This window comes from Podarcis bocagei, assembly GCF_964188305.1.
Source record: "Podarcis bocagei genome assembly, chromosome: 3".
In the NCBI taxonomy this organism is placed as follows: Eukaryota; Metazoa; Chordata; class Lepidosauria; order Squamata; family Lacertidae; genus Podarcis; species Podarcis bocagei.
Genome location: NC_138127.1, coordinates 54736656 through 54805724, shown reverse-complemented (window position 1 = coordinate 54805724; position 69069 = coordinate 54736656). Strand labels below are relative to the sequence as shown.

The window sequence follows — 69069 nt, the reverse complement described above, 5'->3', positions numbered from 1 at the left end:
CGAAAGGAAAGGACTGTCATTCACATAAAAGGAAGCAACACATCAGACAATCTCACTCAAAATATTTATGCTATTTTCCCACTATCATAAACTTTATCATGATTGAAATAATGATTTCATTGATATGTATTCTTAATTTGTATATGACCATATCCTGAATAATGATACCAGATGTAGGCTGGATTGTGCCCGTAATGTCCCTTTGAAGTTTTTAACTATGTACTGTACTTTGAGTACAATCCAGCAAAAGTTAAAAACTCAATAAGTGGAACTTATTATAATGTCTAAATTCCATTCCACTGCTTTCTATGGAGTATTTCTTGTTACTCACTTTTGCTGGATTGTGCCTTTAATTTTCCAATGTCTCTGTATCCTTCCACTACATGCTAAAAGCCCTTATATTACATTTTTGTTTCTGTGTTGCAAAAAGCAAACTGTTATATAGTTAGAAACTGATAGAGTTGGGGAGCGGGGAACAGTAAGTAATTCTAGTAGGGAAATCAGGTGCATACCCAAGGGTCATTATAGTCTGTAACAACAACAAATTGCAATTCTATGCAAACTCTTAGAAAGGGTGTATATATCATCTTTGTAGAAGAAAGAATAACAGAACCGTAAGATGAATTCATGCCAAGCGATCCATCAGCTTTTGCCAAGAGAATACTACATCTTTGTTATTGAGCCTTTTTGACATTTTCTCCTAGATTTTCTCCTTTTTTATATTCAAACACTCACTAATTATACACATTAAACCTCATAAGTTGATTTTGAACTCTTTCAAATGCAAATAGAGAGAGAGATGTCTAGTTGTATATATTTATGTATGTGTACATTCTAAAATAAAGTATAAACTCAATTACACATTTATTCTTTTATATATTTATACTTAAACTGAAATGTGTCATTTAAAAATCCTGATAAGATACATTGATCATAACTCACAGAAGGATTACAATATTTTCTCACTTACTTTTCAGCTAGTTTTATACACGATTATAAGATGTGGGGTACTTATATAATTTTTGAATGCACATGATTTAAAAGGTCAGGGGGGCAGTTTTAATGGAAAGGTGCTAGCCAGTTTGGTTCCAACTATCTCAGGATCAAAGCTAACAACCGAAGGCTATGTAATAGGGGTCCACTGCACAATTAAGTCAGCCTGGTATAACAGGCAACACACACTAGTTTTCCTCCCCAATGGCAGATGCCACACCCTCAAGCAGAAGGCGTTACAGATTGTGCAAGCAGTACATCAAACAGAACAACTACAATTCATTGTTACTGCAAGTTGCAATTCATGCTGAATTTCCTTAGCTTAGATTATGAGCAGCAGCATAAGCTAAACTTTGTATGTATGCGCACTTATTAATACGATACCGTTTACCATTTCATCTTTTGTCTCCCATTCCAGCAGTGATTTTTAAACTTTAGATACAAGTGCCTGACTGTCTTGCTTGTGGGTTTCCTGGTATAATCTATCTTGTCGCTGAGAGGAAAATAATATTGGATCAGATCAAGAGTAGAGAACAGGATCTAACTAGTGGGCTGGATCCTGACTACCCATTTTGTGAGCCATTTTGACAGGTGGGCAGGGCTGCCCACATCTCAACCACATGACATCACAATGACATCAGGTGACTCAAAGGAAATGAACAACAACAAAAACCTTTTACAGCACAGTTTGATAGAGAGAGAGAGAGAGAGAGAGAGAGAGAGAGAGAGAGAGAGAGAGAGAGAGATGGCTCTTGTGATGGCTTTTGTGAACAAGATATTCCTTATGTGCTTTTTGCGGTACAAGCATGAGAGGGCTCTAGAATCATAGAGTTGGAAGGAATCCTGTTGGATTATCTAGTCCAACCCCCTGCAATGCAGGAATATGCGGCTGCCCCTTATGGGGATCGAACCTGCAACCCTGGTGTTACTTTTTTCTTTTCTTTTTTTACAATTCAGGTCAGTTCTTAGCAAATTTGATGTTACGCCTACTTCTGTTAGATGACCTTTTTTATCTGAGCAAATCTTATTTCTTAATGAATCTCAGAACATTGCAGGGATGACTGTACAAAGCCATTGCTTTTTCTTTATTGCCCACTAAAGAAACATTTATGATTAACCAGAAAAAGAGAACTAGATCATTCTCTTCAGCTGGAGGCACTGGCCTCTGTAATGTCCTCCCTTCATGTATGGCCTGTTTCAACTAAACTGTTAGAATTGCAATATAAAAATTCTATATCAATGGCAGTAACCATTTATGAAGATGAGCCAGATTGCAAGTCATTGCTCAGGTGGATTTTAGAGAAACTCTTATCACCAATAGTGTTTTTCACATATACTGCAGGGCATGCTGTAATATTATCCCTTCAAAAGGTCGCTTATGTAGAAGATTGAGAAAATTATGACTTTCCTAGGAACAAGTGGTGGAAGATTGTTCTTGATGGGGATACCTGGATTTTGAGGTATACCTGGATAACTAGAAATAGACTGGGGCTATCAACTAATTTAAAGGCTGAAAATAGGAGAAGAGAAACAATGAGTTTGTATAAGGCCATCCAGTGGCTGAGTGCTAAATTTTGTGGACTTCCATCTCATACATAGCTCATTCTCTTGGTATGTCTGCTATACCAACATCTCTGCTATGAAATGTGCAACAGCCTACCTGTGTCAAAATAAAACACACACTTCTTAATGGGAAATGTTACAGCCGATTACCAGATCTAAGATACAGGAAGTGAAATGTCAGAGAATTCAGGAAAGAAAATGTTGAAGTAAATTAAATTCAGCACTATACAAATACATCTGCTGTTGTCCCTTTCTTAAGCCTAATATATTTTACAAGAAGAATAAGGAAATCAACAAAAATACTCTGTGTGAAATGCACTATAAAAATATGATCGATAGTACCCTTGCGTTTGCAAAACGCCATCTTGTGGCTGACTTGTCCAACCGCACACTATCTTCTCGTGAGGTAATCATTGAAGGGCATGTTGGGAGTAGCAGCCATGTCTTGAAGCAGGCAAATATAAGAAAAAGAAAACAAAAGATTTTGACTGCATACTGCTAGTTAGCTTTTATCCCAGCAAGCATATCTTCCTACAATTAGTACATTGATCTACCTTAAAATAACAGCGATAGTTTGCTTTGTTTTCTCTCTGCTGTGGCCCACTCTTTTCCTGGCTTCCATTTTTATCAGTTAGTGCTTTCAGTACCTTTTTATTTTCCAGTTGTAGTGCCAAGCATTCCATAAATATTTTTCCTTAGCAATAGGGAGATACGACAGCTTAGTTACTTATTGTAGAGAAAGATTCCTTCACGTATGACTCGTCATATTCACAACGGGGAGCACTACTTATATACAAAAACCAGTAAATGGTCTAAAATAAAATATTTTTAAGGGCCCTATGAATTCATAGTAAGTAAAAGGTTGGTAAGTGAGAACAAAACAGGGAGGACCAAAAGGCTCAGTCCAATTGCTATAGCAGCATGGGAGCTATTGTTTTATACTGTAGATCCTTCCTATGCTACTCTGCCAACACAGGAATCTTACACTTACCTGGGAGGAGTCAAAGAATCAGTTATGTCCCATTAAAGCAATAGGCCATCTCCAAAAAGGAGCAATGCTATGTCAGAAGCAGCTAGATATCACTGACCATTTCCACATGAGCCTGCAATTCTTATGTTACTGGAGCAATGTGGGAAGGAGTCATGTGGTAGTGACTTTGCATGTCAGTATAATGTAGGAAGGGAGTCAGAGATTGGGTGCAATTTAATTCACCTTGCACTTTACAATAGAAAATTGATGCTGCAGTGCAAGGATAGGAACCTGTGGTCATCCAACTATTGTCTAACTCTTAACTCCCATCAGGCGCAGCCAGCTCAGCCAATGTTCAGGAATGATAGAGTTTTAGCCCAGGAATATCTGCAGAGCCTCCTATATCTGGAGATTCCTCATCCTTGCTACAGAGCTTGAAACTAGGTCTTCCAAATATACTCGTTCCCAATTTTAAATCCACTACGAATATATTCCCTGTGCAGCTGGACTCAATCCCACACTCACTTGGGGACAGTGATCTGCACTGATTCAGATCTGAATGCGTAGCTGCTATACAGATGCTCAGTATTGTCAGTTTTGGCAACAACACGGAGCAGGTGTACGAGAGAGGATTGCATCCAGCTGCCCTGTTCTTTAGACAAGCAAAAGGTGTTGTCAAAAGCAGCTTATGCCAAACACCTGTTCAGCAGGTAGGTTGCCTTCTGAAATATATTTGGACTGGAGCCCTAGAAGGTGATTTGTGGTTTTACTGCAAGGCAGTTTTAAGAGGCAGAAATAATAATAAAAAACAAAGAGCAAAATAGGAAATTCCTGGAAGTTGGGAAAGACTCATTTTAAGCATAGGAGTGGGGGAATAGTTAGTTCACAAATTTGTAAAGGTGTAAATGTTCTACATAAGCTATGGTTTTTGCCCTCCGACCACATTGCTCATGCAGTCATGTGCAAACTGAGCATTTGGTGGACAACTGCGGAACCACTTCCCTGATTTTTTTTGATCCTTCTATTCCTCTTTTGAAGTGAAAGGATTATGGAAAACTGGAGTGCACAAATATCTGATTGTATGCCCAGATTAAATATTAATTCTTCAAGCAATGGCAGGTGGGTCAGTATTGCACTCTGTATTAAAAAAAAAACACCCCTACATTTACAATGTGTGAATTGGCTCAGAAAGACAAAGCAGGAGCTAATTTCAGCTTGCCTTGGAATTTGTTTTCAACACCAGGGTTTAGGTCTGGAACATGTAAAACAGAAGAAAAGATTGCCTTGAAAATGTGCAGACTATCTTTTCCTAACCACAATAAGCTCCTGCAATCTGGGAATGAGAAGCAAAGACTTCTAAGGCAAAGGGCACTGCATGATCCAAGATTTCAGTCATTTTTTGTAATAAAAATTAAGCATTGCCTGAATTAATTCTAAAATTCTCTAATTCTTTAACACAAGAACAATACATTGACCACAATCTGGTCAGAGTTAAATACTTATAAATCCCATTGATTTAAATCAAACAAATAGATCTTAAAATATAGGATTATAACTTTGGGCAGTTCATGCCCATTCTGATGCCAGTACCTCTCACTGAAAAAAATTATTATAACCCAAGAGTTGTGTACCTTTTATTTATTGCGTATTATTTGCTTGATTGATTTAAGTTTTATGCTTGATTGTGACAAAACCTCCAAGTGATGTACAAAAAGGATAAAATAATCAGTAAAAACCCATTAAAAACAACTATTTAAAACACTCAAAAAGTAATTGAAACAAACAATAAGCTATAAAAACAGATGAAATCACAGGTTAGCATTCTACATGTCTGGATAAAGTAAAGGTAAAGGGACCCCTGACCATTAGGTCCAGTCATGGCCGACTCTGGGGTTGTGGTGCTCATCTCGCTTTATTGGCCGAGGGAGCCGGCGTACAGCTTCCGGGTCACGTGGCCAGCATGACTAAGCCACTTCTGGCGAACCAGAGCAGCACACGGAAATGCCGTTTACCTTCCCGCCGGAGCAGTACCTATTTATCTACTTGCACTTTGATGTGCTTTTGAACTGCTAGGTTGGCAGGAGCAGGGACCGAGCAACGGGAGCTCACCCCGTCACAGGGATTTGAACCGCCGACCTTCTAATCGGCAAGTCCTAGGCTCTGTGGTTTAACCCACAGCGCCACCCGGCTTGCCTAAACAAAAATGTTTTAGCAGGCACTGAAAAGAGTACTTACCTGATTTCAATAGGCAGGGAGTTCCAAAGTGTAAGAGCTGCCACACTAGAAGATCAATTTCTTGCAAATGCAGAATGAATATTACGTGGCGCTTGTAACAGTGCTGGTTTCACAGGTCAAAGTGATCGAGTGGGCATATATGGGGTAAGGCGATCCCTCAAGAAAGCTAGTCCCAAGTTACTAAGCGACACGTGGCACATGCAGTGTGACAGCACTGTGTCATGCAAAATGTGCTTCCTTCCAGTGCGGGCTCAATACATTTTGCTGCCTGAAGCGATGCTTAAGTGCTTACGCCTTCTGTACCATTCAGACTGCAATCTCTGTCTTCATCAATCCTCACCCCCCCCCCACTGGGATAATGAATGGCAAGGCCAACCCTGAGATCTTGTGGTGACTGAAACTAAGCAAATACTACATTTTTCTGCTTTATAGAACTGTTAGAGTAGAAGGGCCAAATGTACTAGGGGGAAAAATGTAATTCGTAAAAAAAATGTTAATCCAGAATGTCCACTGCAAGCGCAAGAAAAATCCAGTGAAGCAACACATACACTCATCCGATTCAGAGCTAGCCAGCTGAAGAGCCTAAACTGGGAAAATATAGCATGTAATGTCTGTGTTAATTCACAGTGGCTTGCTATGCAAAGATTCATTGCCCATGGGGGTGAATGAACCCTGATGGTTCAAAAAAGATCTGAGCGCTGACTTACTGCACAGTTTTTCTGGTCAGTTTCTCACTATCTGCCTTTTTATTCCAGAACCTGATAGCTCCACTGATCCATAATAATGTTCTGGATTTTTGATGCATGCATGTTCCTGGTTTTTTGAGGTGCCTCATAAGTATCTATTATATGCAAGGTGGAGGGGGCGTTTTTCAGCCAGAGGGCAGCCTTCCAGGGTCCAAATACCAGTGGCAGGTATGTGAAGGGGCAAAATTGGGCAGAGCAATGAATGTGAATGTTACTTGTGGGTTAATTTCTCCACACACCCCTCTCTGTCCCCCATGCTGGCAAGCAAGAGGCATTATCAGAGTTCAAGAATACAGTCCAGCCAGGCAAAAATAATAAAAAAGTGTGAATGAAGGCTGATGGAGAGTGTTGCTTGGGGAGAATCTCTGGGGCCACATAGAGAGGCCCACTGGGCCACATATGGTTCCCCGGCCTGATCAAATGTGTAAAGGGATATATGTATGACCTCTCATGCCAGTTCTTCCAGTTCTGTAATCTGAAAGAGAAGGAAATCAGTAATGCTGATTTTTCAAGTGGTGGTTATCCAATCAAACATTAGCTCTTGCAGTGTGGCTGTGACACCTGACCTCTTTGCTGACCCTGCAAGGCATATGAAGTATATTGAGTCCTTCTGTGTTTAGCTAACCTTGAATTCACTAGCTCTGCCACTTTTCCCAGCACCAGATAAAACTTGAGAAAGTCATATCCTAACTTTGGCAAATCTAATCTTTGATCAGACATGTGCAACATCAAAACCTATTACGCTGGTGTATGCTTCTGTTTGAAGTTTACCTGTATTGGATGGTACTCAATTAAGATTTACTTAGAAGAAGTCTCTTATAATTAATGGGCCTAACTTGGTCATATTCACTAATTTCAGTAGGTTGACTCTGAGTAAAACTTAGTTGAATATAACATATTGCTTCTAAGACTGTACTGCGTAAATGTCTAACAGGCTTCGTTGTACAGTGCTACCTCGGGTTAAGTACTTAATTCGTTCCGGAGGTCCGTACTTAACCTGAAACTGTTCTTTTTTTAAAAAAAAAAAAAATTTATTGGTTTTTCACCTTTTATGAATACATAACACACACAGAAAAGACAAAAGACGAAAACATGTATAATTTCAGAAAATCCTACTTTCTTAACCTTGTTCCTTAACTTCCCCCCACCCCCCTTCATGCATCCCAATTCCCATAATTATGTCAGCAAATTGGTATTTCTCCTCTTAACCATCTTAATATTACCTCTTTTATTGAAGAAAAAAAAAGTTTTTCTAAGTTGGACTCAAATTCCCTTCCATCGATTTCCCATTTTGTCTTAGGTAAAAGTCAAATTAACTAAACCCAAAAGTCCTGAGTGTTTTTAACGTTCTATTCTTCCCTCCCTCCCATCCCCGGTTTTCGTCCCTTCCCCAGTACATGTCCAAAATAACAGTTCTTAGCCTGGATTCCTCACGTCCGAGGCTTTCAAGTCTCTTTCAGTCCCTCTCCGCCGGTCTTGTTGGTAGTCCTTTATATTGGTCGTCAAATCTCGAAGGAATTCTGTCCCCATCAAACCAGGTTCTCTTCCCACAAGGACATTTGAAAACAACTGCTGCAAAAGTTCCTCAGGCCATGCATCTTCAGAGTCAGAGTGAAGGCCCCAATCATATTTCTTCTTTATTTTGAGTTCCTGTATTCCATATACTCCCGGGGCCTCCTCCTTCGTCTTTTGCATGTAATCCAAAAGTCTCCTTGCTTATATTCCACTGGTGTAAGCTTCTGGTTGGTGCTTTCCATCTTTGCTTTCTCTTCTCCTTGTTTAGTCTCCTCCACTTCTTGAGTTATCATTTCCGATTCAGCTGCAGATCCTTTCTCATTCAGGTCCTCAATACATTCAGCAGAGCTGCTTGTTCCAGAAGTCAAGGTCATGAGTTGTTTATTCATAGCCAGACTCTGCTCTTGTAAGATTCCCACCAAATGAAACATTCTTTCAATTTCCACTAGTAACTTTCCATCCACAGCCATTGTAATGTCACAGAGTTCCCCCTAGAGGGAATCTGGTTACTTAATAATCTTTCTCCAATAATCCTCTGACTTGTTGTTGTTACTTTGTTTCCAACAATTTTAGTTCAATTTTAACTGATTTTAATCCAGAGGGATCTTAGATAACAATTTTTCAACTTTAAACTGTCCGTTTGACAGCTTTGACAGCTGTCAAACTCCGCATTCCTCTTCCACAAGCTCAAATACAGGATGCTCCCGGGCCCGGGAGGGGGGGGTTGCATACAACAGAAAAAAAGCTTCTAAAATTCCACTCTTTCACTCCAGCTCAAAATTTCTTTTTGCCAAATCTTGGAAGTTAATGTCTTTTTTAACTCACCCCACAAAGGGTAGGCTCTCCAGCTTAGTTCTTCTATAGTTGCTTTAGATCATCTGCAAGAGGGGGGGTGCGGACTTCCTTTTAGCACACACCCCGGTCGTCTCGAATTCACAGGAAAATATTCTTAAAGTCCAATTTCATCTTACTCACGGGTTATTCTTTTTTCAGTCCGAATTTCAAGGAAGGAAGTCAGCGCTCTCCAGTCATGGCTCGCGGCTCCGCTCAACCGAGGTAGCGATCGACTCTCAGCGCCACGCCACCCTCCGTACCCTCTCCGCAGCCTTTAAAAAGGCTCTTCGTGGGTCGGGGGGGCGCTTAAGGCACCCACCGAGTCTTCTAGTCCGCAGGCTTCAGCGCCTGCGGTTTCTAAGGGTCCCCGCGTCGCTGGCGCGGCAAGACCCGTCCTCAGTTGAGCCGATTCCCTCCGCAGCTCGGAGGGAATCCACCATTTCCAGATCGCGCCAACCCGGAAGTCCGTAACCTGAAACTGTTCTTAACCTGAAGCACCACTTTAGCTAATGGGGCCTCCTACTGCTGCTGCCGCGCCGCCGGAGCACGATTTCTGTTCTAATCCTGAAACAAAGTTCTTAACATGAAGCACTATTTTTGGGCTAGCGGAGTCTGTAACCTGAAGCGTATGTAACCTGAAGCGTATGTAACCCGAGGTACCACTGTACTTGTGAGACAGGACATTGTAGGCTTAGAAATAATGTTATTTCCACTAACATATATTGTGACAAACAACAACAGCTACAATTCAGAATTGATATATTTGGTCGATTAGGATTTGACCTTGGTCTGAATAAGATTAGGAATCAAATAGTACAGTATATATGCTGCTGAAGTAAGCACATTGTTTTAGACAAATTAACAAGTCTAGTCATGATAGTTTAATGTTCAGGGCCTACATAGCAGTTGTTTGGGGTAAACAGCAGGAGAGAGAAGCATCACTTTCACGACCGACTTATGATCCCCCAGAAGTATTTGGCTGGCAGTTGTTGAAAACAGCATGTGAGACTAGAAAGAGTTTGGTCTCACTCAGCAAGGAAGTTCCTACACTCTTAAGATGAATAAGGCATTGTGATAGGGTACATTGTACCACACACCTTCGTTAGCTTTCATTGTCACACTGTCTTGGACTCTTATTTGATTTAATATTTGTATACGGCTAGTCCAACAACAAAACTGAGCTCACAACAAGAAAACATTAACACCTTAAAAAAAATGTAATGTGTGACACTGACACTTGAGAAAGTAGCAGTGTACAAACCTCACTATTCCCCTTTCCTGAAACAACTCTTTCTTGCAGCATACAGAGTGATCTACAAACCAGTCCCATTCTTTAATGTTTCATGCCCTTCCATGCAATACTCCCCCATCTTGCTGATTTCTTTCTGATGTTTTGCTTTCCTCTGAGCCTGTTGTGTCGCTACTTTCTGAGTAGTACTTCCATGAAGTGTTAAACCACTTCAAGAAAGTAGCACTAATGTAAATGGCTAATTACGTATAGCGAGCTTGACCACTTTTGACCTTTCTTTTCTTTGAGCTTCCCCTTTTGGGTATGTTGGGAACAGCTGTGTACACAAAGTAAATGCATGATATATCCTTGACACAGATATCTCAGTGCCAATCCTCAGAATATTTAAGTGCAGGAGGACCTCAGGTGCATATAGCCACAGAAATGGAGCTTGTTTGTGATTCTGAAGGTCCCTTGGGTCACCCCAAGCTTCTCTACTCAAGAATGACCTAACAGAATAGTGCCTTGACCAAAAACTTATTTATATGTTGCCAGAATTTTATATAGCACCTAGTTTATATGACATGGATTTCTAAGACATTTTAGGTCTTCACTACAGTGGTACCTCGGGTTACATACGCTTCAGGTTACATATGCTTCAGGTTACAGACTCCGCTAACCCAGAAATATTACCTCAGGTTAAGAACTTTGCTTCAGGATAAGAATAGAAATAGTGCTCTGGCAGTGCAGCAGCAGCAGGAGGCCCCATTAGCTAAAGTGGTGCTTCAGGTTAAGAACGGACCTCTGGAACGAATTAAGTACAGTGGTGCCCCGCAAGACGAATGCCTCGCAAGACAAAAAACTCACTAGACGAAAGGGTTTTGCGTTTTTTGAGCTGCTTCGCAAGACGAATTTCCCTATGGGCTTCCTTCGCAAGACGAAAACGTCTTGCAAGTTTGTTTACTTTTTCTTAACACCGTTAATACAGTTGTGACTTGACTTCGAGGAGCAACTCATAGAACGCGGTGTGGTAGCCTTTTTTGAGGTTTTTGAAGACTTTGATGATTTTTGAGGCTTTTCCAAAACTTTCCCGACACCATGCTTCGCAAGACGAAAAATTCGCTAGACGAAAAAACTCACGGAACGAATTAATTTCGTCTTGCGAGGCACCACTGTACTTAACCCGAGGTACCATTGTACGTCCAGCCACTGTAGGCTTAATATGAATTTCAAACTCTGTCAACAAACATTGAATATAATACCATGCACTAGTCTTCTATGTAACAATCCATCCATCTATCTATTCCATGGAAGCTGGTTGGAACAACTTAATAAGGTGGCTATTCCATACAGCTGCTGCATCATGTAGGGCAACTCACCCCACATAAAGCCATGATCGTATGTACAGCTCCTTCAAGTATGGGTGCAACTCCTGTGAGCCATTTTAAAGGTTATGATCACGGTCAGCCAGCCATTTATTACAGTCAACCAGTCAATAAGACAAAATACAAAGTATAAGATTGAAAAAAACATAGCTGTGATGATACTACTTGTTAGAAAATGACAAACTAAGGACTAACAGACAAAGGACTAACAATCAGCAATTCTAAGAGACATGGCGACATTCAGATATTTTATCACTTTCTTGATAATGAATGCATTGGTCCTCTCTGGGAAAATACTTGTGTAGGGGTATTAGGAAGCTGGCTTATTCTGAATCAGACCTTTGGTCCAGCTTAATATTGTTTACACTGATTGGACCTTTTAATTATCTAGGACAGGGATGGGGAAACTGTGATCTTCAGATGTTGTTGGACCATAATTCCCACCATCATTCACCACTGGCTACATTCAACGGGGCTAATAGGAGTTAGAATCCAACATCTGGAGGGCCAGAGGTTGCCTATCCCTCATCTCCAATTTCCACCATAGCCTGTGATTGGCAAATCCAAAACTGAAAGAATGAAGGCTTTTGAATGGACTATTAAAATGTGCATGCCAACTGAATAACGGCTCTTAAAGAAAATGAAAGAAGAATCTGTACCAGAGTAAATCCTAATCACTGCTAATCAATTTTCCTTAGTGCTAACAAATATTTCTTGGGATGAGTAATCTTGCCTCTAACACTAATTTCACTGTTTGCTAATAAATCCCATTGGGTGTCAATAAATTTATTTCAACAATAATACTAAGCTAAATCACAGTAGGAATAAAATGTCCTTAGCAGAAAATTTCTAATGCAAACCACCCAGCAATTAGAAACAAATCCCTCTCTGGTAATATAGCAAACACTGAAAAAGCAATAAAAGAGTGGCTAGGTGGGAAGGGAGCATGTTTTACACTGTCTTTTTGTTCCTACGACATTCCTTGTGACTGATTTTTTTTCTTGAGGTATGACCCATTTTACACACTCTTTGTCTTGTTCTAAAATTGTCAGAAGAAACAAAATCTATAGTATCTACTTAGGTTGAATATATCACACTTGTTACCGTAGTACCTGAATGACTTATTTATTTTTAAAATTGCATGTGGGCGATATTTGTTTCACACTTGCATTCTGTTGTCTCAGTCAGCAGAGATTATTTATTTCACAGCTATTATAGGAAGGCTAGTTTGGAAAAAGGAAAGGGGTTATAATGTACAAAAATACACTAAAAGAAATCCACAGCAGCCAATGGAACTCTTAAACTAACGGGTTCCACTTTGGGTAAGTTTTCATTTTTATTACCATTACCTCAGTCCAGACCCTGAGCGCACATACAATACATATAAAACGGCTCTTGTGTGTGGGGCCTTCCCTCTCAATTTCAAAGGAAGGAGTGGAACCACACACTTCTGTGGGCACAACTCTGCCTCCTCCATTGCTTAAAGACGGTAATATAATATTCTAGGCGTGGAAGCTCCTTTTATGCATTGAGGCAGAAGCTTTTCCCCCAAAAGGAGCAGATCACCAGAGTGTTTTGTGCTCCTTGTTGTTTTGGGGATATACCGTGCTGCCAGTTATAGCGATACTTCTGCTATGATACTGCAGGGGTATGACAGAAGGTGACATTTTTATCTATCATTTTCTCTTGTGACCTTAGGGCAGGGGTAGTGTTCCCTCACATCGAGGCAAAAACACTCAACGGGTGTTTGAAGCAGGGGTGGGTGAGAGAGGCTGCGTGTTCTGCAGAGGGTCCTTGAGGGCTGATTGGAAAAGTTGGGGGGGGCTGCATTCAGCTCCTGGGCCTCAGATGCCTGACTCCTGCCTTAAGACATCCTTTGAAATTGGGCTAAGGATACCTTTTAGGATATAATGTGCTGTCTATGTGATATAAAATACACAGATACATCACTGGCATGTCAGCAGCTGTGTGGAACCCTTACACATGGGTGTGGAAAGTGACAACTTTATATTGCATAATTTGATAAGCTTGTGTGCAAATGCACTTTCAGTTGATATCCTAATGTGCTGGTGATCATAAGTAGCAAAAGAGATACCTGGAGATTAAGGCCACAGTCCTATACCTGGAGATTAAGGCCACGGGGGGAGGGCTGTTGCTCCCCCCAATAAATAAAAATCACTAAAAATACATAGCAAACTGAGATTCTGCCCCCCCAACAAAAATCTGGCTATGCCCATGCCTATGCCCTTGTGCCTGGGAGAAAGGTAGTACTGAACCAAGTGGGACTTGTGTCTTAATAAGTAAAGATATTTAGGCTCAGGCTGCACATTTCCCATTCTAATTTTCATTCTAAAGGACTTTATAATTGTTAACTTCTGTTTGATCATTTCAGAAAGAGCCAACTAGTAAAGGCAGAAAACCATTTTTTCAGCAGATAAAGAGTGATTGAATTGGCTGCTTCCACTTTTGTTAACTCAAAACCAGCATTTTTGTAACCTCGAACTTTGCATGGATTAGCAGCTTTGACATGTTTGAATAAATGTAGCTTATTAATAACAATAAATACCAATAATACATATTTATAGAGGCCTTTTTATCTTCAAAGTGTTTTACAAATATTCACTTGTAAATTAATTCTCGTGACACCCGTGTGAGGTAAGCAATTATTATCAAAGAGTATAATGCAAATATTCATGCATAGTATTTCATTCCCCACTAACTGCGAAACCTCAGACTTAATCAGGAATTTGGGATTGTTCATAGCTGAATATTGTTTTATCACCCAAAGTCCCATGCCTGCCATTTGCTTGCTCCAATCCACTATTTGCCATCTTGATGTTACCTCCCTCCCAACAAACAGATGGAATGAACTGGTAAACAAGAATTCTAAAAGTCACAGGTTCTGTAGGACTCTTAGATCTGTGTGTATTTTGTGTGGCATTGGGTAGGTACTTCAAAGTACAGTCGTACCTTGGTTCTCGAACGGAATCCGTTCCAGAAGTCCATTCGACTTCTGAAAATGTTTGACAACCAAGGCGCAGCTTCTGATTGGCTGCAGGAATTTCCTGCACTCAACTGGAAGCCCCATCAGCCCCATCAGACCTTCGGGTTCGAAAGAACTTTGCAAACTGGAACACTCACTTCCAGGCCTGCGGCGTTCGGGAGACAAAACGTATGTGTACCAAGGCATTCAACAATCAAGGTACGACTGTATGGCCAATTTATGCTAAGGACAGACTTCATTTCGCTTGATAACCCTCTCAGTTGCATCATGAAAATGTGGGTTCTTGCTTAAAACAACAATAAAATTATCATTAGCCGAGAAAAACCTAAATAAATTAGGCATATTTACATATATTTGCATATTCTGCTTCTGCCAATAATTGGGAGTTGCAGACAGACATTGTGATGTAGTAGCTGGACTAGGAAATGGAAGATCAGGGTTCAAATCCCCACTCGGCCATGAAGCTCACGGGGTGACCCTGGGCCAGTCACAGCCTTTTAGCAAAACCTACTTCACTATGGAATTGCAAGGATAAAATGAGGAGGAGAAGATCAATGTATATCTCCTTGAGCTCCTTGGAAAAAAGTTGGGATATAAATGTATAATTTAACATACAGACACACGCACACAAAAAAAAACCCAGTCACAGAAGCCCCACTTCCTAACTGCTAAAAATTCTGCCCAATCCTCCTCTGACTTCAGCCCACACTACTACTCACTTTATCTGTTGAGGAGGGGCCCCAACCATTTGCAGTCTCTGGCAAATTCCTTTGATCCATTGTTGTCTGAACGGGTCATTCCCCCCAAACTATCACCTCACAGAGAAGGCTAGTCCTGGCTTAATTAGCTTTTGACACATCACAGGAAGCACCAGTTTGGCTTAATTAGCTATTGACACATGCTGATTCCAGAGGATTAGAAGCATCAAATACACAACTTAAATACTCACAGGGCTAGCACTTTAAACACTCTGAGCCTTATTTTAATTCTAACACCTACTGAACCCAGTAATTTAGGGGAGTCTAGTAAAATATACTTGATATAAAAACTATGCAATACTGTCCCTGTGTAACAGGAGAACTAGAAACAACCCTGCTTGTATAGAGCATAAGCCCTCTGCACTGTTTGGAAGGGAGGTATGTAGCTAGCATTCTAGATGCATCTGTAACCATTAGCATAGCAACTATGGGATGAGGTGTAATGGTGTACAAGTCCTCCCCCAGGGACCAAAAACTTTATGGCAGTAATGAAGGAAGCTGTGAAGTGGCATTTGCTGATCCTATTATTTCTGTCTATGAAATTCTAACCTTCTAGTTAACAAAGCATCAAAATGTGGTGTGTGATTGTATGAATTGTGAGCATAACAAGTTGAGAAAGTGCAGAGCTAGCTTATTTTTGTGCAAAAGCAGTAAACAAGTTTTCTACAGGTCCTTTGTGCACATTTCTGCGAGTCATTTTCTTCTTCTAAAAGGCCAGGACAAATATATATATATATATAAAATATATATTAGAAGCACCCAGGGCCCCAATCTATGATCAGAACCCTTATTATTTCAGACACGTTCAGCAGATACATAATAACATCATAGCCTGATACCTAATAAACAAATGTTTTTCCTTCAACAAACTTGCACTTTCAAAGTTCACTGAAAGACAATGCATGGGCTATGCAAACAGACTGGGAGTTTATGGTTATTATAAGGTGTTATTAAGTATTAAACACAGATTACAGCAGTAAACAGAAAAGAGGCCAGTTGCACATTTTGTAAGATACTTGTGAAGGTTATTGAATGGGTAAACTTTAAAGAGAGACCTGAGAAATCCAATTTTTGAGAAATCCATGCTAGGTCTTAGTAATCACAGCTTCCTTTTCTAAGTGCTCACAGAAACTGTTTAACTATCTGTTCTAGGTCTTTTCCTGGTATTGGCATCAAACTCACCAGTTGGTAGTTTGTTGACAATGCAGCTTTGGCGGGTTTTTATGCTTAAATTTGCCCCAGAAGCAAGCAAAGCTTGCAGATTTGTCCTGAGGGTCTATGGATTAAGAGAAATATTATATTTACTTCTATTATGGCAGCTTTCCCATTTCTGACTTCTTAGTGCAGCTAATAAAACAGGGAGTATCCAAGTGAATACTTCTGTTAGTCAAGGTCTTTTAGTTGTGCAATGAAACTTCCCTGCCCTCTCCTATCCCCATGTACCCCCTAAATCTGTTATGGTTCCATTGTGCAGCTAAAATATCTTGATGAGTAGAAGTGTTTAGTTGGATACTACCCAATACATACTTGTACCACAGAGAGAGAAGACCCAGGGTGAGATGGGGTTGCAGCAGGAATATCCAATGGGGTCTCCTTGCTACGCTGTTCAGCTACAACCTCCATTAGCCACAGCCAGCACGATTAATTGTCTGGGATAAGGGGAGGTGTAGATGAGCAACATCTGGAGGCTACCATGTTGCCTCTGTTAAAGTGCTGGAATAACATTGGAGAGACCCAAGTTGAAATTGTCATTTGGCCATGAATCTCCATGGAAGAACTTGAGTCAGCCATACTCTGCCAGCCCGACCTACATCACAGAGTAGTTGTGAGGGTAAAATGAGGTGATCATACTTGAGTTCCTTTGAAGAAATGTGCAATTCATAAATAACAAATGTTTACATGTCACTAACAGTATGATGTGGAATCTTATCTGCAAGCATAGACTGAAAACACTTCCCTCTCCCCCCAAAAGTTATTCTCTGTATTCCAAAAATGACGCGCTATATTTAACTTCACAAGGCCTCTGTACAGATCCTCAAATATTCTAATAACTACACAAACATTAATATTTAAATACAATACATCCTATGAGCTACAGAATGGTCCTGTGGACAGATAAACTGCTTAAAAAAATTCTCTTTAGGAGTCAAGCGGGGAGATGTTGATATGATTGTCTCTTGTCATTGTAAAATTGGCAGCTGTTGGATGCAATATACATCCCTGGTAAAAACAGTTCAAGGAGGGGAGCAACTGCAGTGAAAATTAGTACTCTTACCCTAGCAATGAATGGTGCTATCAACAAAATTTGGGGGCAAAGCTTATAAAACTCTTTTACTTTCTGAAAAGTGCAATGTGGCAATATTTAACTATGACTGTGGTCCTCACATACAGAGATGCCCTAAACAGATGTAACTGCTGCTGTTCTCTTAACCATAGTCGGTAGATTGCTGGTGGTGTATGGAGTCACACAGTCCCATTTCCTCCTTCTTTTATAAATATAGATTCTCCCTCTTTCTTCCATTGCCTCTTTAGCTAGCAGTACATCTGCAATGATACTCTTTGTGATTAATGCTAGCTTGGTTGCTCTTACAGGTTTACAAACCTATTTCTAATGCTGGTTAGAATGGAAACTATGGTTAGCTAGCATAGGAGCCAACCCCTAGGGGCCAAGGTTCCTTTGCCCCCTCCCCATAAAATATTTGAGGGGGACCCCCGAAGTTAATGGGCACTGCCATTCAAATGCTGTGTGCGTGCCATATTTTGTGATTGATTTTTTAAATTCAAGTTGGCACCCCTGTTAGTTAGCAGTTATGGTGGACTGTTGTGGTGGGTTGTGTCCAATTAAGTTGCACAATAACATCTGCACGACAGAACTTTGTCTCCCTCTTCTCCCCCTGCACCCCACAAATCTGGCCCAGAGGGTTAGAAGAACCAGCAGAACCCAAACAGATGAGGAGGTCGAATGGAAGGAGAAGTTCTATTGGATGCAGACCAGTATTCCTCACAGGAGTCACTTAAGCCACATTTTCTGCAAAGCCTTGGACACAATGCCTTAATCCTCATTCTACTCAAAGGTAAGTCCCACAGAGTTTGCTGAAGGTTACTCCCAGGTAAGTGGGTAGTCTGAACAGTAGTATCTTTATTGACAATTGTAATGAAGAACAAACAGAAAGTGCCTACTCAGTACTTAGCAATGATTTATCCCACCACATAGAAACCACAAGCTGTGTGTATATTTTTTTGTGTGTACCTGGATATTCCTATATTACAGGGGGTTGGACTAGATGATCCTCAGGGTCTCTTCCAGTTCTACAGTTCTGTGCTTTTTTGGTTCTATGATCGGCGGCACTGTCGGTACCATTCTGCCCTCTTCTTGCACTCCAAAACATTTATCAGTAGAAATGGTACAAAACTGGTTTGCATACAAAGTTCTTTTAACAGAAGGCATCACCATGTTGTACTTAATTTCTGAAATGGTGGTGGTGGAGGGGAGGAAGTCTGGCTTAAGCCACGTCTGCGAACTCTTTGCTGTATCCCATCTGTATGGCAGAGAGACAGTGGTTGTGGTGACTAAAGACATTCTGAATTGAAGACACTCTCCTCTTACTACAGTGGTACCTTGGTTTAAGAACAGTCTGGTTTAAGAACAATTTGGTTTACAAACTCCGCAAAACCAGAAATAGTGTCTTGGTGTGGGAACTTTACCTCGGTCTAAGGACGGAATCCGAACGGTGGAAGGGCACCGGCGGTGGGAGGCCTCATTAGGGAAAGTGTGCCTCGGTTTAAGAATGGTTTCGGTTTAAGAACGGACTTCCGGAACGGAATAAGTTCATAAACTGAGGTACCACTGTATTTCACATTTCACTGAGTAACTCTAGAAACAAAGTTCCCATTACTATTAAGCAGAAATATTTTACATAGTAAAATTATCTTTTCCTACAAAACTTTACTTTGTACTTATCTTATTGAGTATCCATTCATAAGAAGCAAGAGAAGGGAATGTTCACTGGGTTAATATGCTTCATCAAGCTGTGTATTGGCCCAAAGGTGGTAGATATCGGTCAATGCAGAACTGCATATTTTTAAATATAAAGTTTTTTTGTAAAAATAGAAAATATAAAGAATAAACAAACCCCCACACATCTGAAATACAGGAACTGTTTATGTGCAGTTAATTCCAGTAAACTAGTTATTACAAATGCTTTTATTTCTGCCCAGAATACTACTGAGTATCATAAGAGAAACTAGTTCACTATTATACAGTTTTCCATATATAAGGAAATAATGCAAAAGAGATAAGCCATTTTCAAAACAGATCAGCTTGTCTCTTTAGCAATGGAAAATGTCAGCCTAAAAATAACAAAGCTCTGTCTGTCCACATAGTTCTCTGCTTCACCTTCCTTGATCCCAGTCCATAAATCCTATGGGGAGGATTTGTGTGACATGTGTGTTCTGCACCTAGTTGGTGTGATTATAAACCATAAATTGTGGCTATAATATTTGCATTAAATGTGGAAACTGAGCTGAAACATGTTTACTTGGAAGAGAGTCCTACTCATCATATTTCTAGCATATATGTTTTAGATTACAGTATTTATAATATATGAAATGGCATTTTGGGGAAGAAAGTGAATGTATTACAATACACAGCTCAGCTCCCCCTAATGGTGTTACTAATGCATCTCTATCAACTTATGGGATATTCTCTGTTGATCAGATCCCTGCTGATGAACAGTAAAGCAGATTTGATGTTATGTGAATAATTGTAAGATTATTATTTAACAGCAACATATTTTTCTTAATCGAGCTCACATGGGGGTCCCTTTCAACGTTACAATTCTATGATTCTACGATTTAAAGAAATTACAATAAGCCATTACTGGAATTCGCACATGAACAGAAAGAGGGGCATTAAATGCACTGATATGTCATCATTTGGATTCCCGGTGGCATTGTTGTTGCTACGGCCTTTAGAAGACTGGGGTGAAATTTCCCAAGTCTGAATAATGGCATTCTGTCACTTAGTCTGAAATCTTCTCTTCTGCTCTCCAAATGGACAGAGCAATCTTCACTTTCTGTGTATCACTGTTGTGCTGCTGCTAAACAGATTGTCTGTTGTCCCGCAGAGTTGGTCTCATTTCACTAGTGGATAAAGCGATTCTTGCAAATAGCTTGCAAAATGATTTGGGATCCTTTGGGATGAAAGGCGTTATAAAAATGTGTAAAATTATTATTACCAGGGAGAAAGAAAGAAAAAACCCACCACTGTGTGTACTGTTTATATCAAGCGGGGAATGGGGAGGTGACTGCCTTATGTTAATGAAATGCCTGTTTCACCCTTATTACACTGGAGAAACTGTGGGAAAAGAGTTTATCATGTGAAAATACAACACCCATGTTCCTACTATAATACAGCAGAGGCCAATGAGACTTGTGGTAATCTAAGGAGTGAGTGTTGATTGTTCAACTTAAAAGATGCTGGGAATGTGGAAGATGTATCTCACACTTTAAAAAAACCACAAAAAACACGGGAACTGCTTCAACTTGATTTTGCCAGGTTTCTTGGGATTTGCAGTACATTCAGCAAAGCAATGGCGTTGCTGAAGTACAACACATTGGAAAACGTAGGCAACACACAGCTGCTGTTACTCTGTTAATTAGGCAAGCATAAAAGTAAGTCAAGATGAAAACTTTGTTGCACTAAGATCTAGTTCTCACTGACAGTGACAGAGCTTCATGCTCTGGCACCGGGGGGGGGGGCGCAGAGAGCAGGCAGGGGCAAGGCTGACATGCATCCTGGGGGTGGGGCGTGCCGCCCGCAGGGGCAGGGCGTGCATCCTGGGGGCAGGGCACCCAGCGCAGGCGGGGGGCAGCCGCATTGGCACCCCACTGGGATCGCGCTGCCGGGGGCGGTGCGCTCCCCCCGCACTCCTCTTCCTCCGCCAGTGCTCACTGAGGTAGTAAAGTCAAAGTGAAGATTTTGGATGACAAAGCTCCTTTAATTCTTCATTTTAGAGAGCAGGTGAGGGCTTACAGATTAAGGTTGCGGTCCTGTGGTCTCTGGGAGGACACCAATGGGGCCAGAGAACTGCCAAATTTCCCACTTTGAGGGGAGAAGGAGAAGCTCATCCTCAGAATAGGAGTCCCTAGGGAACACTGGGAACAGGGTTGTGGACCTTAAGAGCTTCCCATTTGGCTGACACACTCCTGGAATGGGATAGGTGGGGGGACAAACTACACCAGCCTTGGAAGTGACAGAGCTTGTTTTCTTTAATGTAAGGGAAACTGTTTCAAAAACAAAAAATTGGAATATGAGAAATGGTTCATCTGCCTTTGACTCTACCTCCGTCTTTCCTCTTGGATTGCTCCACTCATGTTGTCAATAATGTCAGCCCACATCTGAACTGAGAAGTGCTGTAGCCCAGATCCATAAAGTTTGCCACCTCGGTGAGAACTAAGCTATCTATCTAAAAATGTTCTGCAAGAAAAGTAAAAACATTTTTTTAACCTTTGTTCCCTTGCATTAAGTTTGGCTGTTGAGATCAGAGTGAAGACTTTGGATCACAAAGCTCCTATTATTCTTCACACTATAGAAATAAAAAGATTTGCACTTATGCAAATAGTTACAATACTTTGAAATAATGTTCTGCTAGCTAAATGTATTTTTCAATGTACTATTTAATTATGGATATGCTTGATTTAACACTTAGTACCAAAATGCTAAAAATCTCAAAAGTGCTAAAGTCTACAGGAAGCACAATATTGCTGTATTGTGTGCAAAAGCATTTTAAGATTCTGATTCTGGGAGAGCTTTATTGAAAACAGTACTTAGGTACTTGTCTCTGGGGCCTAGTGCTATACAAGTGTGATACAGGAGAGAGAGGGAGAGAGAGAGAGAGATGGCCCTTTTGACACATAAACGCTGGGCACAAGCTAGCTAAAATTATACACATTCAAGTCCCATTGATTTCAAAGAGAGATTTTTGCATTTTTAAGTTGATTGACTTAAAAAATTAATCAACTTTAACAGCCTCAGTTCATACATCTGGCATGTATAGCTACTATTAAGGCCCATTTAGAGTGCAATATCTGAAGGGTACCACAATAGCTACTCCTGGTGTAGACAATGCTGAGCTAGATGGACCATGGGTCTGATTTAGCATAAGGTGGCTTCCTAAACAGAATGGCAGCCTTAATTGTGTATCAATCATTTCTTGGATTGGCATTAGAAGCTTTTGTAAATATTCATGGTCAATTAGGATATGGAAGATGAGCATGAACTTCACTTGGGGCATTTCAAATTTTGCAAGTGGTGCTATACCACTTTGCAAAAGAAAAGAAAAGAAAAAGGAAGGAAGGAAGGAAGAGAAAGAAAGGAAGGAAGAAAGAAAGAAAGAAAGAAAGAAAGAAAGAAAGATGCAGGTTCAGGATGTTTTAAAATGAATTTACAAATAAGTTTTTTGGCTAAAAAGAAACAATACCAGAAATAAAGACGGATACTTAAAAGTTATATTGTGTTCCCTATCTTCTGATCATATTACATGTCCACCATGTCTACTTTTATATCTTTTAACTCCATATTTTTACACTTTCACCCCTGCCTCTGTAATTTATTTGCTTCGTCTGATATATTCTGGCACACATTCAAATAACATAGTAGCTAAGTGAAATAGCATATACTTTCTACATTGCATTAACAGGAATTATTAAGTGGTATTACTGGGTGGTTTTTTTCTTGCGCACATGCGCATGTGCGCACACAGTGGGGGAGAGAGAAATATGTTATCACTTCTGTATTTGAAATAGTAGTTTCATTTTGTTTTGAGAACTGCACATCTTTCATTCTTAGCTGGTAGGCTGACAAAACCAAAGCAACCTGGATAAAAATGAAGGGATTTCAATCACCGTGAAATACTGTGTGACATAACGGCCAACATAAAGCCATCATTCTCAATGTTTACATTGGTACTGATTCTTAACAGCAGGACGTTAGCTCAATATAAAGCTATGCTTTTTCTAAAACAACTCCAGGTACAAGGAGAGCCTTTAACAACCAATCATGTTCCAGTTCTATAAAGAATTACACTACCAATCCAAACTGACATGTACATTAAAGCTCACCTACGGGCACCTTAAATTTTTACTCAAAGTCAGGGATTTACTCATCCCGAGAAACACAACCCCACAATAGCTGTTATGTACATATATCATTCCAGAAATCAATGGATGTTCCAAGTGTTACAGTTCCATACATATCCAATTGTTTTACAATTAACCCAATATGACACCTAAAGAGAAAATTTAAATAAGGAAATTCACATCTCCCAGCGTAAATCAGCATGATGAAAAAGCAAGCATTGACAATGCTTAACAATTTGGCTGCTAGTACAACAGCCTGTTTCTTTGAAGTTATTTATGTCTCTGTAGAGTTGCAGCAAAGGCTGATGTATGCAAAGCCATAGTACTTAATGCCAGAACTGACTAGCTGCCAGCATGTTAGGGAAACAGCATTGCGAAGAGGATGTCCAAGGAAACCCGGGAGCACAACTCGATGTATGTTCACTCAAAGGTAAGTCCCTCCGAGTTTGCTGACTCCCAGGTAAATGGGTAGTCTAAATAGTAGTATATTGATTGACAGAAGAACAAATAGAAAGTGCCTATTCGCTCCTTAGCAATGCTTTACCCACCCCCACCCCCTTTTGGCCTGGAGACTCTTTTACAGCTGCACTGGATTGTACAACCAGGTTCCACTTTAAAGTGGCTTTGCACATAGCAGCAATAAGTAAGACAATGTGGCGATTCACTCAAAAAAAAAAGGAAAACAAACCACAACCCCTGATCTGCAACATGACAATGTGCAACTTCTGCTGCTTTAGAATATTTCCCAATACTTGATAGCTAAACATACATACATTGGTTCTGAGTTAAGTGAACAATAGGGGCACAGTACAGAGTGAGAGTTCTTAAAGGAAAGCAGCCTTCTATGCCTGATGGCGTGCTTAGAGGGCTTGTCCATCATGCTTGCAAATGGCATTTATTTATTTAAAATTGTGAACAAGCTCCTGTCTTTTGTGTGTGCCCAGCTTGCAAGAGGTTATTGCCATCCTGAAACAAGTTATGGCAGTGAACTGGGAATTTGGCAGTCTGGTACTGGTACGGAAAGATTCCTCTTAACCACGAAATCACTTGATTCCAGGCCAAGTGTAATAAACAACAAACTCTTGCATTAACAAGTCAAGAACTAGTGTGGCCCAGTGGATACAATGTTATGGCCACTTTACACATTACATTTTTAGGGATACACCTAAAAGGGTTTATGAATGCTTTAAAACTGCAGGATGTGAATGTGCCAAACAAAAATTTGGAAACACATATATATCAGTCATTACTGGCTTCTTCTCTCTGAGTGTACACTTGACATCGTTCCCAGACCTGTCTCTGTGTAATGTGTGAAACGGCTCCTAAACTTGTGCTCAAGCTGCATTTCAGCTGCAGTCTCAAAAGCACTTTGTAGGATTAAACAAAAAAATCCACACAGAAATGACTTCTATGCAGGAACTATGAATCCTTCTTGTAGATCAAATGCGACAATTGCATTCATTAGGGTTTTGTTCCATGTCTTTTGCTGGGACAGGGCTGGCACCAGGTTGACAAGGCCCTGAGCAATGTTCCTTCCAGTACTTCTCCCCGCCAAGCTTACCAGAGTACGGATGACACTGGGCAGTGGCAGGCAGCAAAGGAGGTAGGCAGCAGCACAGCTCCAGCTGTACTCCCTTGGCCCAGCATTGAAAAGAGAAGCACTACAGGGCAAAGCAGTTGCAGCCAGCACCACTAATATCCTCTTTCTTAAACCCAGTTCCTGTAGGCATTGTCCCCAATCAGCACATGGAGGATGGAACCAAAAGGCTACCGGTATATTAGGTAGGATCTATGTGTCTATGGCTTTAGGAACTATTTGGTCCATCTATTGTCCACACTGTCTGGCAACAACTCTAAAGGGCTGTAGTCAATGTCGGACCATCTGCTTTGGGTGCAGATAGTCCCAGGTCCAGTCTTCAGCATCTCCTGGTAGGTCTGGGAATGTCTCTTCTCTGAAACCCTAAACAGCTGTTGCCAGTTAAGTGTGGGCAATACTGAGCTCAATGGAGCAGTGGTCTTGGACTGACTCCATACAAGGCAGTTTCTCATGCTCCTAAGTTGGGTTAGGTTTATTTAATTTATGACTCACTTCCTGCAGCAAAAAAGCGTGACAATGATTTACAACAAACGCGGTAATAAAAATACAGAAACATATTGAAAACGTTGGGTAAACACATCCAATCACTTGTGCTTCCTAAAACGCACGAAAAAACAAAAACATCTTTGCTTGGCGCCGAACCATTGGGGATAAGATAGTGGTGACTGCACCAGCCTGGTCTAGCGCTTGTTTTTATAGTGCTGGGACATTACAAAAGCAAGACTTGTTTATTTATTTATTTAAAGAGGAGGCTGGCATCAGGTGAGGTGGGTCCCCAGCCTCGCTAGAGTTGCCATATGTCCTCTTTTTCCAGGACACGTCCTCTTTTTCATAGGTAGAGTCATCATAGCGATCCATAGTTAAAAGTTTAAGTTGGCAAATGTGCCCTCTTTTTGGCTCTTCAAAATATGGCAACCCTCTGTCTCACCATGCCAGGTGCTGGTGCTATGCCTTTGCCAAGATGCCACAATTATCTGCAGTTCCAGAGAACTTACATACCACATTGATTCCCCACACTCTTCCCCTGCCCCACCAGCTTATATCCTGCTTCCTGGAAGTGCTCTTGAAATGGCTTCCAAATGTTTAAAAATGCACAAAAATGCTTGCACAGGGAGTAAAGAGACTGCATGCATGGCAATCAAATCAGGCAACCCACAAAGAGGACCACATTATATCCTGCAAAAGAGAACCTTCCATGGATCTCACTTCCTCTCAAACTCCCATTCTTAAGTATTATTGCGAAATCAATAAAAGAAAAGATTGTGTCAGCGTTATATAAAAGTTGTGTGTCTCACCTCCTGCACTGCAAATACGGACAAAGATAGCTTTTTATACAAGCATGGATAAAGGGTAGGGATAATTTGTTAGAGACACTTAAATTGTGCACGACTCTTTGTGTCTGTTGTACATAAATATAGGTCAAACAGATTCCCTGAAATAATTGGTTGTGAATGACCTTACCTGAATTGCTGTTGCTTATGATTCATGGAGCTCCAGGCTGTTCGATGGTAAAAAGAGCAGAAAACTGGGCAAGGAACATAATCGTCAGATCATGTAGAAGAATAGCTGTCCATGGCTAAAGAAACAGATATAATAGGCCTTAAGTTTATTTTAGCTTTAGGATCATTTAAATCACAAGGATAGGAAACATATTGTGTCACCATGTAAAAGCCACATGTTAAACAAGGCAAGTTTTAATGTGCCCTGAAAAAACAACAACACCATGCTGAATTTAACACCTTGGGGCAATTTCTGTATTAGCAATTATTCAGAAGTAATCTTTCACCTTTGATGTGTCAGGAGAGCAAGTCTACAGCTCAAAACCCTGATGGCTGAGGTGGGCAAAAGGTACACTCCTTCCCCCAGTGGCTGCTTCAAGCAAAATAAAAATTTGGCAAGAGAGCTAGTCACATGGTTCTACTACATCATGTGCAGTTTGACATTCAGGTAGTTGAACAGATTGGATAGCCTATATGTTTTCTTTTGTATTGCTATAAGATTAGAGACATGTTGTATTTTTTTTAAAGAAACCAGAGAGTCAGAAGAAGATTGTGGAATTTCCCAGTCAGCCCCTTCCCCTGGAATCCAGAACTATAGACAAGAGCTTCGGTTCCCCCCTCAACCCCCACATTAAGCCCCAATGAGAGCCTTTTAAATGTGTCTGTGGGAAGGGGGGGTGTTATTGCTTTGCTGTTTCGTTGTACTTATTTACTTGTTTTTATCCTGTATTTTATTCTAATCTTCAGATGAAGGGCACTATAGAAATCTAATAAATGAATGAATAAAACAAGAGGTTTGCTGCTTACCCTGTGTGTGTGTGTGTGTAGATGAGGACGTCGAGTGCCTAGGAAATTGTTTGTCCCAGGGCTCTTTGCTGGGTTGCACACAACAGTATGTCAGTGACAAAAACCTCTTGACCATCATCATCATTATGTACTACAGCACCAGGAAAAAAATTACATGTTTCAGGGCCTTTGTTGTATGGTGGGCCTGACATTTCAGCACCCATGGATTCATGGAAGAATGTAGGCCTCACAAAGAGGCCTTCCATTTGCAGCTGCCACCAATGCAGTTTGGATGAGGAAAGAGGCTGAGCTCATGAGTTTTGGGGTACACAGAGGAGTTGGGCCTGGGAGAGGTGTTTGAGCCTTCCTGGTGATGTCATCAGGAGCGGGACAGGTTTCCAAATACAGGTGGCAGAACAATGTGGCAGCTTGGTGGTAGAAGTTGGGGGGGGGGGCTGCTCTCGTGCATACTTCACCATGCATTAGAAAATCTAGATAATAAGGATAGTTCATTCCACTACCAGCACAAGCCAGGCAATTTCTGATATAATCTTTTATCCTATTATTCATCAATAATATTTTTATATCACTTAATACACATGATCTCTACGCACCTTTACATCTGTTGAATGATTTATGATGATTCCTCTGTGGGAAAATATTTCATGTAATAGGTCATCCTCACAACATGCCTAAAAATGATCCTGTGAATTGAAATTACTTTGTACTTAAGCAAAATTTCGCCAAAATTATCATCTTATCTTAGGTCTATTATCATCTTATTTCTTCTGAACAAATACCATGCCTTTTGGTCTACTGGTAGGATTCCCATCATCGTGTATACCAGACCCAATTCAGGAAGGGCAAAGCCTGATTGAAAGCAGTCTTCCATGTATGGATCCCGTTTCTGAATCCCACACACAAGGATGGCAGCCCTACCAACAGACTCCCTTTAATGGTTTCTATGGATGCTATTTTTCTAGAAAAGGAACTGGGACTCACCATGAATGCCTCCCTTGTTCTATTATAATGGCAATGGCACCCACCTGAGAGGTTCCAGAACTGAGTTCCAGCTGAAAAATGCCCTGGGCACATTGATCTGTGCTGGATTGGGTCTGGGTGAACAACCCCGAAAAGATTGCCAGCATCGCCAGCTTTGACAGCACTTGCCTGGGAAGGGTCTGGAATCCAGGCCCCTCTCCTTTCCAAATAGACGATTTGGAGTACTGCTAAGCATGTTGGTGTGAAAGGGTCTATGCACAAACATTCCCCAGGCAGATTTGTGGCTCTACACCCAATTTTATCCAATTTATTAAATTGGATAAAAATAAGGGAAGACATGTTGTTTGATCAACTGCCCTGATTAAGTACAGATTAAAGTCTGTAACCCAACACCTACTTACCTGAGAGCACCATTGAACTCAATGGGTCTTTCTTCTGAGTAGAGACATGTGTGAGATTGAAAAAGCATACCAGTTAATCAGCAAATTCCTTAGTCTGGGTTGTAGAACAGGCTCCTTTGGGACTCCCCAAGGTACTTCTGGTAAGCAAAGGAAACACATTTACAATGGTGTGTGTAAATCAGCTTTCTTTTATTTAAATGATGTGTAGTAGAATCAGATCTTAAGCTTCATTAAGGATCCTCAACAAGCGCCTTCTTTGAAGTGTTTAAGTGTGCAAATACAACTGGTTAATTAATCGATCAAACCAGTTAAAAGCCAGAGAGCAAACCAGCTAATCCCTTTAAATCTCTTAGCACTTCTGCTCATGTTGCATAAGGGGGGGGGGGGGAATAAGGCACGCCTTGCTTTAGCAACTTTTGGCAAAGCGGCTATCTGCGGGGAGGGACTTAACCGAGGCGGCTGTGAAGGATTCGCCCTCCCGCCCTCGGCCAGACCGAACTCACCCTCGACAAAACATGGAATCATGCTGGAAGATTTACTTAAGGGGGAAAGGTCCACTCCTTTTTTCAACATGTTGTAAATTTGCACAGCTTCACTGATTTTGATCTAGTTGCATGAAGCTGCTTTAAAAAAAAAAAGTTAAGCCAAGACTTTATCTCAGTCTCCTTCAACGTTCGTGAGAAGAGGAGAGAATTTCCTTGATCTCTTTTCTCTTTCTCTCTTTGCCCGGGGGAGAGCAAGGCGCTCCGTTCCTGCCTGTGTTCTACGTGCTACAGAAATCCAGTCCGGATTTTGCACGCAGCCGGACTGTTCCTCTGGTTCAATCTATTTTTCTACTGCAGCTCAAAGAGTGACTGAGGCAGAATCACACGCAGTCACAGGATCAGTGGATCCTTGCACCATTAACTTACATGCTCCAGACTTTAGAGGAGCTGCAGAATTCAGTGCCCAACTACTTTCCGTCGCCTACAGTTGAAAGCTGCCCCACTCCAAAGCTGCCCCACCGCTCTGCAGCTCAAAAAGCAGGGTAACAAACCACTTTGTGGGAGCCTGAGAAGCAGGGACTATTTTCTCTTACTGTGTCCTCTCCTGGGCTGCTGTAATGAACAACATTCCTAGGTTGAAGCCTCCTCTCTGCTTTGTGCCTATTAGCTGTTCCCGTTCCCTCCCTCTGCTGCTTGTTTTCCGCCCTAATAAAGATCATACCGGAAATAACCATTGCAGACCTGCTTGCGAAGTAACTAGGAGTTGGAAGTTAAGTGCTTAAGCCTCGGGATCTGCAAGGACGAATGTTTTGGACAGTTAACATAATTGTTTCTCCCGCAAAGTGCCAGCAAAAAAAGAAAGGAAACAGAAAAAGGGGGGGGGAGCTGTGTGCAATTGCTCCACATACATCAAGAGTTGTCGGTAAAATCAAACTGACGTCATCTCTGTGTAAAAAAGAGCTGTGTCTTTTGTTCTTCTCTCTCTCTCTCCCCCCCCACCGCCCTGTATATCAAGATTTAAAAACCCACCTCCCGTTTATGCCACGTTAATTGCAATGCAAAAGGAGACCTTCCACTAAAACTTGCCTAGGCTGTGCTACATTTTAATGAATGCAAGCCTGCCTTTTGATCTCTCCGAGTCAGTTGTGCCGGAAGGTTAGTTGCATATCCTGGCTGGGCTGAAATTCGATCAGCAGAGGGGGAAAAGAAAAAGAAAAGCGCTTTAACGGGAATCAATAGAGGATCATAGGGTCTGGGAAGGAAATACGTGTTGACTAGGAAATTTATGCGAGGGTTGTTATACATGCATATATATTACACACGCACCCATATGTACATGACTTGTGGTTTGTTTTTTTTAATTAGCCCCAACGATAAATACGCCCAGAGACAATGAAAGAGAAAGGCGGGGGTGGGGAATCCAGCTTGGCTGTGCTTCGTTGTGTTTTAGCTCCAGATCGAGGAGTTCGTGCACCGCTTCCAAGCACAGAGCATACATTTAAAGCGGCATGCTCCGAAAAAGATCGCGGATATTGCAAACGGGTCGCAATAAATTAAATCTGTTTACTCTTGCGAGTGACTTTGGCTCGCCCCGCCCTCTTCCGTCCGTGGTGTCGTCGTAAGAGAAATTCCTCTGAGTTTGCACTCCTTTTAAGTTTTTACTCTCCGGAAAGGGGCTTGGGCAAGAGCTGCGGGTGAGGCTAAAGGAAATTCTTCACTTTGAGAAGAAAAGATGATTTTCATGGCACATTTTTGAAATCGCTTAGATGCCCCTCCCGTATTTAAAAAACAAATAGGCACTGCTCAGCTTCTACACAAACAAGAGACTTGATTAGCATAAAAATAAGCCTCCTTTCCCTTTTTGAATTCGTCTAAACGCACATTACTGCGCCCGTGCGTTCGGATTACAGTGTGAAGGAGATTGTCTTAAAAGTTTGAGAGGTCAGCAGTAAGATCGGGAGTCACAGGGATAGGGAATGGTTATTTCATTCTGTTAATTCAACACAAACACGCTCCCAATAAATAAATTAGGACCTTCAGAATTAAAAGTGTCAACTGGTAAAATAAAGCATTATGAGGAAGAATCAGATTAAACAACATTTACCATATTTTTCGCTCCATAACACGCACCCGACCATAACACGCACGTAGTTTTTAGAGGAGGAAAATCCGTAGGCATGCCACCCGTAGGCATTCCCTCCATAACACGCACAGACATTTCCCCTTACTTTCTAGGAGGACAAAAGTGAGTGTTATGGTGCGAAAAATACGGTACACTGTAAATTTTACACAGTCAATAAAATAAAACCAATAGCAGGGACAAGTTAAATTCACAGTGCATTATTAATTTTAATCTTATTTTTTAGTTACTCTGGACTCTTTCTCAGTGCTGGATATTATTAAGATTTTGTATGGAAAAAGACATGCAACAAGATACATATTTACTCAGAAGCAAGCTCCACTGAGGTCTTTATTCACAATTAAATGCATATAACTGCAGTGTTAGGTTGTAATCCTAACCCCATTTACCTGGGAGTAGGCCCCTTTGAATTCAGTAAGACTTACTTTTGAGTAGACATGGTTAGGATTGCACGTTGCCATTGTTATTGTTTTAAATTACACAGATCTTCTGGGGCAAAAACAAAACCCAGTAGAGACTCTGATTGGTCCTCACAGGTCCCTAATAAGTAAACAGTGAGAGGTTAGGACAGGGGTCTGCAACCTTTAAGACAAAAAGAGCCACTTGGACCCATTTCCGAAGAAAAAAAAACTGGGAGCCGCAAAACTCGTCATTATAAAAATAAGTTTTTTGTCACTGTTTTAATTATTTCTTTGTTTGACCCCTCAGAATTACTCCTCCTCATAAAAATAAACGTTAAATTAACAAGTTACCTTTGTGTGTGTGTGTGTGTTCTTCACTCCCCTTCAAAACAGTGACCAGCGTACATGCCCCCTTTCAATGCAGTGACCAGCGTACATGCCCCTTACCATGTAGTGGGCGGGCGGGAAGGTGACGTCGGGACGGTGCGTGACTAACGCACGCACTGCCCCCATGCGACGTCACAGTCAGTACAGCGCCCGCCACAGTGGGGAGGGTCGGGGTGCACAATGCGCCTCCTCCCCTCGCTAGTATCCGCCCCGGAGCCGCGGCAAAGGTGTAAAAGAACCACATGCGGCTCCGGAGCCGCGGGTTGCAGACCCCTGGGTTAGGAAAACCATTGTGACTTACCTTAGCCAAAGTTGTTGATTAATTTTAAAATGAAGTCCAAGCACTGGTACAAAGTCAATAGGAGACAAACTGGATGGTGTTAACTGTTGGTTGAGAGGGGTGATTTTCTTATCCTAGTTCTCTGAGTAGTGGAAGGTCAGAGGGCCTCTCCAGATACCTATTAATTCATCCTTCACCCTATTCTCTTGTACAATGTTGACCTGGTGGTTAGACAGTGCATAGTCTTTACTGAGCATTTGTTCTGATTTATTTCCAGATCGGGAATATGATAATGATCATCATCCTGATTTGTGGCTTGTATATGCATTTTCCCATTAATCATTTGTTTGTCCCACATTTTTCAATGCAGTTCCCTGTCACTTTCCAAACTGCAAAAATCAAGGTTCTTTTTTAAAAAGTGGATTTGTTGTACTGGGGTGACAGAACGCTTTAATCCACTTTAATTTCACACAGCTAAAGATCCAGTATGTGCTTGAATCTCTCATGCAAAAGTCTGGAGACACCCTGAGTGACTTTAAAAAAACAAAACAAAAAACCCCCCCACACACCTCCAATTCAGGAACATCCAGAGAAACAACCTGTGTGACTTGAAAGCCTGCATACTGTATTGTGAACCCTAGTTGGCCCTAACCAAGTTTTGCTACTGTAAATTTTGTAATCATAGGCCAGTACAGCTACTTGATTCTGATGTCCTTTGGAAACAACTAAATCTAGAAGTTTAAGGATGGAATCAATATCAAACCCAATTTAGAAACATCTATTTTTTGTCTTAAAAGTTTTGAAAATCATGCTAAAGTATAGTTCAGTGTAATCTGAAAGCCAGCATGGATTCATCCTTTTAAATGCATTGTTCTACTATCCCTACGGAGAGAAGATATTGGGGCTTAGGATGTGTCTGTGCTGCAGGCACAAAAGTTCAGAATGAAGACAAAGGTTACTATGGGGGGGGAGTATATTTGTTCAGATGTTAAAGAGTTAATTTTGCTTTACAGATTCAGATTTTCTGCAGTAAACTTCTGAAATGATGCACATTAGACACTGAAATTATAAAACAAAGGCAATTTCTTGCCTGTTCTTGAGCACTTGCATACGTGATTGTAAGTTTGTGTGTTGTTTTACTCTGACTTATTTTTATGTCTTTTCTTTTCCCCTTTTCTTTCCTTTCTTATTTACTTTAACTCACTGTAATAGTCTCAATAAAATATAATAATAATAATATGCTGATGCTGATGTTTGTGCTAGTTTTATATGTTTTTGTTTTGTATTTGTTTCTCATGATTGCAGACATTTAACCCTGCTGCTGGTCCCTGGTGTCAGTGTATTCTGTATTTTTCATCACCACCGTCCCTTTCAGTTGGCTCCTTTATTCATATAGCTGATGTGATGCGTTAAGAGGGGAGAGAATCTGAATCTGCCAGCATGTGAATTCACCAGAAACAGTGAATGAAGTACATGTTTAATCCTAGGTGATGACCTTTATTAATTCTCTATTACTAGGCCCTGTTGTGAAGCGGGGTGGGGGTTATACTAACATTCCCAGTGTTTTGCTACAAGTAGTAATTTTTGTTTTGGGAAACCTGTCTCTTAGATCAAAATTCACTACTTGGCTTTATTGCCAGGGGTGGGGAGGAGGTAGCAGGGCCCAAGCCACATTTCATTCAAAGGCCCCTGATACCTAGTAGGGGCTGATGTCATCGCTTTCTGCAAACACTAGAGGCCTCTGTGTAGTAACTGCTGCCGTTTGTGTGCGTTGGTGTAGCTGCTGTGGGGGAATCGGTAGCCCTGTCTTCATCCTTGGGGGGATGTGGGTGACCCACATGTGCAGACCAGAGCCAACTCATGCCTGCACATAGGCCTGTAGATGGCAGCGCAGGCTGACTCTGCCATTGGCAGAGTGCCTGGAAGTCTCTTGAGCCAGGATCAGGTTGCAGAGGAGAGCAGGTTTGCAAGTTTGCTGATTCAAGCAAACGAGCCAGGTATTTTGGGACACTTGTGATTTCCTAGAACCAGGTTTCAGAGATGAAATCTTATTTGCGGGAAACAAACAGCAAATATATAAAAGGCGGCACAAGAAAGAGGAGGAAAACATAGAAAAGGGTAACAAAACAAATGGAGCAGGGGGCAAGCGTGTGGAGAAAACCTAGCGTATATTTTTGGTCTACCAAGCAACCTTTTCACCCCCAGGAGTCACACATGGCAATCTGGGGTTGCCATTTTCACACCCATGTTTACACTCACTGACCATCTCTCAGATACGTTCTTTCTCTTGCACACACAATTGAAGTAAGGAGGAAGGTGCACAGGGAGAGGAATCTGAAAGGCTTTATTTTCCCCATCATCATCATCATCACACTCTCCCCACCAGGCTGTTTGGCAGGCTGGGAAGGAATCTGATTTACACAAGAAAGGAAGGTACATATTAATGATAGTCCCCACGCACATTCCTCTTCATCACAATTGCACTGCCCCCCTCCCCCGCCAATTGATAGCCTGGGGAATGGGGCAGTTGTTAGCAGGGAGAGGCTTCACCACTTGTGCCAGGTCACAGGCCAAATCCAACTTCTGTGTTGCCCACGTATGTCCTTGGCCCCATGACAGGGGTAATGAATAGACATAAAGAGGGGGGAAATCACAACACATTTTATATTGGACACAAACATTTATGTTTCACACTCCTGGCATTTGTAAAGGCTGGTCTTTGCATGAGTCAAGGTTTGTTCCGTAGCACTGAAGTATCTGAGGAGCTCAGGAGGTATGATGGCCTCTGACGTTTGATGGTATCTGGGCAAGATTACTTGAGTGTGGCTGACAGACGTTAGCTTATGCAGAGGTTCCATTAATTTCAAAGCATTTACAGCTTTTCTGAGGCTCGCAGCATCAATATCTCTTGTCCAGATGTTGCAATGCATCGCTGCAGAAGAGCATCATATTCTGTGGGGCTGAGGGCTTAACACCCTAAACACACATGGCTGAAGAAAGAACCCGATGGCAAGTTTTCACAGAAAACGTTTTTACTTTTATTGATTCATGTCTCAACTTCCATTAATCCTTTGTAGCTCAAGGAACTGTATACATTCATTCAGCTGACAATTTTGAAAATGCCAGCCTTCTAAAGGTTAATTACGTTTTTACATATTTGTTTGGTGCATCGTTTATTTTACAAAGCAGAACTATTGTAAGTGTCTCTTTTATATAAACCCTGTGTCAAAATATTTCAATGGGTTTTGCATATGAAGGAAATACTACCTGTACATATTACAGGTAAAGAGAACTCTGTGGTAATCAGTGGATTATGGAGTGTGAATGCGGTGTTCGTAGATCCCCTCGCTGTTCCAAAATAAAGCAGATCAGCATCTCTCTGGTCCTCCAGTGACCTCCCCATTGAATCATAGAAGGAATTCCACATTATCTGCTGTGAATGCTGGCCTTTCCCAGAGGCTGGTTATATTCATGCGTGTAGAGCTTTTGATTAGATCTGCTGTTTTGCCTATGGCAGTCTCTGCAAAACACCATTTCTCTATACATCATTTGAGCATTAGGTGTGATAAGATTGCCACTCTTTATTATATAGTATAAAACAGGGGCTCTCTTCTAAATAATCTTTTCTCCTGTCTCTCCTCTGCTCTTGTCCTACAGGGAGGTGAAAAAGAAAAGAAAAAATGAAGGTGGTGAAGGGGGAAAACCTTTCACCTCCTTAGATGCAACAAGGAACTATTTTCATTTACAAAAGCCAAAGCATGCTACATCTCACATTGTTCTAGGTGGAAGAGAAAGATGATAAAACAATGTTATTTATATTTATTTATTACATTTACAAAGCACCTTTTGCTCTAAGGAGCTCAAGGAGGCATACATGAATCTTCCTCCTAATTTCATCCTGAGGTAAGTTTGGCTGAGAGAGGGTGACTGGTCTGAGGCCACCCAGTGAGCTTCATAGCTGAGTGGGAATTCAAACCCTGATCTCCCGGATCTTAGTCGAACACTCTAACCATTACTTTACTTCACCTACATGAAAATTGAAACATTTTTGATCCCAGAGGATGGTCTACGGCAGGCTTCCTCAACCTTGGCCCTCTAGATGTTTTGAGACTACATTTCCCATCATCCCTGAACACTGGTCTTGCTAGCTAGGGATCATGGGAGTTGTAGGCCAAAAAACATCTGGAGGGCCGAGTTTGAGGAAGCCCGGTCTAAGGGCTTGGGCACTCTGGCTAGATAGAGACCCCTAGTGGGGCACCTTTTGGCCATAGTGAGCCTTTGGAGGAAAGGTGAGCTAGGAGAGTAATGAACATATGAAGCTGCAATTGTATTGGGCCTGGCTGCATCCCTTCCCTTCCTTAAACTCCAGCTGTCTTTCACAAACTGTTTGGCGGTGTGCCAAGGAGTTGATGATGAAAGGCTGCTGCCCTTGCATCTATTATTGAGCCCCAAATGAGGCACCTGGGCTGGTGTTTATTTGGATGGTTCAGATCAGTTATTTGGTATGGCAGTAGTGAAAGAGGAGAGACAGGATATATTCTTGGGAAGCAACAAAAATTGACCTGGTTGGCTTCTTTCATCCAGCAGGATAGGGATTGGCTCAGTTAGTGATGAAAACTTGCTTCCGTTTGTATTTAAAAGAAAAATTACCTGATTCACAGTTTGTGAAATAATATGTGAACCAAAACACAGCCATCCTTTGCAACCCACACTTTTGCAGATAACCCATCCAGCCAAGTGATGTGTGCAAAAATACTAGGGTTAAATGTGCATATATTAGTAAAAATAACATAAAAATACATATGGGGGAATTGCTTTGCAAAAATGTGTGTATTGGACAAAATTTCATTTTGTATTGGACAAAATGTGAACTATGGGAACAGTAGCTCTAGGAGGGACCCTTAATAAGCTACATTTCCCAGGATCATTTAGGGGAGGCCACGACTGTTGAAAGTGGAATCATAGTTATTTAATGGTATGGTGTGAACATGGCCAAACATTTGGTGCTACATAAGCAGGGCTGGCTTTCCCATAAGGCAAGGTGAGGTGAGCACTTTGGGCAACAGCATCCACAGAGACAGCAGATCCCAATGTAGATCTTTACTCTCCTCTTGTACCTGATGTAGATCTTCACTCATCCATTTTTCCCTGGCAGGGAGGGGACTGCCATTTTGTGGTCTGCCCTGGATGCCAGAATGTCTTGGGCTAGCTGTATACACAAGCCTTTGTCAACCCAGTGCCCTCCAGGTGCTTTGGACATCTGTACTAGCTGGGGCTGATGGGAGTCGTAATAATAATAATAATAATAATTAATAATAATAATAATAATAATAATAATAATAATAATAATAATAATATACTGCCCTGTACCCGGAAGTCTCAGGGCAGCTCATAGAATAAAATCAAACTATACAACTATAAATACATAATCAAAATGAAAACAACCCAATAATCCCCCCACCCCCCCAAAAAAATATGGAGGTCACTGGGTTGTTGAAGGCTGCATTACATGGATTTACAGAGTTGAATCTGGTTGTGTCCTGCTTCCTGAAGAGCTTTTGATCCACTGGATGTGCCCACTAATGGAAGGAGGAGGTGGGGCAATTTCTGCTGGTTTGCCCCCCTCCTCCTGCAGGTAGTTGTATCACCTTCAGCACTGTTCTGGAAGGCCTTCCAATGCTCTGGAGTAGATGTGGTGGCGCGAGGATGGAATCAGCCAAAAACCTTAACACTCTTCTTCCATGAAGTTGAGGGCATGTTCTTTCATATGTGGTGAACCTGTAAAAGGGTAAATGAATATTGGGAAATAATTCATAATGAATTGAAAAAAAAAGTTTAAAAGTACTTTCCCAAAAAAACCCAGAGTCCTTTTTGTTGGGAATAATTCAGGCAGAAATTCCCAGGTGTCAGAAATGGTTATTTATGTATGCCACTACTGTGGCCCGTGTTTCGTTAGCCCCCAAATGGAAAATGAGCGATGTCCCACCTAAAGAAGAATGGCAACTTAAACTGATGGAATATGCACAGCTTGTGGACCTAAAATATAGAATAAGGGAACAAGAAGAACATATGTTTAAAGAAGATTGGAAAATGTTTATTGAATATATGGGGGGAAATTGTGTATACTTGAAAACGCTGACAGCATTAAGATAAATTCAACAGTGTAAATAAGTTTTGATGGAAGTAATAATGAAATACTGAATGGTTTAGTTTATGTAAAATATGCAGGGATTTATGTTACGGAAAATGAACCATGGAAAGAGAAGAAGAGAAGTCATTGATATTTTAAGGTTGTTTAAATGAATACTCTAAATTGTAAATCAGAAAATTTTAATATATATGCATATACACACTCTTCTCCTTCCACAGGAAACTCTTTAAAGAATATGGCCTCCACGTTCCTTTAATCATAGAATTGTAGAGTTGGAATGGAACCACAGGGCTCATTGTCCAACCCCCTGCAATGTCGGAATGTTTTGCCCAAAGTGGGGCTCAGAGCCACGACCCTGAGATTAAGAGTTTCATAGCATTCATTCTGCAAACTCTTAAGCCAGACATCCATCCATTGAACCTCTTTATCTTAGCATTGCATCTCTCTGGGCACAAGGTGTTAGATTAGGTAATTGGCCTTGGAGAGAGCTTATCAAAAGCTACACCCCCACTAATCTGAAAGCAAGACACAAAACATAACTTTTATTTTATTTCTTACAAATGAAGGCCCATCTATCCTTGGCTATGTCAGCAGGGATAGCCAGTTTTTTCCAGCATTGGTTGTTGACTTCCCCTGACACCATATCACAACCCATTAGTGCTAGAATCTGACAAGTCCCGCTGCAACAGCAAAATGGCAAGTTCTTTAAAAAAATGTAGTACAAGGGGACAGACAAAAACAGCGTTGGTGTAAAAAGTTGTTGTTTTAAAAAAACCTAACTCCCTTAATTCTTGATGCTTAAAAAAAAAAGAACGCTTATATTTTTTCTTTTAACCCTAATATGAAGTGGTGTGTGTACTTAATGTATTGCTGTTCTTGTTTAGAATTTATGTTTTAGCCAAGGGATTGTATTGACATGGTATATTAAGAGGATCCCTTTAGATGGTTTCGGGAAATATTTTGCTGATGCTGTTACATTGTACGTTTTATTTTCATGTGCTTCAGATAAATTAGCGGCTTTGCAGTGGAGTTCCAGATGTCTCAAAAGGAATATCTTTGCTGTTTGTTAACTGAGGTAGATGGTGTGTTGTTTTTTTAATACTGTGAAGTTATATAGTGACTGTCTGTATTGTGGAAGTTACAATAATGGGAACAGCAAGCGTTCCTAGTGATTGTACAGATGATTGCCCAGGGGAAGATGATGACAGCCTCCATAGTTCCAGTAGGCCTTGTACATGCAGAGATACAGGGCCTGAGCAAGGGCAGGCAACTTGTCAAAATCGTAGAGCCAAGGTCCCTGCTTGATATTACTCTAAGGGCTGCATGCATGCTTTGCTGTATGAAAGCCCAAGGGATGCTGAAAGCAAACAAATGGAGCCTATTAGCAAGCCACTGACTGTTGTTAGCGGCAAATGGTTAAGGGGCAGCAGCAGGAATAACAGCGGCAAGGAGACAGAACCCAGCGCAACGCAAAGGGAACTCTGACATGAAGGCACCGGGCCTTTATTTCTAAATCAAGGGGTGAAAAGGCCCAAGCTTGCATGGGATTGTATTGACTGGCGTGACCCTCCTTACCCCTACATGTGTAGGTGAAACAAAAGCGCCCTGCACACGCTTAATGGCACACTCTTGCTTTGTACTACTTCACATGCTGATATGGTCTGTGGCCTAAGTCAGCAAATCCCATCCAGCAGTTACATCTTCACATGTTCCAAGCCTGATTCCTAACACCAAAACAACTAAAATGAGATGAGAGGTGAAGCTTTGACTGGAGCATAAAATGGACCCAAATATTAATGTAATGTACCTACTCAAATAAAGTTAAATTGTGAAATGTTTTATTTTCAGTGGGGTTGTGTGTGTCTCTCTCTCTCTCTGTGTGTGTGTTTCACGAAGGTAGATGAAAAGTCATATTCGCTGGCTGAGAGATTTACAAAGCTACAGTGTGATGATTCTGGCAACTGAAAAACAAAGAAGTTTTTTAAAAACCCATGTGAAAACATGGGATGATCCTGGCCTGCTGGAGAAGGCTGTTGTTGTTGTTTAGTCGTTTAGTCATGTCCGACTCTTCGTGACCCCATGGACCAGAGCACGCCAGGCACTCCTGTCCTCCACTGCCTCCCGCAGTTTGATCAAACTCATGCTGGTAGCTTCAAGAACACCATCCAACCATCTCATTCTCTGTCGTCCCCTTCTCCTTGTGCCCTCCATCTTTCCCAACATCAGGGTCTTTTCCAGGGAGTCTTCTCTTCTCTTCTCATGAGGTGGCCAAAGTATTGGAGCCTCAGCTTCACAATCTGTCCTTCCAGTGAGCGCTCAGGGCTGATTTCCTTCAGAATGGAGAGGTTTGATCTCCTTGCAGTCCATGGGACTCTCAAGAGTCTCCTCCAGCACCATAATTCAAAAGCATCAATTCTCCGGCGATCAGCCTTCTTTATGGTCCAGCTCTCACTTCCATACATCACTACTGGGAAAACCATGGCTTTTACTATACGGACCTTTGTTGGCAAGGTGATGTCTCTGCTTTTTAAGATGTTGTCTAGGTTTGCCATCGCCTTTCTCCCAAGGAGCAGGCGTCTTTTAATTTCGTGACTGCTGTCACCATCTGCACTGATCATGGAGCCCAAGAAAGTAAAATCTCTCACTGCCTCCATTTCTTCCCCTTCTATTTGCCAGGAGGTGATGGGCCCAGTGGCCATGATCTTCGTTTTTTTGATGTTGAGCTTCAGACCATATTTTGCGCTCTCCTCTTTCACCCTCATTAAAAGGTTCTTTAATTCCTCTTCACTTTCTGCCATCAAGGTTGTGTCATCTGCATATCTGAGGTTGTTGATATTTCTTCTGGCAATCTTAATTCCGGCTTGGGATTCATCCAGCCCAGCCTTTCGCATGATGAATTCTGCATATAAGTTAAATAAGCAGGGAGACAATATACAGCCTTGCCGTACTCCTTTCCCAATTTTGAACCAATCAGTTGTTCCATATCCAGTTCTAACTGTAGCTTCTTGTCCCACATAGAGATTTCTCAGGAGACAGATGAGGTGATCAGGCACTCCCATTTCTTTAAGAGCTTGCCATAGTTTGCTGTGGTCAACACAGTCAAAGGCTTTTGCATAGTCAATGAAGCAGAAGTAGATGTCTTTCTGGAACTCTCTAGCTTTCTCCATAATCCAGCGCATGTTTGCAATTTGGTCTCTGGTTCCTCTGCCTCTTCTAAATCCAGCTTGCACTTCTGGGAGTTCTCGGTCCACATACTGCTTGAGCCTTCCTTGTAGAATTTTAAGCATAACCTTGCTAGCATGTGAAATGAGTGAAATTGTGCGGTAGTTGGAGCATTCTTTGGCACTGCCTTTCTTTGGGATTGGGATGTAGACTGATCTTCTCCAATCCTCTGGCCACTGCTGAGTTTTCCAAACTTGCTGGCATATTGAGTGTAGCACCTTAACAGCATCATCTTTTAAAATTTTAAACAGTTCAGCTGGAATACCATCACTTCCACTGGCCTTGTTATTAGCAGTGCTTTCTAAGGCCCATTTGACTTCACTCTCCAGGATGTCTGGCTCAAGGTCAGCAACCACACTACCTGGGGTGTACGAGACATCCATATCTTTCTGGTATAATTCCTCTGTGTATTCTTGCCACCTCTTCTTGATGTCTTCTGCTTCAGTTAGGTCTTTACCACTTTTGTCCTTTATTATGGTAATCTTTGTACGAAATGTTCCTTTCATATTTCCGATTTTCTTGAACAGATCTCTGGTTCTTCCCATTCTGTTGCTTTCCTCTATTTCTTTGCATTGCTCGTTTAAGAAGGCCTTCTTGTCTCTCCTTGCTATTCTTTGGAAATCTGCATTCAATTTCCTGTATCTTTCACTATCTCCCTCGCATTTTGCTTGCCTTCTCTCCCCCGCTATTTGTAAGGCCTTGTTGGACAGCCACTTTGCTTTCTTGCATTTCTTTTTCATTGGGATGGTTTTAGTTGCTGCCTCCTGTATAATGTTGCGAGCCTCCACCCATAGTTCTTCAGGCACTCTGTCCAGCAAATCTAAATCCTTAAACCTGTTCCTCACTTCCACTGTGTATTCATAAGGGATTTGGTTTAGATTGTATCTTACCTGTCCAGTGGTTTTTCCTACTTTCTTCAGTTTAAGCTTGAATTTTGCTATAAGAAGCTGATGATCTGAGCCACAGTCAGCTCCAGGTCTTGTTTTTGCTGACTGTATAGAGCTTCTCCATCTTTGGCTGCAGAGAATATAATCAATCTGATTTCGATGTTGCCCATCTGGGGATGTCCATGTGTAGAGCCGTCTCTTGTGTTGTTGGAAAAGCGTGTTTGTGATGACCAGCTTGTTCTCTTGACAGAACTCTATTAGCCTTTGCCCTGCTTCGTTTTGATCTCCAAGGCCAAACTTGCCAGTTGTTCCTTTTATCTCTTGATTCCCTACTTTAGCATTCCAATCCCCTATAATGAGCAGAACATCCTTCTTTGGTGTCACTTCTATAAGGTCTTGTAAGTCTTCATAGAATTGGTCAATTTCAGTTTCTTCAGCACCAGTAGTTGGTGCATAAACTTGGATTACTGTGATGTTAAAAGGTCTGCCTTGGATTCGTATCGAGATCATTCTATCATTTTTGAGACTGCATCCCAGTACAGCTTTCGCCACTCTTTTGTTGACTATGAGGGCCACTCCATTTCTTTTACGGGTTTCTTGCCCACAGTAGTAGATATGATAGTCATCCGAACTGAATTCGCCCATTCCCGTCCATTTTAGCTCACTGATGCCCAGGATGTCAATATTTATTCTTGCCATCTCATTTTTGACCACATCCAACTTACCCAGGTTCATGGTTCTTACATTCCAGGTTCCTATGCAATATTTTTCTTTACAGCATTGGACTTTCCTTTCGCTTCCAGGCATATCTGCAACTGAGCGTCCTTTCGGCTTTGGCCCAGCCGCTTCATCAGCTCTGGATCTACTTGTACTTGTCCTCCGCTCTTCCCCAGTAGCATGTTGGACACCTTCCGACCTGAGGGGCTCATCTTCCAGCGTCATAACTTTTATATGCCTGTTGTCTTTGTCCATGGAGTTTTCTTGGCAGAGATACTGGAGTGGCTTGCCGGTTCCTACTCCAGGTGGATCACGTTTGGTCAAAACTCTCTACTATGACCTGTTCATCTTGGGTGCCCTGCTTGGCATAGTTCATAGCTTCTCTGAGTTCTTCAAGCCCCTTCGCCACGGCAAGGCAGTGATCCATGAAGGGGAAGAAGGCTACTGCCATTTTAAAAAACGTCAGACTCCACTGTGGGAGCCCACCCAACTTCCTAAACATTCTTTGTCTTGAATCCTACAGAATACTTGTGTGAGTGGAATAAACTTCTGCTTGTGCACCTCATGTACCTACTGATCATCCCCAGTTGTGCTGTTTATTTGTTCAGTTCCTCACATGATTACTATTGTGAGGAGAGGGAAAGCGTGGAACTGCTGCCCTTCACATGTTGGGGGGCAGGAAAGGTCTGAAGAGGAGGTCCTGGGTAACTAGAATCGTAGAGTTGAAGGGGACCCCAAGGGTCATCTAGTTCAATCCCCTACAATGGAGGAATCCTGCCCACAGCCAGAAACCTTTACGCATTGCACCATTGGAGACAGCAAGGCTCTATTGTAGGAAGAGTCCACATGTGCAAAATAGGCTCCCTAGTGCAAGACTCTCCTCTCCAGCCTGTTGGGTCTGGGGTCTGGATGGGGCCAGCAAGCTTATCCTCACTTTCCTCCTCACTGCGTATGAAAATCTGAATAGGACATGTGTAGTGTCAGATGCTGTTTCAGACAGTCCCCTGACCCTTAGGAGTAGATTTCCAGAGGCTGAAGTAGGAAAGAAGAAATGGGAAAGGTCCCTTCTGTGATCAAGATCAAAACCATGCTTTTGGTTTTTAGGATCCCAACCCATGCCTGCTATCTGGCAATTTGCACCTGTCTCGCCCTGCTTTCCAAAAACACCAAATGCTCAATTTTTATCCCATCAATCTTAAGTACAGTGGACACTCGGGTTGTGAACATGATCCATGTGGGAGGCATGTTTGCAACCCACAGCATCTGCGCACACACGGGTTGCGATTCGGTGCTTCTGTGCATGTGCAAAGCGTGATTTAGCGCTTCTGCGCATGCGTGACCGCCGAAACCCGGAAGGAACCCATTCCGGTACTTCCGGGTTTCAGTGCATCCATAGCATGAAAAAACGCAACCTGAAGTGACTGTAACCCGAGGTCTGACTGTATCCAAAAATATACAAGTAACAAGAATCCTATAAAAAGCAATAATTAAAAGCAATAAAAAGTTAATAGAATGTTTAAAACTTACAAATAATTGCAGTTATTCTACTCTGAGTAGAACCCGTTGCATATAAGCCAAAGAATAAAAAAGCATAGCATTTGATAAAAACACAATAATGATAAAAGGCAGCAGTGGGAACCAGTGGTAATATTGATCTATCTCATTGCTAGATTTGTTAGTTCCTTGTTTCACTTTGTGAACTGCTGTGGATTTTTTGTTGAATAAAAGTGTAAAAATAGTTGCAAGCTTAGACTGTGTAATTAATGAAACATAGACAGAGTTCAAAATGTTCTACACACATAGCCACAAAAGTGGTGGGCCTTGAGATGAGCAAAATTCCATTAGAAGCTCATTAAAATAGTCTTTCATGGACGGGCAGGAGAGTTGCTTTCTTACAGAATGAGTCACTGTTTCCCTCCCACACACATTTAGTAGGATCTGCAGAAATATAGTCACTATTATTGTTGTTATAGTTATTAATGATAGCTAATGATAATTACATGCCATTTTACACAATACATAATCATTATGACAATACAACCTAGTACTTAGCATGTATGAAGTGTTTTTCACACAAAGTGCTTATAGCTTTTTGTTACCCAACTCCCCCCTCCATCACAAATGGAAGAAACCAAGCAAGAGATGTAACATTTCTCTTTTTTTATGCGACTTTCTGAGTGTTAAGTGATCAGGTGACCAATGAGTGGCACAGGTTTAATCATAAACAAATAAAGAAATGATGCTGCTTTTTGGAAATTTGAACAATAAGTGGCACTCCATCAGAACCATGGAAATTCTCCAAGCTTAAGCAACCTGCTATAATTGTGAATTTAGAGCGTATCTCCCAGGAATTTAAGCCACTGCGTTTCTTCATACCAACAGGAAACAAAAAGCTATGGAGATCTAACCTTTGTCTCTATTCTTTAGGCGTGGATCTTGGACATCTAGCTACAGAGATAATAACTTCATATTTTTCCTCTTTATGTTTCTATTCATTTTCTTTCCTCCTGCAGAAATTGACCTATTGGGCCAGTCACTGTGCAAACCCCTGGCGAAGAAAAAAGGCAGGAGAATTGTTCTTTCCTTGAGAACCCATGCTGGTAAAAGTCCACATTTCACCCAGCAGGGATGGCTTCAGAAGAGATGCAGGCTGTGCTGTCTTCTCCCATAGGCTTGTGTTTTTCATTCCCATGACACGCACAGCAGATTCCCATAGCCTGGCGCCCTGCGGCCTTGGGCTCCTGTCTGAGCTCAGCTCCTCCTAGCTCAGAAGCCTAATCAGTCAGTCAGTCAGAAGTCTAATGTGCTTCTGCCCCCTTGCCACCATGATGTCTTGCCTTCTTAATGTCTGGGCAGTGACCTTTTAAAAGCTTGTTTGCAGCTTCACTTGCTGCTTTTAGACAAAATGTCTCATTGCTATTGACCACCACCACCCTTAAGAAGTGCCTACCTTCTTTTCTTCATTTCTTTTCTCTGGGTTAGGAAATGTTGTCTGGTGGCAAGAGAGAGGGAGAGAGGAAAAGCAGATTAACAGTGGAGATGCCTGTTTTAAATGAATCTGAATGAGTGTCATGAAGAAAGACTTTTCTCTGCAAAGTAAATGTTGTTTTTCCTCCCCAAAGGGTCATGTGGCTCCTTCTGACTCCATACAGGCAGACAAGCCTAATTCAGCTGTCTGTTGCACAGTGTAGTTAAGTGGTTTTGTAAAGCCATCTCCCCTCAAAAGTGTCAGTTTAATAGATTGTCATCAGAACCACTTCAGTTTGGTTGGAGCCTACCTGGACCCTAAGGACTAAATCCTTACTCTAGTGCCAATATAGCTCAGTGAGAAAAGGCGTGACTTCTTTCTATAATGTCCAAAGTTGAGTCTGTCCATTTCTGCCTCACCATTTAAAGCATCAGAGGCAACATGACCGAAAAGAAGACCTGTCCTTGAGATGATGATGAATCTTCATCCTATTGCTTTCTTTTCAAGATCCAGATTCTGGGAGGCATAGAAGGGCAGGGCTTGGGAAAAGAGTAAGGAGATTTGGAATGGTATGGTTTGCAGGGGCATGGAATGGAAAAAGCCCTACCATAACACAATGTAGAAAAAAAGTTCCTAAGGGGGTTGAGGGACACACACACAAAATATTTCTATAAAATGTCTGAGGTGTACACATTTAAACGATCCATGCTTTATTTCAGAAACTGACCTTTGGGAGAAATTTTAAAGTTCAAGTTTTAGTTTGTCACTTGCTTCCTATGAAAAAGCAAAGCAACAAGTGCATAAATAGTTTGTCCTTTTGCCATGTTTTTTGTAGGGGCAGGAATCTTGTTTTAATGATGAACTGAGAAGGAGCTGTCCAGAGTGCTGGTAAATAATGCCCAGCTGCTTTCTGATTACTGAGAGTTTACCAGAGATTGCCAACATGTTTTCAAGCAGGATAAAACTTGGCTTCCCCTGAGAAAAAACAAAACAAACCCTAACATTCTCAGGGTGCTAAATTTTGTGAAGTCAGATGTCATACTCTGGGCTGCAGATATGGAAAACCAATACAATTCTGGAACTGTTGTGCAATGGTCCAAAGTGAAAATATATTATTTATGTTATTTTTCACTGATTTTGGCACCCAAAGTTTTCCATTCTTATTAAAGCTTCATTTTATAGCAGCTTAATGCATGTTCAGTTTAAGCTTTTTATGAATGAATTTTAACGTATCCTGCCAACCTTAGGCAGATGGTATAATTTTATTCCCTGACTTTAATTTTTTTCCCTCATTTCTTACAATACTAAGAACTGTTTGATCTTCATCTTGATGTTTTGAAAAGGTAAGAAATAAAACTTATACACAGTCTTTACATGTAAACTAAGCAAACGAATTCTGTTAAAGAAAAAACAGTAAAACAACATTATTACATATGGCAGATTTTAGGTTTGGATTTTCACCTAGTACATGCCTCTGTCCATTTAGGTGCTCCCCTGGCAAGTCAATTCTTCTTAAGGCAGAACATTCAACAAAATGGTGGCATTTTCTGGGATTTTTATCCATACGTAGGAGATCACATTCTTCAACACTTTTTCATGTAAAACATTCCCTGCACAGAAAATCTAGCACATCATGGAGAGAGTTAATACATTCCTCTCTGATCTGCTGTCTTTCTATATATAAGGTCTTCTTCTATTTTTTAAAACCTGGAAGAATATTTAAAATGTGGTCCTTCATTTGCAGTCCAATCATACAATGTGATTTTGCTTGAATGTGTTACTCATATAAACCAGACACTAGAGGATGGGGAATCTGTGACCCTCCCAGATGTTGTTAGACTCCAGATGTTGTCACCTCCAGTCATCACAGCCAGTGGTCAGGGATTATAGGAATTTTAGTCCAGCCACACTTGAAAAGCCACATACTCTCTTCGCCGCTTATGGCGGTCTGGAGGTGAAATCAGACTATCTAAAGAGAAGGTGAAATCGGACTACCTAAAGTGAAGGGAACATTTGCTAAGAGAAACACCAGTTCCTCTCTGCATCCTGCTTGCAAGTCTGTCCTTCACTGACCTTAGGAGGCATTTGTGTCAAAGTTAGTCCCTCAAGTCAAGAGAGGAGAAAACCCATCATTATCTGTAAAAAGGGAAGCGGATTGCTTCCTGTTGCTAGAGTTCCTGATACTTAAGATACCCTTTCCTTGGCATAGTACAATCCATATACATATTCTACTCAGAATAAATTCCCACTAAAGCTGTGTACACACCACACATTGAACTAATTCCTCAAGGATCCTGGGAACGGAACCTTGATAAAGGTGCTGGGAATTATAGCTCGGTGTTATTTTGTGGGGAGATGTGCTTTAAGTGTATGGTGTCTACCTAGCCTTAGTTTTGTGGGACACCCCCTTTAGAAAACAAGTTTAGTGTTGCAGCCTCATTAAAGCTTACCTTGCCATTTCATCTTAGGGGGCTGTGTTTGGTGGCTTTCTTGTTCTACCACAATCAGACCTTAGTGGTAACATCTCATCGCTTCCTGACCATTTTTGTGTTTTGAGTCCTTAAAACAGGAATTGTTTAACCAGGCTTTCTGTTTGCAAAGGTGGGTGAGTGGCATTTGAAGTCAAACTGAGGGGAGGGGGTTGCATCCTGAATGAGATACATATGCAGGTCTTGCACGCTCCAGCAGAGGTCAGATACCTACAAGAAAGCTAATTTATTGCAGTATGATAGATTATAACAGCTTATTTGGAGTTCCAATGTATAAATCACTTAAATGTATATTTACATAACATTCCTATTAATTACCACAAAAATCTGTAATGATTCTGTCTGAGCAGTTCCAGTTTATCTTGCAAATTTGTGTTTAAGCAATTCAGTAACAGGTAATATTTAATCAATAGACCATAACTGCTCATTTATCATGCCAGAGCGATGTATAAACAGTGAAGTTTGGACTGGATGGAGCTTAATGGACCCGCTTAATGTATTGCACAGATAATATACTGGGGGGTGCATGCTGCTAATAAAAATATACTGCTTAAAATCTTTAATGTGGTACGCTTATGGGGAGTTGATCTTTGTCATCTGTAGCACAATTTTGATAAAGCTCTGTTGATGCTCAGCAGAAAACTTGTGATAAGTTGTAGGGCTGAGGAAAGGCACTGAAGCCAGTCTAAAAATGGAATTACATATCCTGCTCATCTTCAGTGCTCTTTCTCCCTTTGTAAAGGGTGGTAAAATTTATACTTGTCATAAAGCCACCAGGCTGTGCATTTCCATACCTGTAGCCGGCAACAGGCAGCAATGTGGGCAAAAGTAGGAAAATGCAGAACCTGATAAAGACAGGACATAGTAGAAGAACCAACTTTTACACAGTGTATAGTTCTTCCATGAGACTTTTGTTGAGAGTGTTTAGGGAACCAGAAATGTCCCGTAGTAATTGTGAAGGCATTATTACGACAGTGGTTGTGGTATAAAACTGATTGGCAGGGGGAAATATGCAGTTTATTAGGAAGGGAATACTTTATAACATCACTCAACTGTGTCAACTGAACCTAGAATATGTAATCTACAGCTCAATCCTATACATGCCTATTCAGAACTCAAGTCCCATTGAGTTCAATGAGTTTTACTCCCAGAGAAGTTGAGTGTAGGACTGCAGCCTTGGTGGTTTAGGTGGATATTGGTAGTTTCTTCTTTCATAAGCATAAAATCAGTTTCAAAACCCATTACTCTGTGAGCTGTCATGTTTTTAATACAGGCTTTACATTTTTGGCTAGAGGTTATATTCTTAGGTGTATTAAATAATAACACAAACTTTTTTTGGTTTAACAACATGTATTTGGCATTTAGAAACTGCAAACAATAACAACAAACCTGACCCCAAACAAACCCCAAGACCATAATCCAACACAGGAATAAGTAAAAGAAGACTCATATATTTCAGTGAAATCAGGGCTGCAATTCTATGCATAGTTGTACCCCTGGAGTAAGTCTCACTGAACTCAGTGGTGTTTCCTTCTGATTAGACACAGAAATAATTGCACTGTAAACTACTCAGTTTCGTGTTGGATTATAGTTTAAGCACAATCCTATGCATGCGAAATAAATTAATAAATTAAAAAATTGTCCAGTAGCACCTTAGAGACCAACTAAGTTTATTCTAGGTTTAAGCTTTTGCGTGTATGCACACTTCTTCAGATGCATAGAATCCTATGCATGTTTACTCTGAAGTAATCTACAGTGTTCAGTGGGGCTTGCTCCTTAGTAAGTGTGTTTGGGGTTGCAGCCTAAATCTTTAATTGGCAGATATGCAAGTGTAAAAAAAGAACCAGAACTGTTTTTTAAAACTAACTGGCAAACATTGTATAATATTGTCAGAAGCTGGCATTCATATGTGAAAATTACAATCCTGTAGAAAAACATGAAAAATGATTTACCAGTTGCCCTGGTGTAGTTATGTTCTATGGTATAGGTTTCTTTCATGTATGATTGTTTTCTCTAAGAGCTTAAGGGACATTAACCACGTCTAAAACAATGGTAATTTTATACACCCTAGAAAACATATAAACCCTGTGTCCTTAATGCAGTCTTCTAAAAAAGCACACAACCCATTGCTGTCACTTGGTAATCTTATGTTACCTATGCACCTTGAAGCTTGTAAAAGAAAAATGAAGGCAGAAATTGCCCCTTCGAGAGCTGTTCATAAATGATCTTTGGCTGTCTTTCAGAACATTACTCTCACTCTTTGTGAACTGCACTTGACACCTTGTAAGGTCTAGAGAATTTTCTCCATTTCAGACTATTCTACATGGTTATTTGCCAGTAATTTGTATTTAGAAGATAGACTGTGAAAAAGAATAGTCAATTTTCGTTCTCAAGAACAGCGTATACGGACCTAATCCTTGCAACCTTTCCCCATCAGCCGAACAGTTCTTATTCAGAAAAGCTGTTCCACTGAAATCAGCAGAGCTACTTATGTTGAGTAAAGGTCTCAGGATGGAGTTGTTCTCATCAAGCAAAATGCTCATTGATGGTAATATCTATAGAGTATTCCATTTGCCAAATATCAAGTGATTCATTTGTCAATGAGACTTCGGAACAATGGAATTTTCACACTATAGGACCATGGGGTTTAGTAAGTAGTAGATTATTGACATCGGTAAGGAACAATAAAGATGAAAAAAGAATTCTCAGTAGACTCTTCATCAGTTTCCTTAGAAATAAGAATGTTTCCTTAATAAAGAAAATCATGTTACTACAGTCATTGAGTATTATGTTTTCTTTGTCAGGCTTGGCATGGAAAGAGATGTAATCTTTTTATTTTTCAAGCCTCAGTGTGAAGACAAAATGGGGAATTGACTCATGGGCTCAGGTTAATCTGTCCTTCTGCATGCCAGGTTGAAGGGCAATTCCCACAAGACCCTCCCACGTCTGAATACAAATGTATTATGTGTATTGGTAAGATGAACCCTCTTTGGAAGAGTGAGGCAGACTTTGGTGGCATAATTATTATTTTCATTTATGAACTGCTTAGTGTGAAGCATCAAGAAGTGATTTACTATATAATAAGAACATATCGAAAACAGTTGCATATATACAAGCTATGCATATGGTGAATACATAAAATCAATTCAAATCTAGTACAGATACCAACTGGAATAAAGATCTCAATTAAAAATGCTTGTTGTAAGAGGATGTATTTAGGCAGGTGGCTGAATGATAATAGAGAGGGTGCCTGTCTGAAATGAAATCGGAGGGCAATCCAAAGGGTTAGTACGTTTCCGAGCACAATTCAAAGTGTTGGTGCTGAAAGTGTTGGTGCTGACTTTTAAAGCCCTAAATGGCCTCGGTCCCGTATACCTGAAGGAGCGTCTCCACCCCCATCGTTCAGCCTGGACACTGAGGTCCAGCTCCAAGGGCCTTCTGGCGGTTCCCTCACTGAAAGAAGTGAAGCTACAGGGAACCAGGCAGAGGGCCTTCTCGGTAGTGGCGCCCTCCCTGTGGAACACCCTCCCATCAGATGTCAAAGAAATTAACAACTATCTGACTTTTAGAAGACATCTGAACCCAGCCCTCTTTAGGGAAGCTTTTAATATCTGATGAATTATTGTATTTTAATGTTTTGTTGGAACCCGCCCAGAGTGGCTGGCGAAACCTAGCCAGATGAGCAGGGTATAAATAAATTATTATTATTATTATTATTATTATTATTATTATTATTATTATTATGGCTGACACACTAAAGTACCAATTCTGACATCATGTGAAACAGACCTCCTGGCAGGCTGGTAGCTGCAGGATGCCCTCACCTGCAGGACATAGTAATTAGTTAGGTATGTATGGGCAAGACAATATTTTAGGTTCTTTCATCAGGATTGGGTATTCTTTCTCTTTTTAAAAGATTACATAATTCTAGTACTTCATTACCATTCTAAGCACTCATTTAGGCAATTGTTTTTGAGGCACAAGAGCCAGCCTGAAGAAATACAAAATCATTTTCCGTATGTTGCACCCTGCAGTAGAGGTCTTTTGCATTGCCTGAGGTTAAGTATGTCTCTTTGCTCTATTATCTCATACTAGGTCAATGTGCTAAATATATATTGCTCCTTTTTATGAGTGACCTCCTTTCCTCAAGTGTCCAGGAGGAAATTGCCTCCTGTTAACAGTGAACCACAGTGGATCTTCCCATCTTCCACTGCTGGCTGAGGCGTAAAATAGCCCAAAATAATATGTTGCTTCTCACTGGTTCCTTATACAGTCATACCTCGGGTTCAATGTGCTTCAGGTTGAGTGTTTTCAGGTTGTGCTCCGTGGCGACCTGGAAGTAACGGAACACGTTACTTCCAGGTTTCGCCGTTCGTGCATGCACAGACGCTCAAAATGACATCGCACGCATGTACAGACACGGCAAATCGTGGCACACGCAGACGCAGGTTGTGTTCGCTTCAGGATGCGAACAGGGCTCCGGAACAGATCCCGTTCGCATCCAGAGGTACCACTGTAATGATAACGATGTCTGCTGTCTCAGATCTTCAGGTCGGTTTTCTATACAAGCGCAGACCCCACTCCCCATGGCAATAATCCTTCTGGCCCCTTCAAGGTGCTTCACCAGCTCTGTGGAATGTATTTAACACAACACTAAGCAAATCTTCCACCAGCACAATGATTTGTCCTTGCACAATGGAATGTTCTCCCTCTCTCCCCTCCCTCCTGCCCCCTGCAAAATCACTTCTGGGATTCTCCTAATCCTTGGTAGTTGATCTGGAGAGAACATGGGGCATGGAGAGATGGCAGTCCCATTGCACTAGTTCTAATCCAGCAAACTATTTCGTTGAACACCACCCTATGTAATCCAGTTATACTAGGAGCCTGGCATAGCACGTGATTAGAATGATAGTCATAAGCCCATCTTTCTCTAGTGTGGATCCACCAATTTAACTAAGCACAAAAATCTCTGCATGAGGTGACATCTTTTAAGCATAGTGTTGAATCCAAGTAAGTCACTGCAATTGTGGAATTATTTAATTTTAAACTGAACTCAGAAGTTCAGGTGTGCATCATGGGAAAAAAAATCTCATGGAGGGTGGCAGACCCAGGCCCCACCTGCCCCATTAGCCTTCACAGTGGCTCTGGTTTATTGGAGTAATTGCTTACAGGTTTTTAAAATATTAAATGGTTTATAAATGTTTTTAATTTAAACAAAAAATAACGCCCAGATTACTGTTCACCACAATTATGCAGGTAGAGATTGGAGGCTCAGAAAATGTAACTCTTCCAAGGTAGTATGGCAAATAAGGCTTTGAACCCAGGCAAAAGCCAACATGCAAATATTCACTCATCTTTCTTTGTGAGCATTTGATTTGGTCTCATATGTTGAGCTGGTTCACATGCAATGCTAAGTCAAACGGTGGTTTAGTGTGAGGGTTCCTGGAAAGGAGATGGTGGCTGGTGTGCTCCTCCTCCTGGACCAACTGCTGCTGCACTGCTGCAAGCTCAGCTATGGTTTGTACAAACTTGAATTCATGGTTTATGCCCTCCCTATAAATCCAGAAGACATCTTGGCTAAAACTCCTGCTTTGCCTGGAGTTTGGTCTTGCTTAGCTTTGCATGAGAAAGAGCTCTGCATACTGGAAGAAATCACATACTCAGAAACGGCCAAATACCAAATGAGACTGGTGAATAACATGTTGGTCTTTGCTTGGTTTCAAATTCAGAAGCAGTAGGTCTGGATAAAGAGCAAAGTGGGTGCAATCTTCAGTGGGGGAGCCTCCGTGTTCTCACTAAGTCATAGTTTAGCTTAGTGTTATATGTGAACAGGCTTGCACATATTGCTAATAAGTGCTATTAGCTATTAGCTATTGCTAATAGTAAGGTAAAAGGCCCCCTGACCATTAGGTCCAGTCGCGGATGACTCTGGGGTTGCGGTGCTCATCTCGCTTTATTGGCTAAGGGAGCCGGCATACAGCTTCTGGATCATGTGGCCAGCATGACTAAGCCGCTTTCTGGCAAACCAGAGCAGCGCATGGAAACGCCATTTACCTTCCCGCTGGAGTGGTATCTATTTATGTACTTGCACTTTGATGTGCTTTCAAACTGCTAGGTTGGCAGGAGCAGGGACCGAGCAATGGGAGCTCACCCCATCGCGGGGATTCGAACCGCCAACCTTCTGATCAGCAAGCCCAAGAGGCTCTGTGGTTTAACCAACAGCGACACCCGCGTACTGCTAATACTCAATGCTAGTATAGGGATGCATGCTTAGTTACAGTAAATGAGAGATGATGATTCATGACCCAATCGAAAAGGAATACCTGAATTTGAACCAGTACTTGAACCAGGGTTACATTATTTTATGTTCAGATCATTTCAGTTTGTAGGGTGGTTCATCAAAGCAGTTTTGATCCAGGCTTTCTCAGCCCTCGCCCTACTCCCAGAGCTGTGTATTCTGTGCACACCAGCTTACTTATTTCAGGGGAGAAATGTATATATGTATTCCACTGCTTAAAATAATGACTTGTGGGCCAGAGCCTTTCCTTCAAATTCTCATTTGAAAAACTCATTACCTCTAGATATACCCATTATTTGCATCATATCAGATTTAAGAGACATTTTGCTTGGGGTTGTGCAAGCATATGAGAAAGCATGCTTCTTGCAATAAATAACTTAGAGCATGTAAAGGGGTTTATGTCTTGCCCCCTTCTCCCACCAAAGAGAGATCTTTTTCTTTAGAAGCTTTTCAAAAATTTTGTTCCTGGCATTTAATCTTTACTGTAAATATGAAAACACAGTGAGCCATTTGTTCTGCATGCTGTGAAGTATGTCCTTGCGTTAGTTCAAATGTTGCAGAGAAGTGGATAATGCAGCATGGCAAGTGGCTCAAACACATCTGCTTTCTCTACCTATACTAAAATGGGTGAAGTCAGATTAGCACATCTCCCTTGCAGGAAAATCCATGAGCTCCAGGAGTTGCATGAACCTCACTTGCATGTCTCCATCCCCTTCTTTTTGAAGGGCCTGCAACAAAATGTTGCATTTTGCAGTACTTTTGTTCATGGTTCCAGCCACTCCATTCCATCTCCAAAGTTTCCCATCCCCACCCTAACAATCGGCTTTCTGTGCTCAATGAGCATGCTCATTGGCCTATCTTGGTTCTCCCCTATTTTGTGTTTATTTTCTCCGTTTTGACTTTTCTGGGGGTGGGGGGTGGGGAGGATGGAGGTAGACACATTTGCATCCAATCAAAACTAAATTAAATTTTTGGTGTTTAGATTTGGAAGGTACCCCAAGAGTCATCTAGTCATATTCCCCTGCAATGTAGGAATCTCAGCTAAAGCATCCATGACAGGTGGCCAACCAACCTCTGTTTAAACACCTCCAAGGAAGGAGAGCCCACTGCCTTCTGAGGTAAGCTGTTCCACTGTTGAACCACAGCTCTTGCCATCAGAAAATGCTTCCTAATGTTTTGTTGGAATCTCCTTGCTTGTATCCATTGGTTGGGTTCCTACCCTCTGGAGCAGCAGAAAACAAGCTTGCTCCATCTTCCATGTGACAGCCCTTCAGATATTTGAAGATGGCACTGATATCACCTCTCATACTTCTCCACACATCCATGCTCAACACACGGACTTCAGGGTTAGGGTTGAGACTAGTGAAGCCCAGGTCCGCAACCTTCCACAAATTGTTTTTTATGATTCCCACCTGAATGTCTGAGTTCAGTTTAAAACGATTTCCCAAATAGTAAAGGCTTTTTCTATGTTCATTAGTAAAGGTTATTTTCATTGGAATACTCTAAAATATTTTTTGACTTGGGTTGCGGTGTTATTAATTATTCCATTTGTTGGTTTAAATGTTAAATTATAATATATTTCAATAATCTTTGAGTCAATCTTTGTTTATTGGGGGGCGGGGGAAACCGCGACCAGTTGATCTGCAAATTAAATGAGCTTCAGCTTTGGAATATGTCAAGGCTATCTGTGTAAAGTGTACGTATGCCTATAAATACACAGAAATATGAACTCAGCCTGCATTTTCTATGCAAATATTCCAAACCAATTAAAGAATCACTGTTGGTAAGAGAGACTACAAAGTGCCTGCCCTTTAAAAACAGTGTTGGGAAGTTGCTAATTGCTCTAAAGCAGCTTCTACTGAAGTGCGGAGCAAAGGAACAGATAACAATGAAATGTATTAGTTGCTTTTGTCGCAACATAAAGGGCTGTGGTGAGGGATTAGGTTTTTCTCCACAGCAAGGGAGCTAACTTGCTTTCCCTCTCCCCTTCCGATTCCTTCTCTATAGTTCAAGAATCTCAAGATACGCAAAACAATTTGGCAGCTTTAACTGCAGCACAGTTTGACAACATGTAGAGTGGCAGAGTGTTGCCCCGAAGAATAGTTTCCTAGCGCCCTTCTAAAGAGTACAATTTAGGAGTTGTACTGTATGCCGAGAACATTTTAATGGGAATATGCAGAAAACAAACACAGATGGCTGCAATTACATTATTACTTTTTTCCCCTAGAGAGTAATCAGCACTTGTAAATAACACAGTATTGGTGACAATGGAAAGACCATGTCTCAAGGTTTATTTTTAGAGGCTTTGCTTAAAAAAAAACAAAACTAAAAAGACATAAATAATAAGCAAATGCATATCTTCGTAGCAGATCATACAGAAAACACCCCTTCCTTTTTGTTCTCAAAGTGAAAGGAAAAAATCTGTATTTGCTAAAGTAGGGTGACCTCACAGTTTATGCACCAAGAGTTGTCTGCTACATGTGCACAGGTGTTTGACAATGGAATATGAGGCATAATTGTTGGTAACTGAGTACAGAGGTAGATTTATTATGAGAAACAATATCTGGAAACCTAACACATTTTGAGCTACATATAGCTGTGCTCACAGGTAACAGTGAAAATGGATGTTGGCATAAAGGTATCGGCACCACAGGTAAATGAATGAATCAACCATCTTGATACAGCTTAATCAAATCCTTTCTCTTTATACCTCAGTCCCAAGATCAAGAGATTTAGGAGAATACAGTTTCACATTACACTAATTACATGTGATGCAAATTGCATTGTTTGCAGTCTGCAGCGCCTCCCCTCCTTTATTTAAATATGGCCATGGAGGGATGCTCATTGACAATGCAGTGCATGAGGAGGGGAGGTCTGAAAATAAAATCACCTTCTGTGTTGCTGTTAAACTTAGGGGGGGATAGCTGAAGCCTAACTTCAGTCAGTGTATGAGACAGATTTTTTGTAGTAATCATGGGGGGGGGGAGGGTGAAACCTTTCTTCCCTGAGCTCTGCATTGCCAGTGAACATCTCCCCTTGTGCCTCTAATTAAAGGGGGGGCCACCTGATTGCAAATAACAAAATTGGCACCACACGCATTTAGGCCCTCAGTTCCCTCCACAATGAAGCGCACATGCAACTTTGTAAACATTGATTACAGTGGTGCCTCGCAAGACGAAATTAATTCGTTCCGCAAGTCTCTTCGTCTTGCGGTTTTTTCGTCTTGCGATGCACGGTTTCCCATAGGAATGCATTGAAAATCAATTAATGCGTTCCTAGGGAAACCGCCTTCAGACCAGGTCCGGGGACAGTCTGTCCCCGGACCTCTTCTGAAGGCTGGGGGGGGGGGGGACAAGGGCTTTTCTTCTCACCCCCAGCATTTTAAAAAACCCTGGGACAGCGGAGGACTTCTCCGCTGTCCGGGCAATCTTAAAATGCTGGCGGGCGGCATTTTAAAATCGCCCCGGGACAGCGGAGGACTTCTCCGCTGTCTGGGGCGATTTAAAAGCCCCTGGGAAGGCAGGCAGGGGGGACCAGTGGCGTAGCGTGGGGGGTGCCAAGGGTGCCGGCCGCACCGGGCGCAACATTTGGGGGGGCGCGAGTCCAGAGGGAAGGGACAAGTTCCTTCCTCCGCCGGGCTCCCCACAGCCACCACCAGCCTTGCGCCCTAGCGCGCGCGCGCCCCCCCCGCCGCTGCGGCTGCGCTCCACTCACTGCTCGCAGGAGGAGCAGCCGCTGCAGCAGCGCCGACGCCGCCACCGACGCCTGGCCGGCACGGGCAGCCTCCGCACCCCGACGCGCCACCGGGCCTCGCCGCGCCCTGCGCTCCCCAAAAACCTCCGAGAGGAAGCCGGTGGGCGGGCGAGGCCCGGCTAAGCCTCTCGCCAGCGGGTTAAGAGGCTTTCGGTTTCGTCAGCAAGTTTGGCGGGCTTGCTCACGAGTAAATGAGTGGTGGATCATCCCCCTAAGGGTGTGTGTGTGCGCGCTAAAGAAAGGCTTCCGGTTTAAGTTCTTTGTTACGCTGAATGTTTATCTTTTAAAGATACATAGTAATAATAAAAATAAATGAGAAAAACGAAAGGCGTTGGATTTTGCTGTGCATGGTGCCCTTTGGGAACTGGCAAGGTGGGTTTTGAAGCTACTGCTGCAGAGTGGCGTAGCGTGGGGGGTGCAGGGGGGCCCGGCCGCACCGGCCGCACTGGCCGCACTGGCCGCAACATCTGGGGGTTAGGGTTAGGGGCGCAAATCCACTGGTTAGGGGGCGCAAATTACTTGCCTTGCCCCGGGTGCTGACAACCCACGCTACGCCACTGGGGGGGACAAAGACTTTTGCCCCCCGCCCGCCTTCAGAAGGTGTTCCCACCCCCCACCCAGCTTCGCAGCAGCGCTACGAAGCCCGGCGGCTGGGGCAGGTGTTCCCGCCCCCCCGGCTTCGGAGCACGGGGAGATCGCTTCTCCCCACCGCCCCTTGCTTCAAAAGAGGTCCGGGGGCAGCGGGAAGCGCTCCCGCTGCCCCCGGACCTCTTTTGAAGCAAGGGGCGGTGGGGAGAAGCGATCTCCCCGCCGCCCCTTGCTTCAAAAGAGAAGACCCGCTGTCCCCAGGGGAAGCTTTGTTTTGAGAAGCAAGCACATAGGGAAATTCGTCTTGCGAGGCAACTCGAAAACAAAAAAACCTTTCGTTTTGCGAGTTTTTCGTCTCGCGAGGCATTCGTCTTGCGGGGTACCACTGTATTGCTTTCTGACATGTGTCCACTCGGTATTTACACCAAGCCACTCATCTGATTGCTGAACTGAGTTGCCTCCAGGCGTGAAAGCTTTGCGAAATGTTCTTTTTTTCTCTTCTTTTACTTGACATATTATGGGTAAATATCTGCCTGCCTGTGCACTGAGTTGCTCAAGTGAAGGTCCCTGCTGTCAGAGGCCAGGCAGGTGGAAACTACAAGAGGGTCTTATTAGCTGTGGCACCCAGTGTACAGAAGTCACTCCCTAGGGAAGCTTGCCCAAGGCCTACCTTGTAGTCTTTTTGGCATTAATTGAATTCCTTTTTATTCTCTCAGGTTTTTAATTTATAATATGTGATTAAATTTTACTGCCTGTTTTGAACCCTCTGGTTTAATTTTGTGAAGTTTGTTGTATCTTCTGTTTCTTCTGTTTTAGTGATATAAACCATATAAAGGATATTTATACTGGAAAGGGGTTCAACTAACAAGTCCCATCAGTGGAAGCTCTTCTACCTCAGCAATAGGGATATCTCATACTTCTTTATGCAGCATATAGTCAAATGATAGAACTTGCTCCCCCAGGAGGCAGTAATGGCCACCAACTGGGATGGCTTCGAAAGAGGATTAGACAAGTTCAAGCTGGTTATGCTCTACCTCCACATTGTTTTGTCCCCTCACACCCCTGCAATGGTCTCTGGAGCAGCACACAGAGAGAGGAGATTCCCTGGACTCTCACTAGACATTCAGGGCTGTTGACAGACAGATGATAAACACAGCAAAACTTACTAACAAGCAGTAAAGTTTTCTACGGCTCCAGGTTGAATCTCAGTGGAGCCTTTGCTGGTCTTATATAAATTATTTTTTGTTTCCCGTGAGGATCCCTGTATGTTTCTACCAAACAGGAACTGCCACATTTACCTTGAAATTTAGGTTAAATTCAGAGCAATTCTAGGGTGAAATGTGACTTCTCAGCAGCCTTTTCACGAACAGCCACTCACTACCCCAGTTCTCAATGTACTCATTTGGTCCATGTTGAAAACTGGCACGTTTTTGGGTCAGATGAATGAGTCCTAAAAGACGATTCAAGAAGGAGCCTGATGTTAATGACTGTGAACTGCACACATTGCACTGGCTTGCCATGTATATAACTTTATTCAAAACGCTTCAGTCTTTTTATAGTTGTCCCCCCACTTTGCAGAGATCACACCTGCTGGCAATATCAAAGTAGTCAACTGCACACTCCCTTGCTGTAAAACAAACAAAAGTCACCGAGCCATTGAGAACTCCTACAGCTCTCACCTCTCTCGGGGCAAAGGGATATTTTTTCCTCCCATTTGCCTTCCTCCTTAAAACCAAAGATCAAATCCTATGCCTCAGTGAGGACAATCCTCCTCAGATTAGCTGGTACTAATGCAAGTGTGCATGGCTGTGTGTGGGATGTTGTTGAGCGCATAATGTTTGCTTGCATGCGGTTAACTCCACTTCAGCCGCATAATTTGTTGCCCCATAGAGTGCTTTACAATGTGCTACAATGCCGAAAACTAATCATATGCTGCTGAAGATAACACAGTCAAATCTTAAAAGTTCTTAATGCCCTCTGTGTTAGAGTTCTCATTGGAATACATGTGAATTTGTCCTTAAACAGAACTGCAGGACTTGCCTCTAAGGAACAAATGTGGTACTCTCCTAGAATGCTTTTGGAAATGTCTTTCCAAGTAGATTCTCAGTCAGGTGGTGATATTAAGGAGGCATAAAGAAGGGAGGGAACAAAAGAAATGACATTCCCTGTCATCATTTTAATTCTATTTTATTGTATCTCTATTTTATTTGTGCAATAGACAGACAACATAGTTACAGTAGGTGGAGTTGAAGGTGCGTGAAGATAGCCATGCTTCTCAAAAGCCATAAAACCATATGTAAAACTTCAAAAAACAAACATAACTGATTTCAGAAATTGTGTCATTTTTCTTAAAATTAATTAGGATGATAATTTGCTTGGCTTTTCTCAGAAGGGAATTCTACTTTTCAGGGCCACTACCAATAAGGTACTGCTATGCATTTTCCTCCTTCACTGCATCTGAAAGATGTCCTCTATTGATCTTAAGGACTTTCAGGATACAGGTGGCATAAGGAAAAACAAGTTTTCAGCTGTTAAAGACTCACTTGCTTCTTCATTCAAAATTATGTTTGCAAAACCTGCAGATCATCTTGGCACCTTTATTAGCACATTTATTGAGACAAGAGACAAGCCCACTCCATGAAATGGGTTAAGTATTCATATTTCTTCCCATTCATCTGATAATGTAGATCTAGCCCATGAAGCTAAAACCAGGAATAAATACCCTGATTAGTCATTGTCTTTGGTGCTATAGTGTACTAAAGCTACACTAAACTGGTCCTGAAATGTTTTGGCCAGGATCCAAATTGCTCCTTAGGGACACCCAAGAGCTTAGTGCCCAGTGTGATGTTTTACTTTCTGCTGTTTCGAGCAACAGATCTCTATGCCACATCATAAGCCGTTTTCAAAGTCCCTTACAATTTCAAATGTGATTTTATATTGTGTGGCATAGGGGACTTTGAAAAAATTAAGTCACAAGACTGCTTGGTTGTGTGTAACTCTTATCAATCAATTGCTGGCCAATAATGTATGCTCTTTGGACAGCTCACAGAAAATCAAAAGAATAGAATGGAAAGCATTAGAAAGCAGCATAAAAATGGTTATTTCCAACAGAAGTGGAAATTAAACAATTCATAAATGCAAATATACAATAAACGACAGAGCACAAACTTGCACAAAGCTAGCTGCTTAGGGAGGGGCTTAAGCTTAGCAACAGAGCACCAACTCTAAATGATCACCTTGTACTGTATGAAATGGCCCATTCTCTTAGATAATCATCAGAGGCCCTGGTCTATGTGGCTCCAGAATCAGGCTAAGTGGGCTGCAACTGTGAATAGGGCTTTTTCATTGGAGACACCCTGTCCCTGGAACACCCCAGAAATGTTCCCTTGGCGCTTAAACTTTTTATCATTTAGGTGCCTGGTGAAATCCATTTCATTGGCCTTTGTTTTAATGACTTGATGATCTTTTGGTCTCTGTTTTTGCTTTTGCTGCTGTTAGTTTTGGCAATTTATGGTTGGATTATTCATTGCCTGCGCATTGCCAAATTTGCTGATTATGTGTATTTTTACAGTACAGTGGTACCTCGGGTTACATACGCTTCAGGTTACATACACTTCAGGTTGCAGACACCGCTAACCCAGAAATAGTACCTCGGGTTAAGAACTTTGCTTAAGGATAAGAACAGAGATCATGCAGCGGCGGTGCAGCGGCAGCAGGAGGCCCCATTAGCTAAAGTGGTGCTTCAGGTTAAGAACAGTTTCAGGTTAAGAATGGACCTCCGGAACAAATTAAGTACTTAACCCGAGGTACCACTGTAATTATATTGTTGCATGCCACCCCAATCTCTGAGCAGTGTAAGATTCCAGGGGTTCCGGGTGGTAACCCAGGGTTTAGTTTCCTCAGAATGAGGGACAGTAGAGAGCGTGGTGCCTTTATGAAACACGGTTTATTTGCACATATATACAACCCGAGCCTACGTTGGAGGGGCTCACAGCATTATCAGCCGAAGAAGATATTGCCACAGCCTTGGATTCCAGCAGAAATCAAGCATGTCTCTCCCTCAGAGGCTTCTCGTTTCTAGCTCTCACACACATGGACTCTGGCTTTTGTCCTTCTAATTACCAGCTAGTTGAGGGGGGGCACCCATTTGAACAGAGCCACTTCCTTTGTTACCTTAACAACCCATACACAGCCCATTATCAAGAAGCTGGCCTGGCTATTCGAGTAATTGGAAGGGACCCAGGCAGACAGCCCGACCCCCGTGCTCCCTCTCTTCAAACTCACAACAGTTTGTTTAACTTGTTGTTGTGGGAAACTGGGCAAAAAATATTTAACAAGAATAAGTGAATAGATGTTTTGTATGCAGAAAATCCCAAGATCGATCCTGGATTTCCCTCTTGGAAAAGATCTTATGTAAGGTTGCTTCATGTGGTGTTTCTGCAGATGTTTCTTTGGACCTAGCCAGAATGAGTGGATATTTTAAAAATGGATTTTGATCAGTTAAAAAAAATGTTGGTTTCTGTGTTTCTACTAAATGTTTTTAATTTTACCAATAAGAAATCTTTAAGGACTGGGTGTGGGATGTCTGCATAGCCGTTTAGTTAGGTAATAATGGACAACACATTGAATTATTTAGTTTGTTGACTGAAGACACGCCTCTCTTAAATAAAGGATACCACCTTAAAAGAAGATAAAGCTAGTAGCTTTTGTATATGAAGAAAGGCAATTTGGGATGAAGTAAAGAATCTGGGCCTATGGGATCAAACATATATGATGATGGTTTCTGCTATGCTGTTGATTTTGCCCCCTTTCTGTAGGGCTGATCGAAACATAGAGGTCTTCAAAGGATGCAAGCAGGTCCATGCATTCTGCTGCTAAAGTGCTCCCCTCAAAGGGTATGCTTTGCGGTAGCAAAAAAACTAGTCTGCTTTGTGGTAACAAAAAATAAAGCACATAAAAGATAATGGCGATATCTTCAAAGATGTTTATGGATGTTGAAGTACCCATTTTATCATATCTAGTCTTGCAACTAAAAGCACAAAATATCTTGCTGTAGTCAACAGGTTTTGCAAACACTCAGTATCTTGGGAAAGTAGCCATTAAAGATCTTGGACAGAAGATTAAAGATTTTGGGCAGAAGACTGTAGTAAAGACCGCCAAGGCTCTCTGAACCCTTGTAGACACTGTGCTGCCCCTCAGTTCTGCTGAACATGTGCATTTGTTAGAAATTAAGCTTTCGATTCTGCCAAATTATTTGATGTAAATACTGATCTGTCTGTGGTTGAGCATCTAATTGCTGCACTTTCCCTTTAATAATGAATGACTTGCCATGTTGTAATCCAGTTAAGTGTGCTGTTCTTTTACAAATCTGTTTGTGGTGGAGCTCGTTTATGTGTTAAGCCTGCTGTGTATCAGGTTTATGAGTCTCCTCCACAGAACTGCTGCATCAATGCATTCAGCTGGCAAAGGATTCTCTTCTTTTTTAAAAGATAGTGTTTTCTCAATTCTGTCAAAATTAAGGTTTCCATTTTACATGGAGACACATTGTGATTTAGATCCAACAGATTCAAGTTTTTCAATTAAATGAAGAATTTTATTACAGAGAACATTGATAACTGAATGTTGAAAATTGTGAAATTCCTTTCATTTAATATATGAAGTCAATTGTCATCAGGTTATGGGGTGGGGCTTGGTAGAGACTAGTATTTTTTTATTTTTTTGAACAAAGCAGCAACCTGCTATGTTCTCCAGCAGATTAAAATCCACATGGTTTTGGCAAGAAAGCTGGGGATTTAGTTTCTGTGCGTGGGAACTCATTCCTAAACTTGATCCACACAACAGCACAATGAAAGCAATGGGTCCAAGATTTAGGAAGGTGGCAGTCCCCCTGAAGGATCAGGTGTGTGGTCTGTAGTTAATCCCGAATTCCACTCTGAATGCCTAGGTGGCTTCAGTGGCACAATGGACCTTTTTCAAGCTCCATCTCTAGCTGTTCCTAGGCAGGGATAACCTAGCCACAGTGATCACTCATCCACTAGTAAGTAACCTCCCATTTAGACTATTATAATTCTTTGTATGTGAGCTGCCCTTAAAGACAGCCTGGAGACTGCAGCTGTTGCAAAATGCAGCGGCCAGGATTTAAATAACAAGGTCTCATAACACTGGTCCTTAAGCATCTGCACTGGTTCCCTGTTTGTCAGCTTAGTTCGATTCATTATGCTGCTTTTAATATATAAAGCCTTGAATGGCTCAGGATCTGGTTACCTGAATGACCACCTTTCCCCATACTGCCCTGTCTGGGTTTTGAGACTAAGATATCCCACCTGGTAGAACCATCACTGAAGGAAGTCAGAGGATCTATGTCTCCTATTGATGGAACCCTGTATGTTGGAACACCCTCCCCCTAGTCTTGCTATATTCAATGCCAGCTGAACACTTTTTCTTTTTCCTCCAGGCCACCTGAGGCTTTTATGTATGTAACTGCCTAGTCATTAGATATCTGAGCCAGACAGCTGAATGGATTGTGTTGGAATGTACTGATAACTGAAACTGTATTATATTGGTTTATTATTTTTTAAATTGCCGTAGCTCTGATATAATTTTGCTGCAACATTTCACTGAAGAATACTGGGAATTTTAACCAGAGCGTTCGACAGAATCACACAACTAAAGTCCCCAGGATTTCTCAGGGGAAAGGTAAAGACTTGTGAAGGTTTGTACTGTAGATGTTATCTTTGGAGACATAATTTCTGATCTTCCTTGGCTTGATTCCTCAGTTTAAATTTGCATTCTGGATTAGGTTGGTGGTGTGAGAATATATTAGGTGTCAGCTGCACAAAGGATCAACACTGTGGAATCTAGCTGTGGTACAAATTCAATACTGAGAGGCATGATGCTGAGCATGCATGAGTTTCCTAGATTTTAAAAAGATCTTATTGGAAAGGATTAAATGACCCCGAAGAAAGCTGCTTAATAAGAATGGCCTTTGTTTGAAGTGTTTTGGAGAATATCTTAGAGGGTATAATATTCAAATCAACCTGCAACTGAGAGTAAACATATGAGCAGCAGATAATATCAAATAAAGGAAGACCAGGATATGCAGCTGATCAGGGTTTCCACGGAAATGGATATGTGATGGACAATGTATGAAGTATTTAAAACAGTTGTAAAAATGCATTAAAAAAGAGAGACAAGAATGGCCTTTGTATGTTAGTACTTCCTGCATGGCCCTGCTGCTTTCTATGGACAGCAATTTTTGCTTTCTAAGCTTTAATTCTGCATACGTATTGGTCTGCTTTTGGACTGCTGTATATATTTTCAAGCAAATTTGGATTCTCCAGGTGTGATTCTTATTTTTTAATTTAGTGACAGAGAAGATTCTATGACCAGTCTGTCTATCCCAGAGACTGTCTCTGGGATAATCTTTCAAAGGCTGCTGCAGAGAACACAGAAATCTATAACTATTGATGCCTTATTTAGCGGCATTTTAAATCTAGTCCACATGAAAGAGCTGCCGCGTGGAGGGCGCCTTATATTGTGCCCCCTGATGCCAAGCCATTCATGTGTGGTGGCTCACCAAATGGACTGGAGAATTTTCTTCAGTTCCCTGACCTGCCTGGCAAGCTGTTGCAAACCAAGCGCTTGCCATGTGAAGAAAGTCACCACTGGGAGCAACTGAAATGGAACATAGCACAGCAGCCATTTTGTGTGTGCCAGCTCTTACACACTCCAAATTCTTATCACTGGTTAAATTTAACAGCTGGAAAAGATGAACTTTTTCACTGTAAGGTAAAAAGGTAAAGGACCCCTGTAGTTGAGGCTGAATGATCAAGAATCAGGGCAGGGACTTTCAGTCATGCCTGAGGGCAAAGACTTGAGGATATTTATTGTTACTACTGTATGTCTTATAGGGACGTGGGTGGCGCTGTGGTCTAAACCACAGAGCCTAGGGCTTGCCGATCAGAAGGTTGGTGGTTTGAATCCCCGCGACGGGGTGAGCTCCCGCTGTTCGGTCTCAGCTCCTGCCAACCTAGCAGTTCGAAAGCATGTCAAAGTGCAAGTAGATAAATAGGCACTGCTCTGGGAAGGTAAACGGCGTTTCCATGCGCTGCTCTGGTTTCGCTAGAAGTGGCTTAGTCATGCTGGCCACATGACCCGGAAAAACTGTCTGCGGACAAACAACGGCTTCCTCGGCCAGTAAAGCGAGATGAGCGCCGCAGCTCTAGAGTCGTCTGCAACTGGACCTAAAGGTCAGGGGTACCTTTACCTTTTACTGTATGTCTAGACTTCTATCTCCCCCCTGCCTCTTTAGCTGATCCTGTCCTGGCAATTAATGTGTAAATTAATTTTCTAGAGAAACAAAAGTTCACCAAGTCTTTATGCACCAATGTGCAGAGTTAGTGGCTCACATTACGGACTCAGCTACATTGGCCAAGAAAAAATGATTTATATGTGTTGTTTATGCATTCTAACACTGTGACACCAGATGGCGCTGTGGAGTTCTGTGGTTGCCAACCTGATTTCTCATACAAAGTTTGCAACGTGTTGAACTGAAATGCTTTTTTGAGGTGTCTAGATCCAGCCTAAGGCTAGGTAGATTTTTTTATGCTGGAAGAGATGAGGGGTGAGTTTCATCACCCACGTGTACTAAAAAGAAAAGGCAAGCTCATGGGCTTGATCAAATAATAGTGCAGTCTCCTTATTTACATTATGATGTCTTCACTAGAAATGCAATATCTTCTCAGTAGTACCCTTGGAAATACTTATCAATAGCTAGTTTGTGGAAAAGTAATTGGCCAAGAGTAACATATTACAGTTCTCATTTGTTGTATTTTCATTTAAATTATGACTGTACTATAAATATATGCAAACAATTGTACCCATGAGCAAATTGGGCAGAGGAATCTTACACCAGCAGAACTCCAGTCGCTCAATTTTCCTCCCATTTTGGCCCCATTCAACACAAATCACAATGCCCAGAAGGTCCCCTTGGCCCTTTGGAGAGGCTTTTCAGCGGTGACATAGGGTGGGAAATGTTCCAAAACTGATTCCCCGCCAGTGCTTTACTTTTCTGCAGTTTCTTTTTCCAAATTTCCAAAGTTCATCAGTAAAAACAAATGGATGCCAATCGCAAATACAGAATTAGGGAAGCTTTTCAATGGTTCTTGTATCTGGATTTGTTTAAAAACCAATAAATATTTGTTAAAAAGAAATATTAGGCCAGCTTGGCAGCTTCAACTTTTTAAAAGCATTGTTTACTAAATACAAGTATAATAAGCATGCTAAATTAGATGACACTCCTTGTAAATTATCGCAAATTGCCTAAGAATCTCCCCTCCCCCCCCCCCAAATCCAAAATTGGTTGGAAAACCCACTTCACTGCTTTTTCAGGTTGTGTGGCTTCAGGGTAGGGAGAGCGGATGCTAAAAGATCACTTGCACAAGTCGCCTTCTGCTCAAACAGCTTTGGATGCAACCCAAAAATGTAAAGATGTGGTTTATGTATAGTGGTGGGTCTTACTTTTTTTACATTACATTTTACATTGCATTTTGAGTTAGAAACAAGAGACTAAAGTGAAAGAGAGTTAATAATCCTTTCTTGTACACTCCCTCTTCCCTCCCACGTTTCTTTGTCCCAATCAAACTAAGC

At 41.6% G+C, this 69069-nt stretch overlaps 2 long non-coding RNA genes across 5 annotated transcripts; one reads left to right on the top strand and one right to left on the bottom strand.

Annotated features, from left to right (window-relative positions):
• Positions 1-18377: 18377 nt before the first annotated feature.
• On the bottom strand, positions 18378-30001 carry LOC308583722. 2 transcript variants are annotated; one of them, XR_014006373.1, is made up of 5 exons: positions 29567-30001; positions 28652-28792; positions 26429-26543; positions 21575-21709; positions 18378-19303 (listed from the first exon to the last, which is right to left on the bottom strand). It is a non-coding gene; the product is annotated as an uncharacterized lncRNA (long non-coding RNA). The 2 variants fall into 2 exon arrangements; XR_014006374.1 differs by lacking the exon at positions 21575-21709 and having other exon boundaries at positions 18378-18770; positions 29567-29702.
• Positions 30002-30205: 204 nt separating this feature from the next.
• LOC308583723 lies at positions 30206-37638 on the top strand. Of its 3 annotated transcripts, none has more exons than XR_014006375.1 (3): positions 30206-30295; positions 33654-33835; positions 36006-37638. It is a non-coding gene; the product is annotated as an uncharacterized lncRNA (long non-coding RNA). The 3 variants fall into 3 exon arrangements; XR_014006376.1 differs by lacking the exon at positions 30206-30295 and adding an exon at positions 30308-30834; XR_014006377.1 differs by lacking the exon at positions 30206-30295 and adding an exon at positions 33316-33466.
• Positions 37639-69069: the final 31431 nt, after the last annotated feature.